The sequence below is a fragment of the Coptis chinensis genome, unplaced genomic scaffold (genome assembly GCF_015680905.1).
Source record: "Coptis chinensis isolate HL-2020 unplaced genomic scaffold, ASM1568090v1 utg3028_pilon_pilon, whole genome shotgun sequence".
In the NCBI taxonomy this organism is placed as follows: Eukaryota; Viridiplantae; Streptophyta; class Magnoliopsida; order Ranunculales; family Ranunculaceae; genus Coptis; species Coptis chinensis.
The window spans coordinates 1-69526 of NW_028238141.1; the positions used below are offsets into that span (position 1 = coordinate 1).

General features: G+C 37.9%; 3 protein-coding genes, 2 long non-coding RNA genes and 2 pseudogenes across 13 annotated transcripts; 5 read left to right on the forward strand and 2 right to left on the reverse strand.

Annotated features, from left to right (window-relative positions):
• The first annotated feature begins 14957 nt into the window (after positions 1-14957).
• LOC147473259 (uncharacterized) lies at positions 14958-21085 on the forward strand. Of its 4 annotated transcripts, XM_086587671.1 has the most exons (3): positions 14958-16666; positions 19723-19810; positions 20693-21085. In XM_086587671.1, exons 1-3 carry the CDS (start codon positions 15020-15022, stop codon positions 21070-21072), a joined length of 2115 nt encoding a protein of 704 aa, XP_086443797.1. In that variant the 5' UTR covers positions 14958-15019; the 3' UTR covers positions 21073-21085. The 4 variants fall into 4 exon arrangements, 3 of the variants coding, with proteins under 3 accessions (XP_086443797.1, XP_086443796.1, XP_086443798.1); XM_086587670.1 differs by having other exon boundaries at positions 19723-21085; XM_086587672.1 differs by lacking the exon at positions 19723-19810 and having other exon boundaries at positions 20693-20830.
• A 4352-nt stretch (positions 21086-25437) lies between these two features.
• LOC147473260 (uncharacterized) lies at positions 25438-25944 on the reverse strand. Its single transcript, XM_086587664.1, has one exon. It carries the CDS (start codon positions 25942-25944, stop codon positions 25438-25440), a length of 507 nt encoding a protein of 168 aa, XP_086443790.1.
• Positions 25945-34327: 8383 nt separating this feature from the next.
• Positions 34328-34834, reverse strand: LOC147473261 (uncharacterized). Its single transcript, XR_015210505.1, has 3 exons — positions 34774-34834; positions 34562-34696; positions 34328-34459 (listed from the first exon to the last, which is right to left on the reverse strand). It is a non-coding gene; the product is annotated as an uncharacterized LOC147473261 (long non-coding RNA).
• A 4343-nt stretch (positions 34835-39177) lies between these two features.
• Positions 39178-42397, forward strand: LOC147473262 (protoheme IX farnesyltransferase, mitochondrial-like). Of its 4 annotated transcripts, none has more exons than XM_086587668.1 (5): positions 39199-39733; positions 39806-39962; positions 40863-40927; positions 41071-41134; positions 41802-42397. In XM_086587668.1, the coding sequence occupies exons 2-5, from the start codon at positions 39946-39948 to the stop codon at positions 42223-42225; spliced, it is 570 nt and encodes a 189-aa protein (XP_086443794.1). In that variant the 5' UTR covers positions 39199-39733; positions 39806-39945; the 3' UTR covers positions 42226-42397. The 4 variants fall into 4 exon arrangements, with proteins under 4 accessions (XP_086443795.1, XP_086443794.1, XP_086443792.1 ...); XM_086587666.1 differs by having other exon boundaries at positions 39233-39733; positions 41071-41167; XM_086587669.1 differs by having other exon boundaries at positions 39178-39962.
• Positions 42398-45331: 2934 nt separating this feature from the next.
• On the forward strand, positions 45332-45852 carry LOC147473263 (uncharacterized). Its single transcript, XR_015210504.1, has 3 exons — positions 45332-45463; positions 45553-45593; positions 45693-45852. It is a non-coding gene; the product is annotated as an uncharacterized LOC147473263 (long non-coding RNA).
• Positions 45853-50294: 4442 nt separating this feature from the next.
• Positions 50295-57684, forward strand: LOC147473264 (ABC transporter B family member 2-like; annotated as a pseudogene). Its single transcript, XR_015210506.1, has 12 exons — positions 50295-50676; positions 50789-50843; positions 50945-51120; positions 52212-52412; positions 52557-52816; positions 53045-53594; positions 53717-54098; positions 54438-54853; positions 55234-55475; positions 55902-56149; positions 56333-56745; positions 56906-57684. The product of XR_015210506.1 is annotated as an ABC transporter B family member 2-like (transcript).
• A 3139-nt stretch (positions 57685-60823) lies between these two features.
• Positions 60824-67314, forward strand: LOC147473265 (ABC transporter B family member 2-like; annotated as a pseudogene). The gene is made up of 12 exons (XR_015210507.1): positions 60824-61161; positions 61274-61328; positions 61907-62082; positions 62454-62653; positions 62744-63003; positions 63118-63653; positions 63770-64149; positions 64373-64788; positions 65366-65607; positions 65681-65928; positions 66159-66571; positions 66654-67314. The product of XR_015210507.1 is annotated as an ABC transporter B family member 2-like (transcript).
• Positions 67315-69526: the final 2212 nt, after the last annotated feature.

Consider the following 69526-nt stretch of genomic DNA (forward strand, 5'->3'; position numbering starts at 1 on the left):
GCCTCACATCGGTTAAAGTCCTCACTATTAACCATCATGCATCTTGACCAGAGATAGTTCCAATCCCAACCGCCTTACAAGCAACGCGTCATTGCCCGTCAAAAGCGGAACCTCCACTCAAGTTCTCATAGGTAGCAAACCACTTCCTATTTGGACACATGTGGTAGGAACACCCGGAATCAAGAATCCACGTTATCGGTCATGTGGTCGTCTTGTGTAGACACCGAAGACTTACATCATCTCCATCGGGCGGAAGCAAGACTTGCTTCACTAACATCCTCATTCTCAAACTTACCACTCATCTTGTTACTCTTTTTCGGGCTAGAGCAATCACATAGATAATGCCCCTTTTCTTTGCAATTGTAGCACCCGTACATGTTTTAAAGGCTTCTTGAACTACCCTTCCACTTGCTTGTGGAAGTCATCTCTATCGACATCACCACCATCATCTTTTCTTTTGCTTCTTTATCAAACTTCTCTACTTTAAATCTAGCATTTGACATCTTGGGAGCCCCTTTTTCAAGTCACACACAATAACCTAAAAAATTATCTCACTCAGGAATTTTATCGAACACCTTGTCTACATAAATTTCGAGCACTATGGTTCTTTACCAAAACTCAAAATCCTAGGTCGTATACCTCGCTCTGATACCAATTGTTGTGAATAATTAACTGCGGAAACAACGTTACCCACACCAAACGGATCAATCCTACACAAAGATTGATCTTTCTCAATAGACAAGACTTCAATACCCTCCAAGTACTATCCCAACGCTTCTCATTAACAATTTAACAAGCATATAAAGTAAATATAATAATGCAAAAGAGAACCAACCACAAGACAAGGATATATCGTGGTTCGGCAATTTGCCTACATCCACACTGGCGAGATCCAAGCTTTACTAGAAGTCCAGAGTAACAGATTACAAGAGCTCTCAATTCACTCACAAAGAATGAACACTCAACTCACTAAGAATTTCTCTCTTACAATCTCTCTCTTTCTTTCTTTTTGGAAAAGTTAGGTTTTCCAAAAAACTGATTTTGTTTTTATACTAAAAACAAAAAAATCGTTATTCTTGTGGAGGCCCGCAAACAAAAAGACTGAAGGGGCCCATTTTAATTGGGTGGCGCTGGTCGCGCGTCAATTCATCGACCATGGTAGTCAGCGCTTCCTTTCTTTGCCAGCGGCCGACCGAAAAAGCAAAAACGCCTTTTTCTCTGGACTACTATTGATGGCTTCGGTAGGATACGATCCTCGACTTGCACCAAATGTTTGGAAGAAGATGGAGTGTCTCGATCGATCGATCGCTTGGTCGCCCGATAAAAATATGCCTCCACCCATCCATCGGCGCAAAAGAGCAAAATTTATTGCTCAACCTCATGTTATATATGGAAGAAACCGGACTTGTACTATAGGAATAAGACTACAAGAGAGATTGATCATTGACACTCTAGTGTTTTAGGATATCAAAGATATACACAATGGGATCTGTAATTGAGGTTATATTTCAGTTACATTTCGTTTTTGATAAACCAATATTGATATCATGTTTTTTATTTATTTTTCGATAATCATATTAATATCATGTTGCCAAAGCTAAAGTGCCAAACTGAATGGAACCACGAAACTGTTTTTGCTTAGTTCTTTTTTTTCGCTAACAAAACATAAGCGGAACCACACTACAATCCAATAAGAGTTGAAACTTACAAAAACCAAAAGACTTACTGTATGAATCTAGTATCGAAAAACAGTAATAAGAAAGGAAGTAAAACTTATCACTGAGGATTGTGCTCGGCACAATTTCCTTAAGACGAAAAACCCTCAAGCGTGACTGTGTTTTCGTCTTTTCTAAAACAGGAGAAGACCTTAGTTTTCAGTACTCGCACCCACGCGCTGAAGCCCAATCATTGGATTTGCACCCCACGGGCGGCGTGTGTGGGCACACGCGCACTAAGGTTTTCTGGAGCTCCCACCTCCCCCGAGAGCCCCCAAACCAAGGAGGCCTTGTGTGCGCGCGAGCACCTCCTTATATCTCTCTACACTATCCCTCCATAAGGACACAACCAATATAAACTTAAGAGTCTTAAGTTTAGTAACCAATGTGGGACTAAAGCCCCCCACATTAGAGTGTAGTAGATACAAAAGGTCATGGGTTCAAACCCATGAGGACACAAATTCATTCACATTTCCAACAATCCCCCACATGAATGGAATTATTAAGAAACGAAGAAAGAAAAACAAAACAAGAATGTCTGGAGTATGAAGAAGTTATGAATGGGTCAAGGTGTCATACGACTTGAACCTTCGCTTGGTTTTGTCTGTCGGGATTACTAGTTGACCCGGTGACCTTAGTCTTGAACTGTTCAACCTATATGTAAGCCAAGTCAACGGGTAATACACATAACTTCAAAAATCATCATAGAGTTCCCCGGGTTAACTCAGATAGCCATGAGCTTCCTGTGTTTCATGAGTGCTCTAGAGAACAAGCCTATAAGTTCTCATAGAAGCGGCTTTTACTTCTCACTCATATAGGTGCCTCTATCAGAGGTTAATCTTTGTATCTTTACACCCCAATGGAAAAACCAGCTATAGAAAGCATTAAGAGTATTCACTCATCCTTTAAATGATACGAAGGTACTACTACATCATAGGGATGGGTACGAGTTTTCACTCTAGGTGTAGTACCCCCACCGAAATCACCTTGATAACTTGTTTCCCATTGAACCTTGATCCCGGGATCTCCATTCCACGAAGGTTGGGTGTGTCATTATCGGTGATTTAATTAAATAGGCAATTAGTCTTTAATAGACTTTAGCCCCATCCCTCGATGTACTAAAACCGGCTCTCTAGCTAGGCCTTTTAGTTAAAGGATCAGCTAAATTTTCTTTTGACCTCACAAAGTCAATAGCTATGATCCCATCTCTTAACAACCGCCGCAGCAAGATGTTATGTCTTCAAATCGAATATGTCGAGATTTCCCATTATAGGAAGTATTTTTGGCCCTCAAGATAGCAGCTTGGCTATCATTGAAAGGAATAGAGACGAGTGGAACAGGTTTAGGCCAAAGCGGGATATCCATCAAAAATCTCGATCCACTCTGCTTCCTCACTAGCTTTGTCTAAAGCTATAAACTCAGATTCCATAGTGGAACGGGACAATGCAAGTTTGCTTAGATGATTTCCAAGACACCGCACCCCCCGCCATAGTGAACACATAACCACTAGTGGATTTAGATTCCTCGAGAATCAGCAATCCAATTGGCATCACTTTGTACCCTCAAGCCTAAATTTGGATATCTCGCCATAATGAACACCATAATTTGAAGTATATTTCAAATATCTCAATACCTCCGATAAGAGCATCCCAATGCTCATTCTTTCTTTTTATGGTGTATCTACTAAGTTTGCTTTACTTTTGTAAGCTATGTCGGGTCTAGTCGCAGTTCATAAGATACATGAGACTACCTATAACCCTAGAAAACTCTAAAGGAGATACACCTAATCCAAAGATTTTTTTGTCAAATGTATACTAGGATCATATGGTGTTCTCAGTACAGACCAAATTGATTAAATCTTTTAAGCATTTTCTCTACATAATGAGATTGAGACAAAGTAATTCCATCAGAATTATACACTATCTTAATGCCAAGAATGACATCAAATGATACCCAAATCTTTCATGTCAAAATGCTTACTCAAAAAAGATTTAGTCTTATTACGGCGGATCCTCTAAACCGGTTCCAATGATCAACATGTCATCCACATATAAACAGATAATTACACCAGATTGTTCCTCAAATTTGCAATAAATGCATTTATCTGCCTCATTAATATTAAAACCATTAGAGATTAGCACACTATCAAATTTCTCATGCCATTTGTTTAGGAGCTTGTTTGAGACCGTAAAGAGATTTCTTTAGCCTACAAACTTTTCTCTCAAGGCCTTCTAAGACAAACCATTCGGTTGATCCATATATATCTCCTCTTGTAATTCCCCATTTAGAAATGCCGTTTTTAACGTCCATTTGGTGAATTCACGAGATTACAGTAGAAGCAAAGGCTATTAACGATTCGATAGATGTAATCCTTGTCACAGAGAGTAGGTATCAAAGAAATCAAACCCTTCTCTGTTTTATAGCCTTTTGCTACTAATCTCGCTTTATATTTATCAATGGATCCATCGCGTTAGTTTCTTTCTAAATAACCATTTATTCCCAATAGTTTTACAACCAGGGGCAACTGAACCCGGCTCCCAAGTGTTATTGGTTATAATGGACTCATATTCACTTAGAATGGCCTCTCTCCAAAAATCGTCGATCAAGATGACATGGCCTCTGAATAGGTCCGAGGATCCTCCTCTACTAAGAAAGCAAGGAAAATCAGGTCCAAAAGAGGTGTTAGTCCTAGGTCTCTTGCTCCTCCCGAGTTCAATTTCATCTTCAAGTGAGAAGAATCTTCTCGAACTCTAGGAGCAAGTGTAGAAGAACTTCGGAGTCCCTCCCCGATCTCTCAATAAATGGGAATTTATCCTCAAAAAGACAAGATCCCTAGACTCAATAATGGTATTATCATCAACAAATCTATTTTTAGATTTGAAAACTAAAACCTGTAGGCACTGCTTCTTAGGTGCATACCCAATAAAGACACACCCATGAGTTTTAGGGCCAAGTTTAGTCCTCTTGGGTGTTGGTATAGATACCTTAGCCAAACACCCCCACACTTTAAAGAATCTATAAAAGTCGGTGTCCTATTTTTCCACATCTCATATGGAGTTTTATCTGTGTCTTTAAAAGGTATCTTATTCGAATATAACAGGCCGTTAGCAAAGCCTCCCCCATAGGTTCATAGAAGCCCCAGAGCTATTGATCATTGAATTGATCATATCTTTGAGAGTCCTATTTTTTCCTCTCTGCTATCCCATTGGATTAGGGGAGCATAAGGGCGATGGTCTCATGTACAATACCATTATTTTCACAAAATTTATTGAAAGGACCAGAATATTCACCTCCTCTATCGGACCTAACTATTTTTATTTTCTTGTCTAACCGGTTCTCAACTTCAGTTTTTAAGGAAATAAATTTAGCTAAGCTATCATCCTTACTCTTAAGAAGATAAATATGATGAAACGTGAAGCATCATCAATGAATGTAACAAAATATTTATTACCTCCTCTAGTCATGTAACCTTTAAGATCACATAAGTCGGTGTGAATCAATGCCAACAACTTCGGTGTTTTTTTTCTACCTTTTGAAAGGTTTCCTAGCATATTTAGATTCTACACATACTTCACATCTCTTATTTTCAGAAATAGTATTCTTGGATATGTTACCTAGATGCATCGGTTTTTAATTGAAACATTATTAACGTGTCCAAGTCTACTATGCCACGATCAAATGACTCCAACCATATAAGAGAAGTAGATGCTTTATTAAATTCAAAATCAGTTACATTGAGCTTAAACAAGCCTTCATCTAAATAACCTTTACCCACAAAGGTTCCCCTTAGTCGAACAAATTTGTCCGACTCAAAGACAAGTTTGAACCCTTCTTACTTAAAAGGGAACCGAAACCAGATTTTTCCTAATATCGAGGAACATAAAGAACATCCTTCAAATTAAGAACATTTCCGTGAACTTCAAATTAATAGTCCCTTTCCTTCAACTCTAGAAGCGGATGAGTTACCCATGAACGGACTTTCTCCTTCTCCCCAGAGGAGTGAAGGGCCTTAAATGCACTTTTAGTGCCACGGATGTGTTTAGTAGCCCGGTGTCTACCCACCGGTCAGTCATGTTACTCACCAAGTTAACCTCAGTAACCACAGCAGAAAAGTTACCATCCTGAACTACATTTGCTTGTGCCTTGTCTTTCTTCCCATCATTCGGACCTTTTTGAATTTACTGGTCCGGGGCTATATGACCTCGAGATCCGCATTACATATATGAATTTCAGGGATTGTAAGGTTTCTTTTTAAAATGAGGTTGGGGCTGTTTATTCTTGTTCGCGTATGGTTTCTTTTTGACGGGAATTTAGTTGATTTAGACTTAGAAGAACTAAGCGTTACCTTTCAACCAAAGTTAGCCTTAGCCTTCATTTCTCAAGTCTCCACATTAATTTCAGCCTTCCTGTTATCCTCCTCGATCCGAAGGTTGACGATCGGATCTTAGGGTCATCTCTTTCTTCTTATGTTTGAGACTGTTTTGTACTCCTTCCACGAGGAAGGAGTTTCTCAATGATGGAAGCAACCCGGAAGCCTTTGCAGATTTTATAACCTTCCCGCAAAAATCTCATGAATAATTATTTGCAGCTCCTCCACTGAGAAACAAATGATTTCCCATCTTCCATCTTGAATTCCGAAACTTTCCTACAAGAAACTTCTTAGAACCCTGCATCTTCAATAGCATACTTCTTATCAAGTAAACTCCACAATTCAAGATGCTTGATTCGTACCGATAAACATCATACAAATCAAGGGAAAGACAATCAAGTATATAATTTCTACATAAATAGTCTTTCTTTTCCCATCTCTCCACACCACCGTAAGCGACCCGGGTTCATCTTCATTTTCATTATAAAACGGGTTTCACAATCGAAATCCATTCAACCAATTTGAGAGTAGTTAGATAAAACCGCATTTTCATCCGCCAAAGCTTAAAATTTCGCCATCAAAAATCTCGGTTTGACGGACTTACCACTAGGTTTTTCCATCTTAGCAAGATAATAACAACAACGAGCACAATACTAGATAATAACAGATCGTTATTAGACAATCGATTTTTTTCGCCTTAAGATTGTATGAATCTAGTATCGAAAAACAAGAATAAGAAAGGAAGTAAAACTTATCATCGAGGATTGTGTTCGCACAATTTCCTTAAGACGAAAAAACGTCGGTATGGTTCTGGTTGCCGACCTCAAGCGTCTCGTCTCCCAGATACAACGCGGATGAGCGTGTCACCACCAATGACCCGGCTCTGCGGAACTCTCGGCATACTCCGGACCAGTTTTAATAAGAGGAAAAACAATGTTGTGTTTTCGTCTTTTTCTAAAACAGAGAGAGACCTTAGTTTTATAGATCTGAAAAAGCGAACTTCGGCTATTGCCTTTATTGTTTGACTCGAATCAAGGAAAGATCATTCTGATTTCAGTTTTGGAAAGAAGACCAAAAAACAAAAACAAGCCCGATTACTTTCGCACCCACGCTGGCCCCAATTGGGTGGATTTGCACCTGGCAAGGGCGTGTGTGGGCACACACGACACTAAGGTTTTCTTGAGCTCCCACCTCCCCGAGAGCCCCAAAAACCAAGGAGGTCTTGTGTGCGCCGGCGAGCACCTCCTTATATCTCTACACTATCCCTCCATAAGGACACAACCAATATAAACTTAAGAGTCTTAAGTTTAGTAACCAATGTGGGACTAAAGCCCCCCACATTAGAGTGTAGTAGATACAAAAGGTCATGGGTTCAAACCCATGAGGACACAAATTCATTCACATTTCCAACACTTACATACATCATCTACCATCAGTTTAATAGGTTCTAATTTCCAACAACATGACTCCAGAGTATTAAGTACATTCTGAATAGCCAATTTACTATCACCCTCGAACAAAAAGGAGTTATCTCCTGTACTCCTTGCTAGCTTCACTGCTATCTCTATAGCCACCATTTATGCTTCCTCTACGGAATCTTCCAGTAGCTGCCCTTTTAAGACATCCTTCATTATCCCACACAATTGCTCCAGCTGTCGCTTCTCCAGTTTCCTTGAAAAATGCAGCATCAAATCTTATTACTATCGTTCCCAATTCTATTTTAGGAAATAAGTCCTTACTAAGCCATTTATTATTTTGCATGTAATCCCTATTTTGGGACTTTTGACTCCCAATTCCCTGGTCGCCTTCAAAGGCCTTGAAGATCCTAGTCCACATTGCCAAGGTCCTCCTTATCAAACTTTCTCTCTTGATCCTGCCTTCAAACTTAACTTTATTCCTTGTCTCCCATATCTCCTACATTATGAATTTATGACCATTGCCAGTATCCCTTTATAACACCCCGTGTTTTTATTTAATATTTTTCTAGTACAATAAATAATAAAAATAATAATAAGAGATAAAATAAAATAAAAGGATAAAGATTAGAAATAGATAAGGTAAAGAGGATAAACCACATTCCCTATTTTTTTGGGGTTTTGAAAAAAAAAAGGAGTTACACAGGACTTTACACGGGGAGTTTTAACAGGGAGAGGGAGTTTTACACAGAGTGGAAAAGAGAGAAAGGAGAAGATTATTGGGATTGCTTTCTGACGATTGTTGTGTGGTGTTTTTCGTTCTCAAGTTTATATTCATTCACGTTGCTCGTAAACACAACAGAGATGAGTGGATTTTTCTTTATATTTTTCTTTGATATATATTCGCTTCAACGATATATTATTGTAATTATTAATGTCTTGTGGTTTGACAAAAGATCGGTTAGAACGGATGATGCAAGTGTTGTTTGATATGGTGTCAAGGTTAACAATTAAAATATAATGGGTAATTTCCACGTTGGTTTCCTGTTGGATAATTTCGTATGTATTAATACACTTATCTTGTGCCTGCTGGATTTCTCCTCTTAAATTTTGTTAAGGTTTGGTTACTTATATTAACTAGGAATATTTGAGAAGAAGATGAACTGAAAAAGGGCGACCTGAAAAACTACATTGCGCAGTTAGAAGTTTCTTACTAGATGGAGGTCAAATTATTTTTGGATTGACTTCATATTTATTCTGTAGTTTCATAGGACATTGTAGTCTGACATATTAAAACTTTAGATAGATCCAACGGTTGGATTTCTGTTGAGGCGTTCATAAGCGTGATAGGTCGTAGTGTTTCTACACCAAAAAAAACTATAGTGTGCAGTCTTTTGTTTATGCTTAGATGGTGACCTTTCCGTACTCGGATTTGTATGAAATTTAATCCATAGTTTTCTGACACAATGTAGTCTTCCATATTATATTTTTAGATTTATCCAACGGCTTGATATCTGTCGAGGCTTCCATTAGTGGGACTGGTCGTAGTAGAAACTACACCAGAAAAACTGATGGGCACAGTCCTTTGTTTCTGCTTAGACGGAGGTCAACCTATTATCGGATTGATCTCAAATTTAAATCTGTAGATTCTTGATATCCAATTAAATGACATATACAAATTTTAGACAGATCCAATGGTGGGTTGTCTGTCAAGGCACGGATTAACAAGGTTGTTAGAATTAGCTAAAGTTTAAAATGGATATAGTTGGGTGGTTACATGATGGCATTAGATGGTCAGTGATTATTATACTTTCAATATATTCTTACTATTGTGGAAATATTGGTGTGGAATGAAAAGATATCTATATGTTTTCTTTTATCGTGATTATTAAAATATTTGGAGAATTGGTTAAGAACTACGAAGGCTTGATTCCAATCCTGAAAGATTTGGATATGTAGGCAGCTTTGAACAAAAGTGCAGCCACTATATCTATAATATATATATTAGTTTGTGTGATAACTATGTGATTGTGTTAGAAATTGCTGTTGTTTTGAGACTGCATAAATATATATGTGTGAGATAGAAGTTGTATATGAATATAGACTTTAGTATATGTAGATCTATTTTTGGACATTAGTGTGTGTGGACTTGAATTTGGGCTAATGAACTATTTGTTTACGATATTGTGTATATGAGTGTGGTTATGTAAATTGTATTTGTTTGATTATAAGTCTGTTTACATTCAATGATCTTTAAGTGCTTGATTTGTCTTTACGCGCGAAATTGACTCTTTGCATGTGTGGTCTGTTTTGACATGAGTAATGCTAGTATAATTATAAGTGATAATAATGTTTTAATATGTCGCCCACATCTTTAGAACTCTCCACGCCTCAGGATTTGGTAATGAGATATTATGACTTGTGATGTTATGTGATAGATGAATGTGCCATGAATGACCCAATAGTTTGGACTGCCCTAGAGAGGAACTAAAGTATTCGCCTTGCAGGTTGGTCGTATTCCTTGAATGTACGGGAATGTAGGTTTGGGTATTCTTTGAATGTGGCGGGAATGACTAAGGGCATTCATTGAATGTGCCATGAATGGCCCGTTAGTATTATGATGGGTATTCCTTGAATGTGGCGGGAATGACCCAAGGTATTCATTGGATGTGCCATGAATGACCTGAGATTTTATGGCCAAAGAGGCTGTGATTATGTGTATGGAAAGCCCAGAGATGATTGTGATATAGTGATACTCGGTGGGAGAGAGGCACACGTGTATGTGTGATTTGGCAAATGTGTGGAGTGCAAATCGTGGAGTAGGAACTAAAGGTTGGGTTGAGTCCGTTTTAAAAACGAAGTTAACAAGATAATTAATAAGCAAAGTGAAATATTGATTTTACGTATGAGTGAGTTATTGCCTATGAATATTTATGTATTATGATGTATATGCTTTCTTACAAAGAAATATAGAGGTGGTTTGTGTGAGGTTATGGATGTGAAGTGTGACTGGGAATAATATTATTGAATGCTTGTGATCTTTTCTGTGATTGTGGAATGACTATAAAATGATATGTTATTATGAAAACATTAATGACTTGTAATAGTCTGAGATATATAGTTATGCACTTGGAAACTTTATGACGTAATGATGTCATGTGAATGACTATCCTTGATATAGGTGCTATGATAAGCAGTATTCTTCGAATATGCGGGACAAACTATATTGTATTAATTAGACTTCAATGTTTTAAATGAGGTTTGGTTATTAATGGAAATTTGACTGACTGAGATAAATCATTTTATTGTGATGTCTAACTCTGTTTTGTAGGAGGGTAGGATCTATTAATCTTTTCTGCAGGGACGTAAATATCCTACCCTAAGATGACATGTTGGCTTAAAGGTAAGGTACACCAAACTCATATTTAATTAGGTTATCCTATGTGCATTTAATAAATGGAATATAAGTGGTATTTATGTTGTGAGTTATTTTGGAAAAGGGGAATGATGAGTACTGTTATATGAGATTCTTGGAATTTGTATATTGGGGGTGAAATCTTACTTGGGAAGAAACTACACGCCATTTTGGAAAACGGAACTATATTGTCTTTCAAGTTGAAATGGTTGGTAATGTTATATTTATTAATTTGAAAGATTATTATATATATTTTGTTGTTAGTCTACTCATACCAACAAATTCAATTTGCTGACCCATGTTTGCTTTGTTTTGCAACGGGTGTATTCTTAGGAACATAGATGGTGGAGTCACAGTGGATAAGGACACGTGATTTGGAGTTGCTCTTGAGTCTTACGGTTTAAGATTTTCCTCAAGAAGAGTACGGTTTTGTTTTGAGATTTATGTAATAGAGTTGGTTAGTTTATTTGTAGTTTAATAATGTGATTTAAGGATTGTTCCTTTTAGTTTTCTTTTGATTTCAATTTTGTACATATCGTGTTTGATAACAGAGTTTTGGGTTTTGTTTCACCCCGGGTTTTCAGATAATTAAATATAATTGTTTTAAATATTGTCTGGATATTTGGGGTGTGACACCCTTTCTCTGCAACTCCTTCATCTTAGTCCTTGGTCCACTGCATGAACATGTCCAACCACTCCCTTATAGTATTGCCAGCCAACTCTTCTACTTTGCCCTCAAGATTAGATGCAAACCAAATCGATTTAACCCATTCACATTGAAAAAACAGGTGTACAGAATCCTCTTGTTCTGCCCCACAGAAAAGGCAAGAGAAATCTCCCTTCATCCCTCTTCTACTGAGTAAATCCCCAGTTGGAAGACTTCCCATGTATAGTTTCCACAGAAAAATTTGTATGCTGGCTGTGATTGGGAGTTTTCGGATAGCTTTAACAGACCTTATGTTAAAAGAAGAAGACTGTGCTATCTCTTGGTTTCCCAGAAGCTTATGATATTCAGACTTAACAGTAAGGGTACCATTTCTAGTTCCCATCCATCTTAGCTTATCCTTACCACCATAACTTGGTATGATAAGAACTTGCTTAATGAGATTGCTTATAGTAGATGGGAATAGGTGATCAACCCTATTTGTATCCCATCCACTACCATCCTCCAGCATAATTAATGTCCTTTACTTTAAGATCTTGTAACTCAGACCTCATAGACACCAACTCACTAATAGTGAGTGACATATGATTTATGTTCAGCCAGGGTTGATTCATCAGGGATACCTCATCCCCTTTCTCTATACTCCATACACACCCATCAATGAGATTTATAGCCACCCTATGTATCTCTTTCCAGAACCAGGAAGCAGTAGGGGGTGAGTTTTCTTTCACATCAAACTAATTTCTTCCATATACAGCCATGAAAGTTTTTGCCCATAGAGAAGTATTATCAGTGTAAGCCTTCCAAGCCACCGTGGCTATCATAACTCTATTCATATCTTGAGTTTTCCTGAATCCTAAGCCACCTTGAGTCTTAGGCTTACAAATGCTATCCCACCCCATGGTATGGATGCTTTTACTCTCCTCTGTGCCTGCCACCAAAAATTCCTACAAGCCTTATCTATCTTCTCACAAGTAGAAGTTGGAAGAAGATAAGTAGCCATTGCAAAAATAGGTGTGGCTTGTACTACAGTCTGGATGAGAGTAGTTCTTCCAGCAAGAGAAAGAACTTTAGCCTTCCATCCCTTTATTTTCCCATGTACCTTGTCAACCAAGTAATCAAAGTCCTCACTTTTCTTTCTAGAGAGTATAATAGGAACCCCTAGATACTTATTTTTTCTATAAAAAAACCTCATATTTCAAAACTTTTTCAAAATCTTTTTATGTTTATTATTTACATTTCTACTGCTATATATGCTAGACTTTTCATAATTAATCTTTTGACCAGACACCTTACAGAAATCTTCCAAAATCTTTTTCAAATACCAACTCTCTTTGAGATTAGCTTTTGTAAAAAAAATGAGGTCATCAGCATACAGTAAGTGAGTGATAGGAGGAGCTTCTTTTTTAATCTTAATACCATGCAGCGCAACTCCCCCTTGTGTTCAGCTGAAGCTATCATTCTAGACAGAGCTTCTGAGACCATGATAAACAGATAAGGGGAGAGAGGATCTCCCTATCTCAGACCTCTGCTAGGAATAACAGTCTCCAGAGGAGCCCCATTCAAAAGCACACAAACATTGGGAGATGAGGAATCTTCACCTTTCATTGAAACCCAATCTATAGAAAATCTTATCTATAAAAGACCACTCAACTCTATCATAGGCTTTAGACATATCCATTTTTAAAGCTACAAACCCATTTTTAGTTTTCATATGTCTCATATTATGGAAAATCTCACTAGCCAAACCTATATTAACTCCTATATTCCTACCTTTTATGAAAGCTCCTTGAAAAGAAGAAACTATTTTGTTTATATGTGCTTTTAATCTATTAGCCAAAAATTTAGATATGATTTTATAGCAAAAAATACATAGACTAATAGGTCTAAATTTTTAGTTTTGAATACAGAGAATGAGCAGGTGTCAACTAGTACAGTTGGTAAAACCTTTGGATGACGGTACCAGAGGTTTTGGACTCTAATCCCGCAAGCATCAAATAGTGCCATTTTGGCTGAAATGCCAAAGTTAGGATTCAAGAATGAATGAAAATCAAAGGAACTATATATGTGGTTGGTGAAAATTAAAGGAATTATAATTCAAGATCTAAATCTAGTACAACTTTTTTCCTGCCAAAGTTCGTGGGTGTGGGCAGTTACATTATGTCATTATACATCGAGAGAAGGCAAGTAGTCCGAAGTTCTGAACTGAAAGATGCTAATACTTTATACGAAAAGGTCCGTGTTTTACAACAGTAGGTTGAAATAATTAAGTTATTTAGGTTGGGAAATAGTCTCGAGATCTGTTTGATTTGTGCAAACGATGAGTATAATGTGATTGCATTCGTGAGTCTTAATGAAGGCTCCCATTCAGCCAAAGTTATCCAGCGGCAAAATGAAGAGGCAACGTGAAAAATTAGATTAGTAATAAGTACACTTAGCTCATTTGAGCTTGATCTGAACATTTAGAAGTGTCCATAAATACTGATTTCAGCCTTTTAATGGTAATGATATGGACAATCTAATGCATATTTCGTCAATATAGATAAGCCCACAAGTATCCTGGTAGAACGAGTCATTTGCAACTTTGAAGAATGAAGATCGACGTATTGGTCCAAGACATACACTGAAAACGGTAGTTTGATTAGCACATTACTTTGGTATTTATCTTATTCTGATTAGAAATTCTTCTCAAGTCTACTTTCTCCAGGCTAGCCTTTTCTCAAAGTATTTTTATTTCGGAGTGTTTGGGTATGGATGGAGAGAGACTATCGTCACTTCGGTATGGCTCAAGTGAGACTTACTTAAATTAACATCCTACACTACTACGTAATTAAGAAAAAAAAAAGCGTACTGGCTACAAAAGTATTATGATATTCTTTTGTGTATGCCATATTGCCATGTACGTGATCGATTACAGTATACGTCAAGGAATGTTTTTCAGTAATAAACAATCCAATTACATCAGAGGAATCCATTTTTGTCCACTGGCAAAGACAAGAACATAGTAGTAGTGTAGTACTATCTGAATTCTGAACACAGGCGACCTTGACAAGGTTTTTGTCCAAGGAATACAAATAGATCGAGAAATGGAGAGATCAATTTTTCCACATAATTATCAACAGCTCGTCACATGGTTGGTAAAAAATGGGTCACTTTACGTCTTTACATACATGACGATCACATATGTGTTTTGATGTTATGTTTTATAACTAGGGTATGCCTGTGCCGTACGGCACTGATAGTATGATAGAGTCGCCTGCGATGCTAACTCTGTAGAAGCAGCCTGAACTTGAACACACCCCCCTCCCCCGTTTTGATTCGATTATACTGGCTATTGTTCTATTTATGGTCAAGAATGATTATTAGGCTGTAAAAGAAATCACATTACCAATCCAGCTCTTTCTCATAAATACACCAGATAATCATTCCCTTTCCTCAACCATGGAACACATATCTCATATCCTATCCCAAGCTCATATTACTGAGTCCCAAGAAGAGAGCAAAATAATGGAAATACCAAGAGAATTACTGATCAAATCTAGAGCTCGATGGGAAGCTTCACTCATCGGAAAAATCATCTCAGACAGCGAACAACAACCAAATGAGATCATGAAGGCTATCCGTCAGAAGTGGAATCTGAGAAAGACACTAGATATTGTGGTCGTACCTGGAAACAAGTTTATCCTAAGCTTCGAGAAAGAAATCGATAAAGCTCGAATCTTGAAGGATCAGCCTTGGCAAATTTTAGGCTATCTTTTTGTTCTAAAAGCATTCTCTCCAAACCTAAACCCTCAAGATATCATCTTTACCCATCAGGAGTTCTGTATAACTTTTGAAGGACTGCTTTTAGAACATTTAATGCCTGAAGTCATAAGATACCTGGCATCAGCGGCTGGAAGTGTAACAACTGTTTACACACCTGATAACTCACCACGAGATGCTACTGGCTACAAAGCAAAAGTGAATGTGGAGCTGGATCGCCCATTCGCACAAGGAACAATGGTCAACACATTTGATGGAGGAAGAAAATGGGTCGATTTCATTTATGTGGGAATTCCCAACTACCACTGCCTCTCATGCCACTGCATAGGACATGATACCTACAACTGTCAAGGTATTCCACACCCACCACCCATCATACAACAACTGCTTCTTGAAGCACCTGCAATAAACACAATTTATGATGTGGAGAAACCAGAGAATCCTCCAGCGTCATCTGCAGAGGAAACACACCACCAAAGTATGCTTTTTGGTGGTACAGTTACACAAGAAAGCACAGGCCGGAACAGTGATATTCCACCACGAGCTGAAGCTGGACACGTGGATGGCAAAGAAAATATCCCAGAAAAAATCTCTTCATCAACTATGGGCCGGACCTCGGGACCAATAACTCCAAAGCCCAACAAGAAAAGGGCCCAAACCAAGAAAAAGGGAGAAAAGGTCGGTTCACTACCAATCTCTATTCCCCATCTGATAGCTTCTCAAATCACCATCTCCTCAACCAGCAGCCCAAATATCAATCACTCACCACCAACTTCACCAAACAAAATAATTGCCAAAAGATCTTACAAATCAAAAGGAAAGATGGTGGATTCAACAAACAAGCACCCACCAAAAAAGAGGAAAATTAACTTCTCCATTCAAAATCCACCAGCAACACCAACAACTTCCTCTGAACTCGGATACTACACACCACAACCACCGGCCACACAATCACAACTCAACAACTCACTCATCGAGTTTGTCCAAACTTCAAGGGTGCATGAAGAATCCGCAAATAACCAAGCAGGAATCACTGCAGATATGGTTTGGAACTTTGTCAACAATCCACAGGTCACTCAGCTACTGTACTCACAAGGACTAGCTGTCCGAACAGTTATGGAAGAGAACGATTGGGATTATACACAGCTGAATTCCCAAATGCATAACCCAATATCCTTCATGGAAACCAACAATCTCACACATACCCCAGGCTTTGAATATCAACAGAACTACGCATTATCTTCTGAGCAAGCATATGGGATGCAGCAAATGGAAATTGGATCGGCTTCTCTTGGTTCGGCTTCAAACCCAATCTATCCTGAACAGGTAATCCACCGATACATTTGTTCATACTTATACTCCACATCATCTAAACATTATGTGAAAATTTCCTCTGATAATCATGAGTATAAATGTCAGCTGACAATTGCTGTTGATATTATCAATTTCCGGACACCCCATCAGTTGTACATAAATCACCATTCCTATATAGCACATAAGATTCATTTATACTGGAACCAATGTTTGTTGAGATTGTTACTTACACTTTATACTGTTTATGCACTTGTAATTCCAATCTATTTTACTTCTCTGATATATCTAGAAGTCGGCTTTTCCTTTAGAAGTATGAGAACTCTGAGCTGGAATTGTCGGGGCTATTGTAACACTTATACAATCCGACACTTAAAAGACCTTATTGCAACAAACAATCCTGATATAATCTTCCTTTCTGAAACAAAATCATCTGACCCTCAGCTAAACACATCTCTTCTCAGACTGAATTATCCTAATCATCTTGTTATTCCTGCTAATAACAAGGCAGGAGGTCTATGCCTACTATGGAAAGGGGGTATATCCATTACCACCATTTCGACCACCTATAACTCCATCACTGCTCATATAAATCTTCACACAAACAATCACTGGATTGCTTGTTTCTTTTATGGAAGTCCCTATAAACCTTGTAAGGATAAAAGTTGGGAACCTATAAGAGTTCTATCATCTTTCAATCATCCTATTCTCATCATAGGAGATCTCAATATTCTGTTGGACCACTCGAGGAGAGTTCAAGTAAGCATCCATACCAGTTTATAGATGGTGAACCAGCACATTCCATCATAAACAATCTGGCTCTTATTGATATTGGTTTCAAAGGTTATCCCTTTACTTGGTCTAACAAAAGAGTGGGTCTAGAAAATGTCCAAAAAAGATTAGATAGAGTTTTAGTAAATGATGCCTGGCTCATCAAGTTCCCTGATGCTATTCTCTTTCACAAAGCAGCTATTGGTTCTGATCATTGCCCCATTCTCCTTGACTCCCATCCACAGTCTACTTCCCTTCCAAAACAATTCAAATTCCATCACATGTGGATAGATCACCCAGAATATCCTAATATCATAACAGATGCTTGGAACAGAGTCCACCTCCATCACCCAACACCCTCTCATCTGATCTTTGGGAAACACATCTCTTCCGTCAAAAAAGCCCTTAGGTGCTGGAATAAGACTTCTTTTGGCAACATTTTCCAGCAGATTTCCTTTCTTAAAAAAACTATTGCTTGCATTCAAACTAAAAGTCCAACAAAAGAGAATGTGGCTTTAGAGCATAAAGCCTTAAGGGACCTTGATAGTTTGCTTGATAGTGAGGAAAAACTGTGGAAACAAAAATCAAGAGATAAAGATGTCATAGAAGGGGACAAAACACTCATTATTTTCACATCAAAACTTTAAGACACAGGAAGTATAATAAGATTGAGTGTCTAAAAGACTCTAAAGGTACATGGTTCACTTCTCATAAAGATATTGGCAACATAGTGGTAACGCACTTCCACACACTCCTCACTGAACATAACACTGTTAATACCATGCTGATTTCTGAGCTCTTCGCCAACTCTATCTCCAATGAGGATAATATAGATATACAAAGACCTGTCACTCATGCAGAAGTTAAGGAGGTGGTTTTCAGCATTGGGGGTCTCAAAGCCCCTGGGCCTGATGGCTTCCCAGCTATTTTCTACCATAAGTCTTGGGACTTAATTGGTGGAACGGTCTTTAATTTGGTTTCTAAATTCTTCTCTGAAGGTCATTCCTTAGAAAACATCAATCAGACCAACATTTCTTTGATTCCAAAGTGCCCCAATCCTGTCTCCTGTGAGGACTACAGACCTATAAGTTTATGCAACATATCTTATAAAATCATTTCTAAACTTCTTTCCAACAGGTTGAAAGAATCTGTGGCAAAATGCATTTCTCCATTTCAAAGTGCTTTTGTGCCACAGAGACAGATAAGTGATAATGTTATCTTGGCCCATGAAATAATGCATACCTTAAAACATAAAAAGGGCAAATCTGGTCTTATGGCTATAAAGATTGACATGTCCAAAGCCTTCGACAGAGTCAGCTGGTGTACCATTATTTCCACTCTTAAGTCTCTGGGGTTTGACCCTAAGATTGTACATCTTGTTAATCAATGTATAAACTCACCTCATTTCTCTCCTGTTATTAATGGCACTCCTGGCGGCCACTTCAAATCATCTAGGGGTCTCAGACAAGGTGATCCTCTATCACCCATTCTTTTCATTTTGTGCATGGAGATTTTATCTAGAATTTTAGAAAAAAAGACCTCGGATAATAAAATACATGGGATCAAGATTTCTAGAAACAGCTCTGCTATATCACATCTTCTATTTGCAGATGATGCTTTCATCTTTTGTAGAGCTAATATGAAAGAAGCAACTGAGTTACTTCATGCTTTAGAACTATTCGGTTCTGCCACGGGACAAGAGATAAATTTTGGGAAATCTGGGGTTCACTTTAGTAAAAACTTACCCATGGACCAAGCCAATAGCATTAAGCAGTTACTGAATATGAGATCCATCCAAGTTGGGGAAAAGTATCTTGGCTCTCCCCTCTTTCTTGGGCAGCCTAAATCTGAGATCTTCAACAGTCTTATTTGTAAAGTGAATAATAGGATCTCAGGTTGGAAGAGCAAGGTGCTCTCCCAAAATAGAAACATTACTCATTAAGTCCATCTCATCAGCTATTCCTACATACCAAATGAGTACTTTTCTGCTGCCTCTAAAAGTCACAACTACTATAAATGCCCTTCAAAGGGATTTTTGGTGGGGAACTAGCACTGGTAAGAAGCACCCTCTTTATCTCAAAAATTGGAGTTTCATTTGTAAATCCAAAAGACAGGGTGGTCTGGGTATTAGAGATGCACAGTTAGATAATCTAGCTCATCTAAGTAAAATTCTTTGGTATATCATTTCTAACCCTTCATCTTTCTTAGCACAACAACTGAAAGGTAAGTATTTCAACTCATCTACTGCCTTAAACTCAACACATGTACATAATATATCTTGGTTCTGGCATGGTATGCAGAAAATTCATAATAAGATCAAAGAAAACTCTATCTGGCAAACCGGAGATGGCAATAATATCAACATGTGGACAGACTCTTGGATTCCAGGTATGCATAAAGGGAGAGTACCTAACTCTACTATACCAAACCAGTCTTACAAATGTGTGTCAGAACTCATTAATCACCACACCAGAACCTGGAACATCAACCTTCTCAATCAACTATTTGATCACCCAACCAGCCTCAACATACAACATATATACCTACCTAGATCACAACTAGAAGACAAACTTCATTGGTCTCTCACAAAGAAAGGTGCGCACTCAGTCAAGTCTATGTATCACCTATTGAGTTCTCACAATACAGAATCAATCATCCCAACAACCAATCTAGCCTTCTGGAATAACACCCACTGCCCAAGAGAATCTCTTTTTGCTTGGAAATGTTATCATGAAATTCTACCAACTAGGGAACACCTAGCTCAAATTATGCATATAAATGACAAATCTTGTTTACTATGTGGAATGCCTATAGAGTCTGTACATCATATATTGTTAGTTTGCCATTTCACTAGGAGAATATGGGCTACTATCCCCTGGAGTGTCAGATTATCTCAATTTGAGCACTTGCAGGTTAAACAGTGGATAGACTTGTGGTTTAATCCACCTTCTAAGTGGCCCATAAATAAAAAAATTTGGACAAAATTCTGTTTGTACTTGTACTGGAAAATTTGGTTGGAAAGATGCTCTGTCTTTCATGAAAAAAGAAGACCTAATTTGTTCAAAATTTCACAGCTTGTTAAATATTTCTTTGATGCTACTGAGAACCAGAACTTGCAGGAAACACAACTGAACCACAAGAAGGAAATGCACTGGAGTCCACCTGCTATTAATCATGTCAAGTTAAACGTTGACGCCTCGTACATACAAGGGAAAGACTCATGCTATGGGTTTGTTCTAAGGGACTCTAATGGATGTTTTTTGGGTGCAGGATCAGAACATGGCAGAGATAGCAATCCAGAAGAAGCAGAATGCAGAGGAGTGCTCCAAGGCATTAAATGGAGCTTAAAGTTCAAAGTGCAGAACTTGGAAGTGGAAACTGACTCCCAAAGTGTCAGCATCTTTTTGGAGAAGAAGAATGCAAATATATCATGGTCTTCTCAACTACTACTTTTTGATGCTTTAGATCTGTTAACTGCTGTAAATAGCTATTGTACAAAATGGGTAAGCAGATCTGGAAATAAGGTTGCTCACAGGCTTGCAGAGCAGGGTAGATCTCATCCTGTGTTCACAGAATGGATTCAAAACCCACCCCCTTGGTTATGTAACTACCTGAACTCTGATACATTTCATGTAAATTTTGGTCCTTAATATATATATATATATATATATATATATATATATATATATATATATATATATATATATATATATATATATATGATGATTATCAAAAAAGGCTGAGAAACTCGACATCACACTAACTTGAACCACCTGAGGGGTGATTTGGATAGAACCTCCCCATTATTTGATGACTTTCCAATGTTTTGGATCATGTTAAAAGGCTGCAAAGACAATTCTCATTCAATAAATCGGGTAGTGATTTGCACATATGTTCTAGACTCATTCATCTAAATGGACTTAAACATAGAAGAACATCAATTAAGCCAAATGAAATAAGAACAATATGAGAAACAGATACATAATCAGATTCCCACAAATGGTTTGAATGAGGACATCAAAACAGTACCAAAAAGAGCACCCACAAAAGTATGTCAAGTACAAAAAAAAGTAGCAAAAGTACAGATAACATTGTTGACAATCATAACTCTTCCAGAAACTCCAGCCTCGTTCGCCAATGTCAAGGTCATTATCATAAATCCCAAGCCCTGAGGAAACTTCATCGAAGAAGTATGTAATTATCTGTTTTAAATTCGTTAAATAGAGTGAGTAGGAAATACTATATATACTGAAGAGAAGAAGAAATTGACAATTTAGAAGTGAAACAATGAACGATTGTATTCACCTCTAGACTCTTTTCTAGTTTTGGAACAAGCAAATATGTAACGCCCCAAAACTCAAACAATTACAAACTTATGACACGTGGTTTTTATAGTAAAATTTCTATATTTTTGACATTTCATAAATATAAACCTGTCATAACCTGAAAAATCACAATCATATATTTCTCATTGGTTAATCTAGTTACTTAACCGTCTCGACAAATGCCAGAGCTGTCAAATAACTGGCTTACAAAAATGAGACCACTTCAACATTATGACTTAGTACACCAAAGTATTTGAATGTCTCGACTAATGCCAGATCATCAAAACACCTCGTACAAAGTCATTACCGAAAGCACAAGTAAAATACATACATCAGAGTCCCATAACTATCAAAAGGTCTACACCCATAACAAATGATATTTACAATGTATACATATACCATATTTCCTAAAATTTTCATTGGGGTAGTTCCATAAATGCGACTTTCTGTAACACTAATAAATCAAAGAACAAACAATAGCCACCAAAATGCTACCTACACTAAAATACCTATAAAAGTAGCAGAACCAAATCAAAGCTCAAATCAATCAAAATTAATACTTTTTGACAAACCCAAAACCAAAAAATAGAACCCTTAATAAATAAGCAAATAAATACCTATAACAACACCAGAAGAAGCTTTACATAGAAGAAAACAAATAATTCATCTCTGGCTAAATGATTTTAAAATGAACTAAATCTTTACATGGAAAATCAAAGAGATTGAGTTATAAGAGAAGAGATGTTACCTGTTTCACTTGATCTGAGAATCAGCAGAGATCACTAAGTTATAGTGATTGGCCAAGGTCCCATCGTCACGTTCATGGATGAAAAAATTAAACAACACAATAAGTAGAGAGACCAGGGAAGGAAAAATGAAAAAATGAAAAGGAACATACCTGAGAATCAGCAGAGATCACTAAGTTTGAAGATATGAGAATTGAAATTTCTTTGTTTAGCTAAATACCATATAAACAGACGTCACCATTTAGTAGGAATTGAAATAGATTTGTATAGAACTATAAATTCAGGTGTTGTAAGATCAAAAAGAAGAAATTAGGGGGGGGGGGGAAACTAACCAAGGTTCGCAAAAAGTTCTTTAACGCAATACTGACAAAATGTAATTACACACTAACTCGCAAAACCTACATAATTTGAACGAAGCAAATTAACCAAGTAAGAGCAAATACAAATGTATCAATTTGATGACTATAAATTCAGTGAGAAACTACTCAACATGTGACTATAAATGAAAAGAACTTACGGATTATAATAAGACTCCTGGGTAAACAAAGTTTGGGGTGTGACTTTCTGAATTTGGAGGGAGGAGAATACTGATTCTGTCTGAAGAAGTGCACCTTGATAGTGCGACATATAATTGACCGTGGCTGAAAACTTCAGTGTGAAGGTCAATCCCCACATACTTCACCGATTGTCCTTGTGACTTATTTATAGTCATTGCATAAGCAACACGCACAGGAAACTGTCTTCTTGTCATATGAAAAGGAAAATCAGAAGACGACGTTGACAAAGATATTCTTGGAATAAATGCATGATTACCCGCTTTTTCACCAGTCAAAATTCTTGTGAAAAGAACGTGAGGTCGACAGTGGACCACCATCAATCGGGTTCCATTGCATAATCCATCTTTGGGAGCAATATTTTGCAACAACATTATAGGACAACCGACTTTTAGGTTGAGACGAAACGGTGGTAGACCAGCTGGATCAAGTGAGTTTAGGTACTCATTTGGGTATTGATTAATATTGGCTGGATTCGTTGCATCCTCGTCTGCCATTTTGTCTGCAGCTAGAAAGAGAGTACTTTCCCCTGGGAACATATTTAAAGCTGCTGCATTAATATCATTGACATCATCATTGCGTGCAGATAGAATTGTGCGCTCAGTTAAATATTCTGGTGTAACTGTGGTAGGTTGATTTAGCTGAGGATATGTAGTAGAAATGAGATCCTGAAGATTTGCACATTGATGAATTATTGATGGTAGTTCAACTGTCTCACTTGGGTCACTTCCTATCTAATTAACCAGAAAATAGTAATGAATATTAGTACGAATAAAAATAGTACAAAGAATGATGTAAATGAATATCAATATTAAGCAAAATAGTACAAAGAAAAATACACAGTTTGGTACCTCTATTAAGAAATTTGCAAACGCAATATTTGCAGACTTTCCATTTTCCAATCGCATGTTTTGGGCAAGAGTTAGAACATGAATGTGACTCCAGAGGAAGGAAGACCGCAAGGAAGCACGCATAATCTGTTCTCGAACCCCTTTGGGTATAACTGGAAGGCATTGACGGAAGTCACCACCAAGTACAACTGTTATTCCACCAAAAGGTTTATTATTGTCGCGAGTATCCCGAAGTGTCGCGATCAATCGCCTCCACACAAAACTTATTTTGCATTGGGACTTCATCCCAAATAATAAGTTTAGCTTCCCTGAATAATTTGGCATGCATTGAATTCTTACTAAACCCACAAACAGAGGTATCAAGAATATCTAGTGGGATGCGAAAGGTCGAGTGAGTAGTACGACCACCAGCCAATAGTAATGAAGCTATTCCGGATGAAGAGACCATAATAACAATATGCCCCTCAGCATGACACGTAGCAGCGATTGTGTTGTAAACAAAAGTTTTGCCCTCGCTCCTCGCCGCTTCTATTAAAAAGAAGAGTTTTCCTAAATTTTGGGAAACGGAATCTATCACTGTTTGATATGAAAAGCGTTGCTCTGCATTTAGGAGAACCCTGTTGCCATGTGGTTTTGCATTTTGAGGATCAAACTAAAATTGTCGCTGGTCCCATATGAGTCGGTTTGCAACAACTAAGTTCCATCTTGTAGTTAACAAAGGCAGCGACATTAGAGGGAAATTAGATAGTGATTTACCTGACTCTATCAAAATCTCATTTAAGAGAAATAAACCATAATCTTGCACTTTAGCAGGGGTAGGTTCTGGAATGTTGAACATTGTGCAAAGCTTATGTGGAAGGTCATCACATATATTTTCCCAAAAATCATTCCACAATGTTTGGGGTTGCAAAGGATTACACTCTGTGAGAATAACACAAAATAGTCGGCGAAGATGATATCCAGTCTACATGACTGAAGCTTCCTGTAGACATTGCACCCATTCGCTGTCATTTTCCAGAAGTCCACGTGCAACACATGCATCTTTAAAAGTTGGAAGTGGAGGACCATTATCAATCCTTTTCAGATCATCAAATGATTGAGGTCCTTTTACAACGGTTATAAGTAAGCGCAGGTAAAATCGCTCACCGGAATTAGGACTGGCGAAATACATTCTACCAATAGCAAATTTTCCCTCTCGTATCCTTCTTGTCCAAGTCCGAGATTGTTTGTTCCGACATATAGTATTCGGGAACTCTTGATAAGTGAGGCTTCTTGCTCTTAAATCTGATGCACAACAATCAAAGAAGGCAATCAAAGTTGACTTTTTGGCGCCCGCCCTTGATAGTATATCATGTATTGGTTCATCGCCTTTATAAACTACGCTGTGCATTCTAGGGAGATGCCAAGCCTGCCAACCGTGGGAATCTCCTCATGTAGATGAAAACTTAATAATCTCCAAACTGCTCCGGTGGGCCAATGTATCTCGCATCCAAGTATTGTTGGATCTCATCCAACTCATTCAACACTATTGTTGTCATGTCATGCCCTTTTAAATATATACTTGTGAATGTATTTAACACAACGGATCCCAGCACAAACTTCGACATTAATATGGCAGTTGAACATCTTAGAAAGATAAGGATTATAAGGAACAACATCCCTGTTATCAACTGTATGCCCCCTCACAATATATGATCTACCATTGTCACGACGACGGTAGATAAGATATCCATCTTTATCCATGGTGGTAGCATCTGCAAAAGTTCGGGGACTACCATTTACCATGCACGGAGAGTTAGGATTATTTAGTCCACATGGACCATGAACCATACATGTGAGGACAGTCTGAAATAACTCAGGTTCGTTTTCTGGATCAGGAAACTCTGCACATACAATGCGATCAACTTGAGCAGGTATACGGATCTTGTCGGAATGTCGGAGATATATAAGTGCATACATATGGGGCAACCCGCGTTTCTGGAACTCAATGGTGTAAACATGTGCAACGGCAGTACCAAGCACACCTTTCTTTTTAATTTCATTCATCAAGGCCCTTCGCTTTAGTGCTGTTTGGTGCAGTTTGGTGGATTTGGTCGATGAGTTGCAGTTTGGTGCTCAGACAATGCCTCAACAACTTCGTCCTAGTGCGGATTTGCAGTCATTGTGAGAAATATATCAGGATGCTTATTGTAACGTGTGATGGCCATTGAATCCTGAAAAATTTCAAACATGTGCCTAGGGCTGCCGAGACAAGATGCTGGTAAGACCACTCGTCTTCCAATCTGGTTTGGGTCGAAAGCTTCAGCTGCAACATCAGTGATACCTTGATAAAGTTCAGCCCGAAGCTTGTCTTGCTGTAGCATATAATATCTCATTTTGTTCTGTTCAGTCACTGCCCATCCATCCACCAGAAACTCTTGAAACAGTTTGTGCCCGCCAGAAGATTGCAGAATATTCTCCGTATGCTTCAAATATCCGATAAGAGTAGAAATCCATCTGTGTCAATCGGTCATTAGTATTGGAACGCCTCATATCAGGTGACCACCCAAGCTCTCCATAAGGAAACATTAGCACATAATGCAAAGGCAAGTAAGCTGGATGACATTCACTGATCTGCATGAATTCTTGCCCTCCTTTAAGATATATCACAATATCCCTCATATTATCCCGCTCGCTGCCATCCCTAGGTAAAATGATAGCAATCTCATCTGCGGTTGGCAAGTTATAACGACGTCTGTCTCTAGTAGCACTGTAATGCAAATAAGCAGGTACATTGAAGTTCTCACCATGTTGAAGAGAGGCAGATCTAAGAACATCGTATGTGTGGCGAAAAGTAGCAGAGAAACAATTATACTGGAGCATAGTTGCATGAATTATCTTCAGAACATCTGTGTTCAAACGGGGATTACGAAGTTGACGTATATCCAATGCAGCACTGGGATCATATATGTAAAGCTGAGAGTAAGTTGGCTGCCGCCCAGTGTCAGGAATTAGAGATCCAGTTCTATGACGCAACTGACCATGTATAGTAAAAGGCCTTGGACCTCGTCTAGTAAAGACACGCTCATTTCCTCTAAGGCTCGTAAATGCGAAAGCTTGGTTGTATTGTCTCATGTACTTCCGAAATGACTTTGACTTGCGATCATTTCCATCATATAAAGCTTTAAGGGCTGGAGGTAATGGCCGTAGTGGAGGCAATTCGACTTTCCCTTGCAAACAACAAGTCCCGAATCGAGGACGTGATAATGATGAATCTTTTAGTCGTTCATCCATCCAATGGAGTGCATTACAAAATGGACACTGAACATCCATTCTCCCCAAGGAGTGTCTTCCTTGTTCAATCAGACGGTTAGAAAAATATTGTCAACTTCGGTCTTCATCATCACTTATGTCAGCATTATTAGCGAGAAATTGACGGTCAAAATCATTATGGTGAAACTCCTCACAATATTGTGCAGGATCCCCAAATGGTTGTTGTCTGCAAGATTTTTTTTTTTTTTTTTTTTTTAACTAGGGGTTAAGGATACCCCGACCTTTTATTTAATGGCAACCTCGCAAAATACGGTTTCCTTCTTATCCCCTTGATCAGTTCATCAAGTTTTTATCCATAGGAGGAATAAAGTACATAGTTTCATTTACACGTTTCTACTTACTTTTGCTAGATAGTCGGCAGCTTGATTTCCTCCCTAAATACATGCTTAAAATTTACATATACAAACTTTGAGACCACTTTTTGTAATCAAGCAAGAAAACAAGTTTCTGCAGTACCAAGGAGGCTCTTCTTTGAAGCTCAAAATCTGAATGGTTCTCATAGAATCCGATTGCACTTGTAGCCGCTGAATGTTCAATTCCGCAGTACCTTCCAACCCTTTCAGCACTCCAAGAAGCTCCTGATAGAGCACCGACTGTCTTGCCGAACTGCCACCGAAAAGCCATCAAAGACATCACCATTACGATCTCTCAAAGACGCCCCATAGCTAGCACTTCCTGCCTGTACCGAACCATCTGCATTCAGTGTTGGTAGCTCTTCCTCTGCTCTGTTCCATTTTACCCATGTCTCCTCCACTCGCGTGTAGTTTACTCCAATTCCTAACGATCTCAAAATCCTCTTTGTTGCCTCGTCTTCCTTCATTGTTTTCATCGACTTACCCAAATAGATTTTCATGTTATTCAATACCTTCAAACTCACATCATCACCGATCTAAACCTCTGTTTTTTAGTCTCCGTTCCTCTCTGTCCAGATTGCTCGAATCGCCACAAGAAATCATAGCCCGTATGATCTCATTTGCCACCGTGGAGCTACGACAAATCCGATTAAGTAGTACCATTCATTGTGAGAAGATTTTACCATTTCCGCAGCCCCATAGCTATTTTGAAGTTTCTCCATACCACCGTGAATACTTTCGCAATCAAAGAAGAGATGGCCCGAAGCTTTCCTCATGTCCGTCACAGAGACAAAGACTTTGATATTTCTATCACCTTCTTTTTCATCGGTCGATTCAGGGGTAAGGCCCCCGAAACGAAAGCCGGTAGTAAAGGAATGTTTAGGTACCGAAAACTTCCCCATACAATCTTGTACCATTTTACCTTGTTTCGACATTTTTTTAGTGCCGCATATCTTTGAAAAAATCGTGAAATGCCCCCAGACCGTTGGAGTCCATGTGATCCGGTCTTTTTCGGTGTGAGAATTTATCTCGGTTTCCATAATCCATTTCTTGACTTCACAACTGGAAGATCGCCTATAGTTCTCGCCAACCCCCATCGGTGATCGCCGCCACGACCTTTGCATCGTCGTACTACATGGCCAAGGAGGTGTCTCACTGTTCATATTTGATAAGAGGCCCCGAGCACCATGGGTCATGCCGTAGCTAGTCTCCTCTCCTTTAGCTATACAAGACCTTACAAACCTCCAAGCAACATCCCGATGCTCCATCACACCTCTCCAAACCCAAGAGCAATCTCGAGGGGTCTTCATGGTCCAAAAATTTCCTCGTTTTATATGATTATCCCATGACCATCTAACCCACAAACACTCATGTTTCTTTGCAATTTTGAAAACCAACCCACAAGAAGCGCTTTTATTCCAAATCCTTGGGTCCAATATTCCCAGTCCTCCTTGATCTTTATCAAGCCCGGATCGTCCCATGACTAGCATGATGCATCTTTCTAGCCATATTTGATCCCGCCAAATGAATGAATCTATTACATATCTTTGCTACTCTATCAAGTATCGCTTCTCGAAGGATCTAACGTTTGGGCCAATACTGACAGGAAAGATGAAAGGACGGACTTAACCAACCTGAACTCTACCCTTTCTGTTTAGATCTTTGTTCTTCCAGTTTGAAATCCGAAATGTGATCTTCTCTATGAGGGGCAAGCATTCCCGTGATACCTAATCTCGAGGCGGTAAGAGTAGCCCCAGGTAGGTAACAAAAGTGGAGTTACTAGAGAGATGTGCATGGCTGCAGCTAGCTCGAGTCCTTCTTCCACGCATATACTTCCAAAGGAGAAGTGTTGTCTTTTCATTGCTTAGATGTAATCCCATTTGCTTGAGAGAACGTGTTCGGGATATCTTTGATAGCCATGACCAGACTCCATGTTGCCTTTGCGAAAAAAGAAGGGCGTCGTCCCGCAAAAACGTAGATGGGATATGGCCAGCTTCTTGCACTTTGAGTGGGCTTTTATTCTGTTCGACTGGAGCCCTTGATTTAGAGAAGCACTTAAGACCTCCATGACAAGCACAAAGAGGTATGGCGAAATAGGGTCCCCCTGTCGCAGCCCTCTCTTACCTTCAAAATACCCTTCAGGCGACCCATTTACCATAACAGAGTACCACGGAGATGCGTAGCACATAAGCAGCCATTCAATGAACACAGGGGGGAACTGAAACTTTTGTAAAATGGCCTCAAGAGCATGCCACGACCACGTAATCATAGGCTTTCTTTATGTCCAAATTTCATAGCACACCTTTCGGCCTTGCTTTCTCGCGTAGCCCCTTAGTAGCTCATGAGCTATCGGAAGATTATCTTGGATAGTTCTTCCCGAATAAACGCTGATTGGGAGCAAGAAACCAATGAGGAGATACAAGTCTTCATTCTCATTGGTTAGCACTTTAGACACACATTTGTATATGGTATTACAAAGATGCAATGGGTCTAAAAGAGGCAACACTCGATGCATTTCTCACTTTAGGAATAAGACAAAGGAAAGTGGAGTTTATACCTCCCTCCATCCTTTTATGGAGAAAAATGTGTTTGATCGCTCTTTTGAAGTCTTCTCAACAAGAGCCCGGCTTTCCTTGAAGAAATAAGCATTAAACCCATCCGCCCCGGTGCTTTGTTATCCTCGAACCCAAACAAGGCTTCTTTGATCTCAATATCAGTAATAGGTGATGCCAAGAACTACCTCATCTCAAGAGAAACCTCCTCCATATTCAAACTATTTAGATATCCGACATCACATGAAGCCGTGGAGGTAACCCCAAGAAGCTCCGAGTAATATTCCACAAACGCCTCCGCTACCTGTTCTTTTCCTTCTCTTTTTACCCCCTGCGCATCAGTAATTTCCCAAACATGTTTTTTGGTCATCCTCTCCTTTAGAGCATTGAAGACGTATCCACTACATTTATCACCAAAGCATAACCACTCAATGTCAGTTTTGTGCAACATGTCAGCTTCCTCAAGTCTGATCAGAAAACAGAGTTTTCCTCTTATTTCATACTCTTGGGCACTCAGAGTACAATCAAGCGGATTTTTATGTAAGTTCTCTTGAACTACCTTCCTTCAGTTTCTTTCTTGTCTCTTCCACCAACATGGGATGTCAACTGCAAGATTTCTTCGCCCCCTTTCGTGAATCGCCTTCAAGCTCTTGAGCTTTTGTTAACATGTAATCGGGGTTTCCATGATCTTCTATTTCCCAAAGACACTTTTAGCTTAACTCTCAAAGTCTTGATGGAGCATCCGTGGTTGCGTAATCTAAAAGGTGGGTGGCTTCTGATAGAGTTGTGGAAAGATATCACCATAGGACAGTGATCGGATAGTCCTTGAAGTGAGCATTCCACCTTTGTAGCCAATCTTAACGAGGACCAAGCTGCATTGACAAGACACCTGTCGATTTTTGACCATTTCCTCATGTGGTCGCCTCCGCTGTTCCAAGTATAAAAGCATCCCATTGCTGCATGATCAAAAAGTCCAGCTACATTCAGGCATGTTGCAAAGGGCTGCGTTTCTCTCGGATGAACAGCTCTGTCTCCTATTCTCTCATGCGCAAACAAAACGTTATTGAAGTCCCCCATTACACACCATGGGCCATGAATTCCTATGCTGATTGCCTTTAACTCCTCCCACAAAATTAGTCTATCCTGACTATTATTACTTCCATAAACCATAGTTAAGCAAAAGGAAAGTCCATATTGCAGTAACGTAACTTTACAGTGAATAAATTGGGAGCCTTCCACTTCCTTTTGGACAGCTACAAAGCTACTATCCCACGTAAGCCAAATTCTACCTCGTTCATCACTCGAGTAGTTGTGGACGACCTCCCAATTTGGGCAGGCTATATCAACAATTTTCAAGTACTTGTCCATCTTCACTTTAGTTTCCAAAAACCCCATACACCTAATCTCGTTATCCAAAATAAACTGGCACATCTGTTTGGCTTTTAACCCATCATTCATACCCCTTACATTCCAGCTGCAAATTTTCATCATTAGCGAGTCAGATTACCGGTTATTCCGCTTACCACTCCCTTTTTGTCGACCCTTTCCTCTCTTCCCATTATTTACTTGCTGCTCTATAGTTTTCTTCCTCTGGGCTCTAGTTTGAACAAATTGTTCCCTCTCAGAATCACTTGTAAGTTCCTCGAGAAACGCTTTGAATCTCCAAAAGTTAAGTTCTCGCATCCGACAAATCATCATCTTCAAGACACGCAAGCTCTTCAAAAATATTCCTTCAAAGACAAAAACCGGTCGCTTGAGAATTCGTGTCTACTCGTTGGGTAGGGGTTTGGACCACTACCACCGCCTTTCGTCCTCATTGTTTATTTCAAAGTCTGCATTCCACCCTTCCCCGGTGCGATCAAGTTTATGTTTCTTTGTGCCGCCCTTCACTAGTGATTGCTTGGGCTTGCCGCCATACCACTAGCTGCATACTAGACCCACTTCGCCATCTGTTTCCTCATTTTCTGTTGCTCCCACTACCCCGAAGTTCCAATGGTCGCTCTGCGATTGTTGTTGTTGCTGTTTCAAGATTTTCTGCACCAACCGCCGCCTCGAGGATTCCCGGTTCAAATTCTCTCACTGTTTCTATACCTTCATTTGTTTCTCTCGATAATTCTGCCCTTCTGCCTTGCACTGGACGCCTTTGCACCCAAACTCTAGTGGTTCTACCAGCACACTTTCCAGCTTCATGCCCAAATTTATTACAAGTAGTACATGACAGCGGCTTCCATGGATATTCTAGTGGGATAGTAACCTCACGATTTCCTACTTTCACATTTATGACTTCCTTGTATTCATAGTTGTCTGCAAGATAAATAATTGTATATATTTAGACAAAGGTGCTATTTTTTTGGTATTCCAATTTCAATAAGTGTGAAGAAGTATACCGCAAATTTCGGTTAGTTGATGATGATGTAGAAGCTGCATTTGTCGAATGTGATGTTGGATGGACAAAGGATGAGGTAGAAGACCTACAGATTCTGCGCGATCTTGAAGAAACTTGTGATGTTAGGGTCGGATCTTATGGTTTTCTTTGAAACTATAAACCAAACCACAAAGAACCAAGAGAAAGATGTAATAAACCAATGACTAACCTTGCATTTTGGTGAGATGGTGTTGGTACAAAGTTCTCATTGGTTGAATGTGGAATTGCATGAGGTAAGGATACGGAAGCGTAAGAGATACATGTACTACAATGAAACTTGCACAGTGTGAGTTATATATAGATTTTGATTAAGGAAAATCGCTAAGTGAAGTACTCACGTGTTGTTTTGATCCGATGAATCAGCATGGGCACTTGATGTGACACGTTCTTCAGGGAGCATAAATAGCCTTACAGGATTAAGGAATGATAGAGATTTCCGAAAAGACTCTGAAGAAGAAAGACGTCGGTATGGTGTTACATGAGGTGTAACTGGACTATTATGTGTTTGATGCTTATCAGCTTGAAGTGGAGTTTGTGGAAGTGAATAAGAGCCATTCAATGTTGAACTCATCAGTTGGTGGTCAATGACATGACGTGTGACTACTTGTGCACCTTGGATGGTGAAGTTTGTGCTACCAATTAGGTTAGTGCTCCTTTCTCTTTCCCTTCGAGCACGTTGTCCTAGTATTCTATTTGTTATCTGCACCTAATTATAAGTATAATCAATCGAATAGATTGGGAGAAAGAGGAATGCATGGATGATAGCAAAGATGGTAGTTAGTATTAAAATTAGAAAACGTGAAATGTAAAGATGGATGACCACATGCAACACAGTTGGTGGGTAAATATTATACATATAAGTAGGCATTAAATGGAAGTTATTAAATGGCGATGAATTTACTACAATTATAGTGTACAAAAACACCTTTTTGACAATGCATGAGCAATGCATTTTAATTAAAGCTTTTCTTACATGAGAACCGGATGGCGGGAGAAGTGCTTGATGCTAGTCAGCTTGAAGTGGAGTTTGTGGAAGTGAAGGAGAGCCATTCAATGTTGAAGCCATCAGTTGGTGGTCAATGACATGACAGTTGCCAATTAGTTTAGTGCTCCTTTCTCTTTCCCTTCGAGCACGCTGTCCTAGCATTCTATTTGTTATCTGCACCTAATTATAAGTACAACCGAATAGTAAAAATATGAATGCATGGATAATAGCAAATATGGCAGTTAGTATTAAAATTAGAAAACGTGGAATGTAAAGATATGAATAAAGTAGTCAAGGATAATAAGTGATCGAAGACCCAAAAATAAAAGCAAATTGTAAATGAATAGATGGATGACCACATGCAACACGCTTAGTGGGTAAATATTATACATTTATACATATAAGCTAGCATTAAATGGCAGTGAATTTACTACGATTATAGTGTACAAAAACACCTTTTGGATAATGCATGAGCAATTATAGTATTACATTTTAATTAAAACTCATCTTACATGAGAACCGGATGGCGGAGATGAGATAGAGGAACACTATCCGATGGGCTGCATTTATAAAGCAAAAGAAGAAATAAGACAATGCAATATACATAAGCAACAAAAGTAGAAAAATAATTCGCAAGTAAGGAAATGAGATTCATAAAGTCGGTATATTAAATGGCGAAGGAAAACACCTTATGGACACGATACATCAGCCATTACATTTTTTTTAACCGGATGGCGGAGATTAGATAGAGGACATTTATAAAACAAAAGAATAAATAAAAGGCAATGCAAGCGAAATACACGGAAGCCAAGAGGCGGTTGAAGATTGAGCCTATCTTGGGGGGCAACAAAGACATGTTTGTTTTGGTTTGAAGGTTCCTTAAAAAGGAGTCCATAGGGCGTTTTCCTTTGTCAAGAATTGGTCGCGTAGGAAGCTATAAATATTTGAAAGAGAGTTCAAAAATGTGATGTGAAACCAATAAGAGTGTTAGGACAATTTGGGTAACTCAAAGTATGTTAATCGAAGTTATCAATACCTGGGGGCGAGCAGGTCGTTGAGGAGTAGGTGGCTGAAGGTAGAGTCCATCTTGAACTGGAACATAAATATTGTTTTTCTTGTTCGAAGGATCCTTATAAGGGTCCATTGGACGTTTGCCCTTATCTATGGGATCCTGTAGAAACAAATAGAAATAGATACTCAATAAAACCTACAGAAACAAACATAAAAAGATAGGTGGGGATAACATACCATTGAAAGTCGAATCTGCAATGAAAAAGGGTTCCTAAAAAAAAGACAAAGCAGTAGTGATTATTTTGCATGTAAAGGTAGTAGTACTTCGGTGTAAACACAGATAAAAATTAGGTGGCAATAAATAAAACAAAGGGGATTTAAAAAAGTAGAGGGTAGCTGACGGTAGTAAACCACGAGCAGTGATTATTTCGCATGTAAAGGCAGTAGTAGGGTTTCGCATGTAAACACAGATAAAAATTAGGTGGCAGTAAATAAACAAAAGGGATTAAAAAAAATTAGACGGTAGTAAACCACGCCGAAATTTTAAAAAAAAACAAAAACAAATGAGAAATAAAAATCAGACGATAGCAAGCGGAAGTAAATTAGACCACATATATAAAAGTACCACATATATGTTAATGCCAACCATTGGCTCAATAACCTCCCACTAACTTCCATGAACAAACTTTTAGCTTATTCACACTCCTAAAGCCCAAAGATGGGCACTGCTAAAATTTTGAAGAGGCTTTTACATAAACTTGCGACTTACAACCCCTCTGAGCAGACACTTAAATGCATTCAAAACATGATTCTAAACTGGAAGAAGTAGTCTATTCAATGCTTCTAAAAAAAACTTCAGATTTGAATTTACAAGAATGAATAAAGATAATAACACTGTATGATTAATCTATTGCTAATAAACTTTTTAATATCAATAAAATAGATGTGTCCATTGTACTTGGAAATTTGGAATGTGGAGATATGATCGTACAGATTAGATGGCATCAGCTTAATCAAGACCTAAAGGCAACTTAAAAACACACTAAATCAGTAAATTGATTAGCGAAAGATGCCAGAATAGATGCCTACATCTCACTAAGGATTGCAAAGGATAATGACCACACAGAGCCTAAAAGCGGAAAGGACCACATATATAAAAGTAGTGGGGTAGTGGAGGGTGGAGCACATATATAAAAGTAAAAGAAAGGAAAAAAAAAACATTTTATTTTTTTGGAGTTTGGTAGACATTGACTTCGAATACCAACGAAAAAACATTGATAAAGTCTGGAAGTTTGGTTCCTGTTGTATATATTAAAGGTATTCTTTGCTTATAGGTGTCCCTTCGTTCTACACCTTGAGTTCCAACGGCCATATAAGAAGACCCCTGTTCCCAAATGAAGACTTTAAAACAAAAGTAATTAAGGAGAAGGAACTTCACCTTCTGAAAGGAACTGGTATGGCAACGAAGCCTTGATGGCAAATGTCAGTTGTAAATTATATATGGTTTTGCCCGAGTAAAACGATTGTTTTCAGTTAAGGTCACCACAGTTTTGTAAGTTGTAAATTACATGGTGATGTTCTCTGGTAACAACCTTTTTCGGTTAGGGTCCGTTATGTTTGATACGGTTTACAAAAGAGAGCACAAAGGACCAAGAAGCCATAACTGAGAATAGTTTCCTCAACATTATAAAGTGGATGTGCCTGTGAATATACTACTCAAACAGAGTGTAATATGTACGTCCAAAAGCAACATAAGCTATATCTAATGTCTGAACAGATAACAGAAGCATCATAATGTCTGAACATTATGATGTGGTATCTGAAATATCTAATAAAAAGCAAATATCTATCTAATGGCTTCAACACACTTCAACATTGCTTTTGAACTAATGTGTCTGAACATTGTTTTATCAAGTCCCTTCCAAAAACAGTTTGAACGTATAGTTTGAACTAATGTGTCTGAACATTGTTTTATCAAGTCCCTTCCAAATATCTATCTAATGGCTTTAACACACTTCAACACACTGCTCTCGAGTCTCAAACTGTCAGGGCCTTTTTATCCTTCTTTCTACTGTCTCTCGAGTCTCAAACTGTCCTTCTGGGTTGGAGTGAGAGTCGCAACTTTGGATTGATCGGCCAGCTTAACATCCCTAAATTATGATCTAAATCTGCTCCACTCAACAATCTCAGTTAGCGTCTGTGTGCCGAACGATCGTTGATCTAAATCTTTTCCACTCAACAATCTCGGACAGCTGCTGGGTGCCAAACGACTCATTTATACCATTGATCCACATATTTTCCACTAAACCTTGGATATCGAGGTTAAATTAACCATTCATCCTTGTAACCCGCTTACAATAAATCTAAGTGGACTACTTAGAACAACAAGATATAGGATATGAAACTGAATTTTAATATTCAGAAAGATCCAAACCAGAAAAATCAAATTGCAGAGTAAAATTCAGGAAGATAAAGACTTTTATTGAACAATTGCTGTTATATATACCGTCAAAATACTACACCTATTAGTGTTCTAGAAAACGGCCTATTAGTGTTATTATTAAAACGGCCTATTAATGTGTCTGAACATTCTTGGATTAAGTTTTTTAATTACATTCTTGGATTGCTGTTATAAATACCGCCAAAATACTACACCTATCTTCCTGAATATTAATGTGTCTTATTATTAATGTGTCTGAACATTAAAACATTGTTTTATCAATGTCTGAACGTTGATATCTAATGTGTCTGAACATTGCTTTTGAACTTCAACACACTTGATAACAAAAGCAACAGATGACCACCACTTAAGCAACAGAAATTTCAACCGTTTGGTTCCAAGAAGGCCACTTACAGCTTTTTAAATCACCTTCAACAAGAACCAACCAACTTGAACAATTCATAATACAACCAAACTCCTATCTTTTCCGGAAACACTTACCAAAACTTCAAAAATCATTGAATGGGTATGAATATGACAAACCTTTAGATTCGCTTAAACAGGTAGTGTCAGTACTCCAAGGCCACTTACTCTCGACTCTTGCTGGACACGTAGACCGCAAAGACGCAGACTCTCCCTTCTCGTAAAAATTTTGTTGAAGCAGAGAGAAGAGTGAAAGTGTTGAACAGTGGCTAGCTCGGGAAACCTGGTGCTTTGAAATGCTATTGGTGGTTGGTGCTCCTGACCGCAGTTGGCGCATCAATAAATCTAACCGGAAAATAACTTATAAACAACAACTATTGACGGCGGCAGGAAGAATAGGGTATCGATGTTTTGTTTGAAGATGAGAAAATAAGATCTAGTAGATCCGAGTGTTAGGGCGTAAGGAAGCATACTCTTTGGGATTGGCTTATTTTGTCATGTCACAACTTAGAAAAGACAATGGTAACCACTGGATGGAGGCCCTGCGGGCCCCACACCATTGTGTTTTATTAGATAGATGTGTGCAATATAAGGATTACCCAGGAAGTCTACTACTCCCCAAACACGCTTAACCCAAGAGTGTCATAATAGTCAGCACATTATTCAAATGTTTTAGGTGGATTTAATTTCTCTCTGCAAATGTGTTAACTAGGGGCAGATGCAGGATTCAACAATAGGAGGGGTACTAACACTCATTTTCACTGCTATTTTTTTTTTGGGTAAATTTTTGATTCAGCCATGATAATGTCATTTTGTTCTTAATCCGGCCATTGTCAGCAACTCCAAAAAGTTGCTGACATTATTCCACTAGTTGCTAACAAAATGCGCTGAGTTGCATTTTGTGGCCGAATTGGAAACACATTGACATTATCATCATAGATTCGCCCTTGGTGTGAACGAGGCGCACCAATAATTTCTTTTAAGATCAAGGTCTATCGAATAATTATCAAGGTAATGTACATTGTAACATTGATTGGTTATTTGATTATGGAGATACAGCCCGGCTCTTAAACGGACGTCCGTTTACGGATATGTTATATAGTGTCTTGCGAAACTTATATAATGTCTTGTACAGTTTATATCATATATAAACATAAATTAAAAAGTTAATAAGCGTAAATTAAAAAAGTTGTTCAAGACACTATATAAGCTGTTCACGACACTATATAAGTTGTTCAAAACACATGTCCTTTAAAAGCCGGATTGTATGGATATAAACACAAGACCTGATTTTATTTTATTTTTTGGGTCAAAAAAGTTTTTTTTAGTAATAACGAAGGTAACAAACCTAAGGTCATACGTGAAAAAAATAAGACATTCTAAGTTGGAAGCCACCAATTATATGCTAGCTGATTAGCAGAGAAGAGCAGCAGTCCTCTTTTTTTCAATATGTTCTTATTCATTTCGTAACATCTTAATGACAATATAAAGGGGTAAATTGTAGTGCAACCAGAATACAAATTATTATACTTGGTTTTATTCACTAGCTGAGCAGCAGGCGCCATTTCAAGTAACTGTTAGTCTGTTGCTCACTACCAGAGTAGCAGATGCCATCAAAGACCATTAATACTGAGTAATGCTCCCGGTGACCCACGTTAGTCCCTCTTTTTTTTCTAAGACTGACACATCAGATTTTTCTTAAAAAAAGTAAATCTACGTTGTTGTTTTTTTAAGATTTCAATTGTTCGTAACCCAAACAAAAATAATAAAAAAAAAAACTCCACCAGACAGAAAAACAAAACAAAACAAAACAAAACCTACCACTTCTTATTCACCGCCATTACCACCACACTTTGCCACCAGTACAGCGGCTACAACTCGTTTTTTTTTTGTCACAATACTAAATACCCTTCTCTTACTCTTCCAAAATTCAACAAATCAAAACACCCCTATCTGTGATCGATAGAGAATTTGCAAATGAGGAGATTTGCTGGTTTTTGGATTAGTAGAACTATTGGGTTAAGATGAATGCTCTACTATTTTTTCCTCATCCCTGTTACCATGTATTTTTTTAAATGTGGTTGCTTTCCATATTTCCTATACGTTCTGCCCTAGATAGAACCTCTCCACGAGAAAATGTTGTGCATCCGTCTTGATATTAATCCCACGATGGTTTTGTGTAACAAATTACTCGGTCTAGATTTGACTTAATAGTTAGATAGTTGCCGTCTCAACTTCAATAAACTCCAGCTTCAGCACCCTTTTCCAATTATGATCCTCAACAGCAAACTTTTGATTTCACCGTTTAGTATATGTGGTTTGGGACTTCTCAAGGTGAATATATATATAAAGAAGTCAGGGGTATGATGGAAATTGAGTAATATTATTTTTTTGCTCTCATTTTAGGGGTTCAGCTCTGTCAGCACTGAAGGGGGAAAATGATGAAATTGGTAAACAGGCTATATCAAAATTGATGGATGCTATTGACTCATACATACCTGATCCTGTACGTCAGCTTGACAAGCCTTTCTTGATGCCAATTGAAGATGTTTTTTCAATTCAGGTGAGTTTTTCAATAAATCCACGAATAAAGAAAATAATTAGTGGTTTCGATGTATTTGCTTCCATTCCAATTATTGAAAAGTCTGATGGTTATGAAACAATTATGAATATATACAACTCATGTTTTGTGCATGCAGGGTGAGTATTGATGTTAAGATCAACTACTAAAAAGCAATAGGTGATTGAGAGTGTGGTTAGAAAGCAAACATTAATGTATATATTGTTTTGGTTTTTCAATGATTTGTAAATATTTGTCATTTATGTCTTACTTCAGTCCCTTTACTAAAAATAAACGACTAGAGTATATTTACGCAAGTACATAGACAAGAGGATTAGTTCATGTGCAGCTGTTGTAGTATGTGAAAACAATGTCATGTTTTGGAAATATGAAATATCGGTATTGGGCTACCAGAGCTCGGCGATGTCGCCTATATTTAGGATATTTTCCACCTGCCTGATATCTGAAATCCCACTGGGATTTGCTATGATTGTCTTGTGGTTATAATTATTTCTTTTTCAACCTTTTTTTGTTTTATATATATCGTGTAGTTCCTTTTAGTGGTAAAACATGCATTTCTTTACTTCATAAAAGATGTAATTCTCAGTGAGCAAGTTGCTTAGTTCCGAGGTTACAACCTTCCCACTAACAAAAGAATTTAGACTTTGGATTACACGACAAGGCTATCCCAAATACAGTTTTGAGACCTTAACCTTAGGTTCATCAAAGCTGCTGCTCCCTTAGAGAGGGTGTTTTACAAGATTTTGTGTTGCACTCTAACAAGAAAATTATCTGTAAAAGAAAATTGAAAGTAAGGATGGTATATGTCACAGATTGCTCTAAGGCATTTGTTATCTCGTTTCATATTACGTGTAAGACATCATTTTTTGCTTTTGATTTTAGGTGGGTTGCTGCTTTGTATTTTTGGTCCTCGCATACTTATGTCGCAGTGACTACGCTGTTGGAGGGTATGGATTCTTTTCAAATTAAACTAACTGCATGCAGTAGACAGATTTGGGATTTGATTCTTTTTTTAGTTAGGAAATGTTGGCGGGTTATCATGTACTGGTATTTATAATGTTATTCAGGTTTAGAATGTTCTCTCTTACAGATGCTTCTGGTCGGAGAACTGCTTTTGTGGCTTTGAGGAACTCCCTATATCTGCTCCCATTGGGGTACGTGGCCTATGACTCTGAGTTCTCATCCCAGTATAAACTCTTGACCATCTAAAAAGCCTCTTTACTTTTTACATTCAAGTACTGCATGAAGGCAACTGCAAAAGCCATTTTAATAGCACGAATTCAGATAGTTTGCCCCTTTTCTCTGTTTCTTTTTGGATGTATATATGTCCTCTGGATGTTTTACAATCATGCTATAGTAAACTGAAATACACTTGGTATAAAACAACTAATGGAGAACAGAAAAAGTTAGTAGGGGTCATAATTTGAATCCCGAGCCTTTTAGATGTCTTTAATGATTGAAGATGGAGTCCCCACTCCTCAATCATGGCACTTCTCTAATTGTTAAATGTGAAATAATTGTTATAATTGTTTACTTTGTCAAATGTGAATAAGTTGTAGATACCTCGGCTACTTTCTTTAGCTCCCTCCCTTTATAATACATTATTAGCATGAAGTTATAGATATCATATGCCTAAAAATAATTACTAGATAGATTAATCGTCTGCTACTGATAAGTTAGTCGAATAAGGATATCATTTAAGTAAAGCACTTACTAGATAGATTAATTTAATAGTTCGTCTTCTGATCGGTAAGTTAGTCGAATAAGTTTTTTGCCATTGATAAGTCATTTTGGTTAATTACATGATTAAATTTTCTCCAGGGGCGTCACCTCCGGATGGTTTTTTCTCGAGTCAGGATTCCTTGCTCTTTCTATGACTGCTATGGCATTCTCATTTTATCGAGATCGCACAGCAAAAGGTGCCAGGAGAATGTTCCATGTTCCATGGAAGCCTTTTGTATCTTCCTGTATTTATGTCTGGGCTATTGGTACTGACAGTGAGCAAGCCCAGACCGTGACTAACCTGAATAGACTTCTGTCCTCAAAAACTATAAGGCAGGAGACTGAGCACAACAAAGATGATAAGCAAAGGAAGGAGTCTTCAGTATTCATCCATGCACGTCCGCCAGTTGCGTACGCATCCGTCGCTCCATTTCCTTTCTTGCCGGCTCCTGTGTATGCTGATTCTAACATGCAAATATATGATATTGTGGACCCTGCATTTTCCAAAGCCCAAACTGAATAAAAGCAGAACCTGTCCTCTGTCTCAAGGTGTTGGTGCCTTCAAGGGTTTTTTATTTTAACTTCGTTTATTTTGTTTTATGAGAATCAATCAGGATTTAGTTGTATCATCAGTTGATGTATATACACATTGTATAACCCTTTGAATAAAAATAAAAATAAACCCATTTCAGTTATTTCGTCATTTCTGGATCCCTTTGTTCCCGATTGTTTTGTGACAATTATTAACTTTTATGTGGACACAAAGTCTATGTCACCGGATAGCTTCATTCGTTAGGGCATCATCCTGATTGGATGTGACATGTGAGGAACCATTTTTTTGCAATTTGAGGGTTTTAGGCCAGTGGTGTTAGAGGCGGTACCTGATTGTGAAGCGGAGTGCTCAACATGGTTTCAAGATAGGTTTATAATGACTGATGTCCTTATCAGATTGACTTTTGATTGTCACTTGATTAACTGAGAATGAAATTGATCATTCTAGCCAGCTAGATTTTGAGGCTGATATGAACTTAACGTACCAGATTTTTTGTAAGAAAAAATACATTACAGAAATACACTTTAAGTAAAATCAGGTTGATTAGGTTGATTTTTGTGATGTATTTACATACGAAAGGACTACTTCTACCCTTTAATGGGGCTCTATCCTGTCGCCAGGATTTCATAATGAAATGGACACCATGGATGATCTCAGGCAATACCAACTTAGTGTGAACTGTTTTCCTTGATCAAATATTCAAATTTATTAAGTACTACACCCTATACAGTAACTCTTTCCAAGATAGATAGGTGGGGGGCAATAGCAACATGTAACAAACACGGAGCCACAAGCCATGCAGTTGCGTTTACAAACAAACAAACAAGTAGGCAGTATATATGATATCTGAGAGCAGTATTTTTAGTTTTGTCCAAGATGGCCATGGCCCACAGCAGCATTAGAGACAGCCTGAATTGCAGAGTTCTTGCTATTAAGCAGCCCACGACGAAAGGTCGAGACAGTTTTCCCACTTTGGAATTTTCACTGATCGAGATAGCTAGATTAAGGTATGGTTACGTTTCAATTTCAAATACCTATGATGGCTGTCAATGACGAGTCCGATTTTCCTGTCACAATTTTTGGTCTCCCAGCTATCCATCCAATAGAAGAAGAGCAATTATTGACTCAAGAAAATTAAATTTTCTTAATAATTCCTTAAAATAACGAATAACTTAGCATTAGCATATAGGAAAGTAAAAAAAGTAACATCACAAAACTCCTTATGGTTTCGCCCTGGTTAAACAAATAGCTTCTTCAAATCAAATTCTTAAGCAATATGAATATGCATCGACCAAGGGTCAATAGTTTTTCTTTTGAGTAGTTGGTGAATTTCGAGCGACACCATGCACAGTTTTATTTTTTTAGAATATATCCCTTAAATTTGCCAACACTATTCCTATAGGGTTTGTTTTATGAAGTAGTTATAATGTGGGGATAATGATGTGATTTCTGGCTATAGTCTAACACACATTCTATCTTATCGATTATTTTAGAATTGACTTTGTATATTGATTAATGTTATATATAGGGTAATGTTGTCTTACGTGATTATATGTTTTCGAGATCCATAAAATTATGAGAAAACAATTACACCCCAATCAAAATTATGATTCGTGATATACCTACAGAACATTAAAACACAAAAAATGATTAAAAAAAAAAACCCATCGCCTCAAATTACGAATCCTCAAAAACCGAAAAACCTTCAGCTGAAAATAAGTTTGGATGGGTACTCAAGCGAACGAGGCATTTCCTGAAACATGACATTCTGATGCTGCAGCCGTTAGTAGTGATGGTGTGTCGAATATCAGATCGAAGATTTATCTGTCCCCTAAACTCTGGTATGTTCGGGCTAATGTGATTGAAGCTCGTGGATTTGGTACCCACTGATAAGGGAAGGTATCTAGAAGTTTATGTTAAAGCTATATTTGGAAATCAGGCATTGAGAACGAGAATTTCTCAGAGCAGGACCATAAATTCCATGTGGAGATGACCTGAGAAGAAGTAGTGCATGCTTTTTTCCATTATGGACATCTTCAATAAATAATAAATTCTATCTCCAGTTTAAGAAAATGGGGTTTTTAGTCCTAGGAGGAAAATTGGCAGTACAAACACAAATTTGATTCTTCAAAAAAAAAACCCCGACTTCAACTAGGAAGATATACCTACGGAACATTAAAACACAAAAAATGATTAAAAAAAAAACCCCCCATCGTCTCAAACTACGAATCCTCAAAAAACGAAAAACCTTCAGCTGAAAATAAGTTTGGATGGGTACTCAAGCGAACAAGGCATTTCTTGAAACATGGCATTCTGATGCTGCGGCTATTAGTAGTGATGGTGTGTCGAATATCAGATCGAAGGTTTATCTGTCCCCTAAACTCTGGTATGTTCGGGCTAATGTGATTGAAGCTCAGGATTTGGTACCCACTGATAAGGGAAGGTATCTAGAAGTTTATGTTAAAGTTATACTTGGAAATCAAGCATTGAGAACGAGAATTTCTCAGAGCAGGACCATAAATTCCATGTGGAGATGACCTGAGAAGAAGTAGTGCATGCTTTTTTCCATTCTGGACATCTTCAATAAATAATAGATTCTATATCCAGTTTAAGAAAATGGGTTTTTTAGTCCTAGGAGGAAAATTGGCAGTACAAACACAAAATTTGATTCTTAAAAAAAAACCCCGACTTCAACTAGGAATACTACAAACCCAAAAAAACTTCCACTACTATTAACCAAAAAAATAAAACACCCAAAGTTCTCATTGACACGAAGAAGGAAGCAATCTCATCAACGAACTATATTTACACATTTTGCAATCCATTGATTCATAAGTTTCTTTTAGTATTTTTGTTTTAGCACCTATTTTAATTTTAGTGTATTTTATTGATTTTTTTATTTTTGTGGGGTTTTGAAATCTATTCAAATCAAAACTATAAAGAATGCAACTTTTCTTCTTCTTCTGAACAGAAAAAGGAAACCCACTGTCCATTTTAAATGTCTATACATCTTTGTCAATAGTTTTATTGTTATCCCTTTCTAAGTTTGTTATAATAAACATGTTTTTTCAATATTAAATAAACAATCCCCACCATGGGCTATCTAAACTCAACACGGAATCCAACAAAGTACATTTCAATGAAGACCAGCCATTTCTATTACTGAAAATGGAGCAAATTATGTTAATTAGCTCTACAACTGAAACAGGTTTAATACTCAGCTAAGTAACAACTTATTCTACGATTGTTATAAATATTAACGTGTTTAACATTGGACTTGGTGTGTTGTTAACTTAGGGAATGTTGTCGTCTTGATACTTTTCCAGATTAGTCGGCAGGTATTGTCATCTTGACATTGTTAGCTTTCTCAATGTTCTACTGCTAATTGTGAGCTATATATTAAACTTATATCTGGCTTTGTGTTATTCTTTCCACAGCCATGGAAACTGAAGAGACCATCCCAAAAGAGACAATGGTAGAGAAAGCAGATGAAGACAAAGAATTTGTAGCTGGGACCCAGAAGGAGAATAGGAGATAAGAAACCTGCTACAACTGCTAAAATAGCTAAGCCTGCAGCAACTATAAGGAATATAGGTCAAACCCATAGCTAGTAAATTCGTGGACGGCAAAAGTTCGATACGTCAATTATTCGCCTAAGATTCGAAATTTTCAACAATAATACTTTTAAATATTCGGTCCAATAAAACGCTAACGGTAAAAATACGATATATATGTGTTTTAAACGGGTATAATACTGAATATATTTCTTTAAAATTCGCTATATATTTTACATTTAAAATTTTGATATATAAGTATATAACGCTTTTTATTTTTATTTTTACAATTTTATTCATGAAAAAATAATACAAATGTCATTTTATTAAGCAAACCTTATAATTCGTGAATAATTCGCGAATAATTCGCAATTATAATCCCGACCCAACCAATTCGCGAATTAAACCGTATCATTCAAAAATTCGCCGAATTATTCGTTTTATTCGCCAAACCTTATAATTCGCGAATAATTCGTGAATAATTCGGCGAATTACTAGCTATGGTCAAACCCGTTTAAAGCCAAAACTAATAACGGCCAACTGTCGAGCGGGAAATTATGTATTGAGTGAAAGTGAATCTGAGGACACTATGGATGATTCTTACTATGATATCATAGAGGTAGATGCTAAGGAAGATTAAAGATGACACATTTTATTGTCACAGTATGGAAAGGGTTGTTTCCTTCTGATTGTTAGATGGGTTTGTTCTCATTAGTGTCGTTGTACATATACATATATTATTTATTCAAGTGGACTTTAGGCTTTTGAGTCATTAGCTATTTATGTAGCAAGTCCGGCTATAGACAGGGCCAAATGGCTAGTTCAATTAAAGATTCCGTAGAAACAAGCGACAGGAAGAGACCCAAACGGGATATGTTCTAGCATGTGGCCCAACGGCACTAAATGACCCGATCAGTTTTTGGACCCACATAGCCATCATCTAACATTCCAAGTTTCTAACCACATGCTTGAACACAAACTAACACTCTCATCTGCATCAAGAATCTATCATTTAATTCTCTTAGTCTTAGAGTCTTAGTACAATTACAATAGGCCCATACTCAAGCATGGGACTTGATGTGATGGACATTTAAGCCGTTCAAACTGGGACATAACGGTTTTTACATAGTTGAGGTAAACACGGAGTGAACTTTTTTTTTTCTACATATCAAACATGGATTGATCAAATAACTTAAGTTCCAGCAAGGCAGCAACACAGTCTTTCTTCTTTCGATAATCCTAGTTCATACACACACAGAGAGTCAGAGACAGAGTAATGTAGTAAACATGAAACGGTCAGATGAGATGAATTCTGTGCAATTTGTGTATAGATCAGATGGTTGAAAGCAAAAGAAGTAAAGAGACTTGCAACTTTCGGTTTCAAACAAATCCTTAATCAAGTTCATTGGTAAACCCTCATCTATATACTGTATGTCTGTATGGATCAATGTCCTCGTCACAACTCTTGATTAGTATAGCAAAACCGGCCAGTAAACCACAAGATTTTTGGGACCATGTAATATGCACATATTTGCAACTAAATTTATTTACTATCATATCGCAAGATTCACAAATGCTAGCCGATCGATTTTGTATTAGAATACAAATCTATGTAATTTTTTGTTTTACAAAAGCAAAGGTCCATTGATATATGTCCACCTTGACGGCTTAATCCTTCCCTCCGCAGCCTTCCATTCCGAGTTTGATATATATATGCCATGATTTATGTTTTTGTACCATATATATTTTTTAGTTTCACTTTTTTCTTTTCGATCCTTGAGAATAACAATATAAAAAAAAAAAAAAAAAAGTAATTTTGACTTAACCCCCCACAGATGGGTAGCGGTTTGACTAAACCCCCTATTTTTAAAATCATTTGAGTTTGCCCCCCACTCTGTTAATTTTGTGTGTAACAGACGTTAGTATTTTAGCTATTGACCATTTTACCCTTATGAAATAGATGTTGCATTGCCCCCACATTAACACGTTAAACCTAGCTTTTCGCGAAAAACCCCAAACGTTGCCATTATTTAATTCTTGCACTCTCTCAGTATTTTACCTATTGACCATTTTGCCCTTTCTGACAAATTAAGTTTTTTTTTTTTTTCCTTCCTTTAGTTAAAACAAATTAAGAGGTTTACTATTAGTTAGTGTAAACCCCCCAAACGTCAATATGATATTTGCATAAACCCCCCAATTTTTTAGTTAACAGTAAACAAGAAGAAGAAATCTCACAATAGTTTGATTACAGTGGGATGGTTGCACGAGTATGATTTATCAATAGTTTTGCATTCTTTGGACATCTGTGATAGCCATTAGTATGAGTCTGATGACATTGGAAGAAGTTGGCACTGACTGATGATTTCCTACGTAATTCTAACCAATAATAAGTCTCGTACATTTGAGACCACAAATATGTAGCAGTTGATATGAAGTACGAGTTTAATCAATTTTAACTTGAGAAGATAGAAGAGGAGTGCTTGTGGGAGTATGATATATCAGCAGTTATGCACCTTTCAACAGTTATGCAATAGCCATAGCCCATAGGTCTTTATCAGCTTAAGTCTGATGATATTGAAATCAAGTTTTCCTGTACTGTCGATCTCTTAAGTAATTCTAAGTGCCTACTCGTCCTAATGTTTGAAGGCCACAATAAATAGGGGTTTAACAGTTAAGTACTACTGGTATTTGTTTGACCTTTAAACTCTTAAAGAAAAAAACTTAAGAAGTAGTGTTCTCCTTACTTTTTTGGTATTTAATTTTTAGAAAATTGTTGATCTTAATATGCATTTTCGACGACACTGTTTGAGAAACCTTCCATTGCGTGGCAGGTGAAAAAAATACAGCAAGAGAAGAAGGTAGAGGTGTTGGTGGACAAGGACCTTGGGACCAATTATGACCGGATAGAGGTCGCAGAGATTGTTCAAGTTGCCCCTTCGCACTCAAGACCTCCCCTCCACAGCCAAAGATGTCTAAAGTGGTTCAATGCTTGAAGGAGATGGCCTTGTTGACAAGTGGGAGGCCTCTCAACAAAGGCCAACGTAAAACCTCTCGATATCAAGAACTGCAGCCTCACCGCGAAAGTGCTACTACAACGAAAAGTCACGACTAATCCCACTAAACATGATGATTGTGATGATACCAACATGTTTGTCATGATGATGGATGATGATGATGACCATTCATTGGATGTTCATGCAATGGAACTCTCTGGTCCAAGATGATCATACCATTATGTCCTTTTTATATTTCAAAGCATTCAAATATAAAAAGGAAAGTAAAGAGTCGGTTAGCACAAGAAAACCGGAAAAAAGAGTAAAGAGCAATTTTTAAGTGGATAGAATGTAAAGAGTCTAAATACCGGTGACCGCCTTTATGTTCGTGAAATGGAGCTTGGAGACAGAGCATCGAAACTAACAGGTTTAAACAAAAATCTCAAAGAAATGTTTTATGGTTGCAAAGAATCGATCTCACACTTCATCACAAGATTCTGATACATATTCCCTAGTTTGTACATAACTAGTATTTCATTTCTCATTTTATTTGTTTATTTTGTTCAACAGGGGTGCATACTAGAAGCTGAATTGTGTGTCCGCAAAAGAGACTGTTTCGGTGTGTCTTAAATTTATTTATCACTTGATGTCGGTTGTGGATTCTTACATCCGCCATTTTTTTCTAGGAATCCGCCATGTTTGATGGTGGAGAAGACTTCTTCTTTACATTATTCTTCGTCGTTTACGGTTAACTAAAAAATTGGGGGTTTTATGCAAATAGCATATTGACGTTTGGGGGGTTTACACTAACTAATAGTAAACCTCTTAATTTGTTTTAACGAAAAAAAAAAAACCCCTTAATTTGTCAGAAAGGGCAAAATGGTCAATAGGTAAAATACGAGAGAGAGAGAGAGAGAGAGTGCAAGAATTAAATAATGGCAACGTTTGGGGGGTTTTCGCAAAGCTAGGTTTAACGTGTTAATGTGGGGGGCAATGCAACATCTATTTCATAAGGGTAAAATGGTCAATAAATAAAAATACCAACGTCTGTTACACACAAAATTGACGGAGTGGGGGGCAAACTCAAATGATTTTAAAAATGGGGGGTTTAGTCAAACCGCTACCCATCTGTGGGGGGTTAAGTCAAAATTACCCAAAAAAAAAAAGGTGTTCTAATAATCACACGTTATCGAACGTCGAAAGAGAATGAATTGGCCATTGGCCATACATGACAAAGCTATCAAAATCTCATACATCCTTATTGAATTCTCCATGCATGCATGCTTATTGAATGTGACCATCATACTTATCACTTTATCAGCCATTAATGCAACTACCCGTATTCTCCTAATCTCCTATCATGCATGTTCACTTGTTCAGTTTTATACAAGTTCTCAACTAAATAAATTTCGTGATTTGTGAATTGAAGAAGACCTAACATAAAATCAGTACAAGGAGTCCAAAATGTAGTTAAGCTGTATTAATGACTTATCTATCTATCCAACTCATAAAACTTCAATTCTCCCATACTTTCAATTTCCACTCTTATATGTATAGCGTTCTCTTCTCCATATCCCTCTTATCTTTTTTCAACTACTGTACTGTCTCCTCTAGAAATGAGCTCTAATGGAGCTTTTCCCAGCAAACAAAATGACAAGGAAAAAGAAATGCAGAAGAAAAGCCAAAGCGTGCCTTTTCTAAAGCTTTTCAGCTTTGCAGACTCGTTGGATTGCATACTAATGGCTATAGGATCAATTGGTGCATGCATTCATGGTGCTTCAGTGCCAATATTCTTTATTTTCTTTGGAAAACTAATAAATGTCATTGGTGTTGCTTATCTTTTCCCTGCATCAGTTTCCCATCAGGTGGCCAAGGTATCATCATTAATTAGCACTTAGTGTTATGAGATACAGTTAATTTTCCGTGCGAATACTGTTTGTTCATCGTATATATTGTTTTTTTTCCTCTGAGTTTTTCTTTTTGCAGTATTCCTTGGATTTTGTTTACCTGAGTGTTGCCATACTATTTTCGTCGTGGACTGGTAAACATATTGACACTTTATCTTCTATGTGAAAACAAATTACGTTATGCTCTTGACGCTAAATAGTGTACGACGTGTTGAATTAATGTGGATGCATACAGAGGTGGCTTGTTGGATGTACACCGGAGAACGTCAAGCAGGCAAAATGAGGTTGGCATACTTGAGATCAATGTTGAACCAAGATATAAGTCTCTTCGATACTGAATCCTCCACAGGAGATGTCATTGCTGCAATTACTAGTGATATTATTGTTGTCCAAGATGCCATTTCAGAAAAGGTATGGGATATATTCTGCCACCCTTTATAATAAATTCAACAACTGACTGCAAATGCATAAACCAATATTCACCATAAAACGTTTTAGTGAAAATAATTAAAATCGATTGCAATAAAACTTTTTTGGCGACCTAGTTGTAAATTTGGTCCTCGACGGCTGAACCAGGTGCAAAACGTGTAATATCGGCCAGCTTGCCTTCGGCCCTTGTGGGTTTGTTCGGTGAAAATCTGTGCATGTCAATTACCTCTATTGGAAAAGCAAGCATGGTTCCACATCTACCATTCCATCTGTTTTTCTATCCAATTCTTTTTCAATGTAAGGTCAGTGTACTACTGTAGTCCATGCCCAATTAAGTTTAGAAGAATGATCTAAATTCCCTAGGTAGTTTGCAACTTTGCATACATATATATAATCTAAAGACAAACAATCGTGCAAAAATTACATGCGTCAGACAGACGTCTCTACTGGAAATAACAATCCAATACCAGATGTTTGGTGAAACTTGAAAGCTGAAATAAAGCACAATTCAATGGCAAAACTAATCAATCACGACTCATATTCTGCATACGGAATCATTGTTGTTTAAAATTCCGAAATTTCGATAATATCAGAAATCCAGCATGGTATCTTTTATTCCGACACATGCATACCTGATACCATTCCAAAATGTTGAGAAATACTAAAATTCAGGTTTTCACTTGCGAAATGTCGGAAATATTTTGGCTTATCAAAATATCGGAAAATGACCATGACACCACATCTACCTACTCCTCTCCACGTTATTTTGGGAAGCGTGACAGCAAACTTTTTAGCATTTCTATTGAGTTCGTCTACCCAAGGATATCCTCATAGGGACGAGATCTGCGACTGTTGGATCAGTTTAGAAATACAAAATCATCTCATTTTCTCTCTCATTCTTTTTGCTTTTAATTTTCATACCCTTAGATCACACATCCAACGGTCTGCGGACCCTCATCCCTATGAGGATATCCACGGAATAGCCCAGGCCAAATCTATTTAGGTGCACTGATAATAATAAATGAGTACCTCCAAGTTGGTTCCATTATAGTAATTTTTCTGTGGAATTGCAGGTTGGGAATTTTGTGCACTATCTAAGCCGATTCATTGCAGGCTTTGCAATTGGATTTTTCCAAGTATGGCAAATCAGTCTAGTGACATTATCTATAGTACCCTTGATTGCTATAGCAGGTGGTATGTATGCATACATAGCTACTGGTCTTATTGCACGAGTCCGTAAATCTTATGTTAAAGCTGGTGAAATTGCAGAGGAGGTAACTTTTTATTGCTTTTACTTTCTCTTAAGAATAGTAATTTACTTTTGAAATTACTTTTTGCTCTTCGGTAAATAAAAAAAAGTAAACACTTTAATTAATTTGGTTAGTGACTGTTACGTCATTTGCCTATCATTTTTTCAGGTGATTGGTAATGTGAGAACAGTCCAGGCATTTGCGGGTGAAGAAAAAGCTGTAGAATCATACAAGACTGCACTAATGAAGACATACAAGTATGGGAAGAAAGGAGGATTAGCAAAGGGTCTAGGACTTGGTTCCATGCATTTTGTGTTGTTCTGTTCATGGGCGTTACTCATATGGTTTACTAGCATTGTTGTCCACAAACGTATAGCCAATGGTGGAGAGTCATTCACTACCATGCTTAATGTTGTTATATCTGGCCTGTAAGTCTTACCCCTATCACTAAGCACAACTACATGTACTATAAAATTATGTTTAAAGTAGTTACAAAATTTACATCTGATAATCAATAATTTACCCTTGGACAAAATGTAGTGCCATAGCTGACTACTTCTACTGGTAGATAGAAGTCATAGAACCTAATACTGGTTCCTGACATTCCTATAGATTGATCAGCTCCATAATTAGACATACAATGATTTTGTTATCAGGTCACTTGGGTTAGGAGCGCCAAACATTTCAACATTCATCAGAGCTAAAGCAGCAGCATATCCAATATTCAGCATGATAGAAAGGAACACAATTAGCAAATCCAGTACCAAAACTGGGCGAACCTTAGCGAATGTAGAAGGGCACATAGAATTCAAGAATATACGTTTCAGCTATCCATCTCGCTCTGATGTAATGATATTTGACAATCTTTGTCTCAACATACCTTCTGGAAAAATTGTTGCCTTAGTAGGAGGAAGTGGGTCAGGCAAGAGCACGGTCATATCGCTAATGGAACGTTTTTACGAGCCTTTATCTGGAAGTATATTACTAGATGGGAACGAGATTAGTGAGCTTGACTTAAAGTGGCTTAGAGGACAAATTGGTTTGGTTAATCAAGAACCTGCACTTTTTGCTACAAGTATACGTGAGAACATTCTCTATGGTAAGGATGATGCCACTGTTGAAGAGCTTACTCGTGCAGCGAAGTTATCAGAGGCGATTTCTTTTATCAGTAATCTTCCGGACAGATTCAAACTCAGGTAATGGTTTGTGCTTTCGCTGTACTCTTTCCACTATGTATTTCGTGCTATACTAATGCGGTTATTTTATTTTCACCAAAATAAAGTAGCTCATTCAATCTATTGATGTATGTGTTTATATGTGTTTTGAAGGTGGGTGAGAGAGGGATACAATTATCAGGTGGACAAAAGCAACGGATAGCCATATCGAGAGCAATACTTAAGAACCCTTCCATCTTACTATTAGATGAAGCAACAAGTGCACTTGATGCTGAGTCTGAGAAAAAGTGTGCAACAAGCACTTGATCGCGTGATGGTAGGAAGGACCACAGTTGTGGTGGCCCATCGCTTATCAACCGTACGAAAATGCTGACATGATTGCAGTGGTTCAAGGTGGAAAAGTTGTTGAGACTGGGAACCATGATGAACTTATGGCAAATCCCAATGGTTTTATGCATCTCTAGTTCAGGTCCAGGCAGAGGATCCTTCTGACTCTCACTCCATCATTACCTTCCAACATTGGAAGGCCATCGAGGTAAAGACATTAGCATTGTTGTCTCTGCAAGTGAGTCATTGGTTGATCATGGATCATATAGTTCATACAAAATTTTGAACTATTCAAACTGGTGGAAATCAATAAACACTTTTATTTTGAACTATTCCAAGCTCACTGGTAGATAAAATCAATAAAAACATTTCTGTAAGCTCTGGTCAGATTTTTAGCCTTACCAGAACTCGGCTTGGAATTTGTATGGGCATTGACAAAACCTGAACTCAATTAGTATGACAAAGAAATCTCTAGTTCCTCTATTCATTAAACCGCTTGCACACTGAAAAGCTGTCAAACTGTTAACTTAACCAATTATTTTTGCAGTCTAAAATATTCAAGGGAACTGTCCTCCACAACCACTAGCTTTGGCCAAAGTTTTCGCACAGATAAGGATTCTGTCAGTCCATATAACATCGACGAAACTAATAAAGGGAAGCCAAAGCGCATATCAATGAGAAGATTGTATGCAATGGCATCTCCTGATTGGTTATATGGACTTTTTGGTACTATTGGAGCCATTGTATTTGGTGCTCAAATGCCACTATTTTCACTTGGAGTTTCAGAAGCGCTAGTTTCCTACTACATGGATTGGGAAACAACAGAGAGAGAAATTAAAAAGATAGCTCTACTCTTCTGTGGGGGTGCTATCCTTACAATCATATTTCATACCATAGAGCACTTTAGCTTTGGGATTATGGGAGAAAGACTCACTCTTCGGACTCGCGAGATGATGTTTGCAGGTAAAACATGATATTCATGAGACAAATGCATGTACATCATTCACATATGGCCGCCCGGATTTGATGTTTATAATCTTTTGATTGATAGGAAAGTAACACTTAAAAACCTCTGAAAATTCATCTTTCAAGCAGTCACTGTTCACCATGTTTTGATTTTTAGTTTTCCCCCCTTTATTGTGTAAAATAGACGTTGTGACATACACAGATGTTTCTATTTAAGTTTCTCATATTACAAAGTTCCTTATGTCTTTTTTTGGTTGAATATTTAAGCAGGTTGATAGAGCTTCTAATTATCCTTACTGCGAACTTATATACATTGCGAAGAACTTTTCTTTCGCTTTCTTGATATGAATATGCATGTGCCTCTTTATTCTTTGCAGCTATCTTGAGGAATGAAATTGGATGGTTTGATGACACAAATAACAGCAGCTCTATACTGTCGTCGCGGTTAGAAGCTGATGCAACTCTGCTAAGAACTGTAGTTGTTGATCGTTCTACAATACTATTGCAAAATATCTCTCTCACTATAATCTCATTCGTTATCGGTTTCATTTTGAACTGGAGAATTACACTTGTAATTTTAGCCATTTATCCTTTGATCATCTGTGGACACATTAGTGAGGTAATTTTCTCCGGTTGAAGTCCACTTTTTCATCATTATTTGTTACCTATTTACCTTTTTATGAGTTATCACCAAACCAAAGTTGGATTGGCGAACTCATAATCTGATGAAGATCACAATGTACATTAGTACATACATCTTTATTTTCCCGTGTGACCTTAAAAAGCCGGTCCAGGACTTATTAAACTGCCTGGGAGATGATTAAACAGGATAGTCTAAGTCGAGTAGTGACTATCCCTTTGTAGATGGACCATATGCATATAAATTATTACCTTCAATTCAACTAAAAACTGAGGGTTCTTCCATCTGACCATCCTCTTGTTCGGTTTTGGCGCGGAGTAGACATAAACCTATATCAATTCCAATTTTCCAAAGACAAAGGCTGAATAAACTTATAGTTTTCTCCTCTTATACATGTTGTGACAGAAACTTTTTATGAAAGGCTATGGAGGAAACTTGAGCAAGACCTATCTGAAAGCTAACATGCTTGCTGGTGAGGCTGTAAGTAACATCCGCACTGTTGCTGCATTTTGCTCTGAAGACAAGGTGATTGATTTGTATGCCCGGGAGCTAGCTGAGCCTTCAAAGCGCTCCTTCAGCCGTGGTCAGATTGCTGGCATCTTCTACGGTGTTTCCCAGTTTTTCATCTTCTCATCCTATGGTCTTGCTTTATGGTATGTATTATCATACCAGAGATTCAATTCTTCTTTAAGATATGACTCAAAATTTGGCACTCTGGACTAAAACAAAATACATATTGCATGAAAAAAGAATTTGGTATGCAGTTCCAATCTAAGATCTATTTAGTGGAGCATATTCCGGCCAAAAATGTAATTATAGCATATGTTTGTAAACAGGTATGGATCTGTATTAATGGGAAGGGAGCAAGCCAGCTTTAGATCAATCATGAAATCCTTCATGGTGCTGATAGTAACTGCATTATCAATGGGAGAAACATTGGCACTGGCTCCGGATCTCATCAAAGGACACCAAATGGCTGCTTCAGTGTTCGAATTGTTGGACAGAAAAACGGAGGTGGCTGGGGAGGTAGGAGAGGAATTGACTAAAGTAGATGGCACTGTGGAGATGAAAAAAGTTCATTTCAGCTACCCTTCTAGGCCTGATGTTGTTATCTTCAACGATTTTAATCTTTACATATCAGCTGGAAAGAGCATGGCATTGGTTGGGTCAAGCGGATCGGGTAAAAGCTCGGTGATTTCACTCGTACTACGGTTTTATGATCCAAATGCTGGAAGGGTGATGATTGATGGTAAGTACTGAGTTCTACCTTCTTATTTGATTATGATGATTGTTTGTAGTACTTTTTTCTATACTATACCTATTGCCCTAATGGGTTAATGGTATCTGTTGGTATCTGATAGATTGGTTAGTCACTTTAAATACTTGCCAAAATATCTTATCTTTCACAGGAAAGGATATCAAGAAACTCAAGTTGAAGTCACTCAGAAAGTACATTGGCCTTGTACAACAAGAACCAGCACTATTTGCTACCTCAATCTATGAGAACATCGTGTATGGTAAAGATAATGCATCTGAATCAGAAGTGATTGAGGCTGCTAAAGTCGCTAATGCGCACATCTTCATTAGTAGCCTTCCTGAAGGTTACTCAACAAAAGTTGGTGAGAGAGGGGTACAATTGTCCGGTGGACAGAAGCAAAGGGTTGCTATTGCTAGAGCTGTACTCAAGAACCCAAAAATCTTGTTATTAGATGAGGCCACTAGTGCACTTGATGTGGAATCCGAGCGCATTGTCCAACAAGCTCTTGATAGGATAATGAAGGATAGAACTACAGTCATGGTGGCACATAGATTGTCTACTATACAAAACGCAGATCGAATATCAGTCTTACAAGATGGGAACATCGTTGAACAAGGAAGCCATGCTAATCTCTTAAGCAAAAAGGGTGCTTACTATAGTTTGGTTAACATACAGCAACAGCATTAAGTCTGATGATAAATATTATTGGAAAAGAAAGGTAGTCTTTACCAAGGAAAAAACGGAAGGTAGAAATGACATTATTTGTATGTTTTTGTTTTGAGAATTAAGTCATAGGTATACATAGCTATTCCCATCCTTCTGTATCCTTTGTTGGAGAGCAAGGCGAAGATTGAAACGTAGAAGGAAGAGAAATATCCATAGAGTTGTATACTATACTATAGAGTAAAAATACAGTTTGATTTTCACTAAGCCCACACATATTTTATTTGGTGTTGATGATGGCAGTAAGCCAGTAACAAGTTGTGGTTTGGTCGTGGTGGCGCTAGTTGTCAAGGATCGTGTTATCTTAATGGAATCTGAAGACTGCTGCTTAACCAAATAAAATAATCGTTCACCCCTATGCTAGGAAATCGTTGGCACCTATGGATTCTAGACTCCAACATTGATTAGCTTGATTACAAGGAATTTTCTTTGCTAATGTGGAATCAAACTGAAATAGAAAAAGCAAATATAAATGACAAATTTATCGATACAATAAAGTACAAGTGTCATTCGCAGACCACTAAATACAATAAATTTATCTGGCATCAATGAAAAGACCAGACATTCTCTTTTATGCATATTCTAAACAATATATCAACTCAATAATCTTGACAGTTACGAACGACAGATAGCATATAAGAAAAACTTTTGTAAGTCCAAATTCAGTAATTCAGTAGAAGGCCCAAAGGGTACTAAGGAGGATCAAACAAAACCCAAAATTTTAAAAGTGATATTTGATTGTAATTAACTCCCATGGGGACCTTAAGTGAGAGAAAAGGGGTTACTTAAGTTTAAACTAACCCTGCGATCTGGTGCGCCTATATTCCTAAAATATAACTTTTTAGTTAGGTTTCGCGATCCTATCTTCTTTTCATAAAGTTTATTTCCTTTTTTGGGCAGTTTCAGACCAACTGAGAAGAGGGTTTTTGATCGCTTTCTGTCAACTTTTTCGATATGGCTTCATTTTCCGCTTCCCACCCCTCTCTCTCCCCTCCTCCACCATTCCTTTGGAGTTCGCTGTTCCAGAACTTGAACTCAGCTGCTACAGCAACCACGAATTTAAATAGCTATTCGCCCATCATAGAGGATGGGGCTGCAGTTGTCCCACAATAACTTATTGATGAAGGTATTGATGAATGGAAAGATACATTGGTAGGGTATTTCTTAGATAAGAGAATGGGATTCCCTTTTGTAAAGAATACTCTTGAAAGGACCTGGAAAATCAAAGGATCTATGGAGATAACAACGGACAGAGACTTGTTTTTCATTAGGTTTTCTATGATTGAAGACAAACAGATGGTGTTGGAAGGTGGTCCTATCTTCATTGCAGGGAAGATATTTGTAGTTAGGTCTTGGTCACCAGAGATTGAAGGGCAAAGGAACAATACTAACACCGTACCAATATGGGCAAAAATCTTCAAAGTCCCAAAAGAACTCTGGACTAAGAATGGGCTCTCATATTTGGCCAGCTTGATTGGTGAGCCACTCTGTATGGATCGGCAACACCGAGAAAAAAAGACTACGACTTTGCTAAGGTCTCGGGTAACCATTCCCCGCCTTTTGATTTTCCCAAATCGGTAAAACTCAAACTCGGGGGTAAATATGTGTACCTGGATGTGGAGTACCCTTGGAAGCCACCCTCTTGCACCATTTGTTGTCGGGTTGGGCATACAACAACCAAATGCTCTGCTTCCCCACCTCAGGTCTGGGTCCCTAGGCCAAGAAATGTAAGAGTTCAAGAAAGGACAGCACCAGCTATAGTTAGGAACGCTGACAACACTCCCGCCTCCCCTTTCATGACTCTCCATTCAAATATCTCCCCGAGGTTGCTTCCGCTACGCTTCTGCAGAATTCTCTTGGTGCACCGTTCCGCTATGGTTCAAGGACACCGACATGTCTCCCCGATGTTGTTCCAAGCTCAGCTTCTGACAATATTGCAGCTACAAGACCTAGCCCCTCTTTACAAGTGGTATCCTCTGAGTTCACTACGGAACTATATGGAGTCACAACTGGTCGAGCGTAGTCACCAAAGAGGGAGCCTTTTTAGCCAATCCGACACTCCTTGTTAGGAGCTCAGGAGACTTGGTAGCGAGAGAGCATAGTATACCTACTGTATTGGACCTACCAATACAAAGGCACCAGCAAAGAGTTATTCCTCTTAACCAACTCCCAAATAGTAGAGAAATAAACATGTATGAAGGGTTAATTGTTGGAAATGAGGATGTAGAAGACGATCTCTTAGAGAGTGAATCTGAAGTTGTTTGGGGATACGATATAAGGGCTCCAACGCTTATATTGCCTAAGAGCACATCAAAGTATGCAAATACTTCGAGAATCAATGGACTACCGTGGAAGCCAAAAAGAAACAAAAAAGAATCCAAGAGCGCTCTTCTTCGTGAGAAATAGAGCCTACACTTGCAATGATGAAGAAGCTAGGTTAAGTCGATTAACCAAAACAAAAAGATGAGACATCTTGAGGACTACACAAAAGAGTTTTGGGATGACACTTCGGGACTTACTTATGTGTGTTGTGCTTGCGAATGTTTTTTTTGTAACTATGAGAAAGCGCAGACTCATCTTAGGAAAGATCATCCTAAGATTGTAAAGGAAATTATGACTAGGAAGTAGGATTCCTAGCTCTACTTTCTTAGGGTTCGATTGTAGCATGTCTAGTGATCTCAGGTATGTTAGGCTTATAGTATGTCGATTTGCGTCTTTGTGTGCCTCCTTTTAATGATCTAACTCTTAGGGAGGCTTGTAAGGTTTACCCTTTTGCAATATAAACTGGTGGGGGTCTGCCTTAACCCCATAACTTTTTCAAAAAAAAAAAAAAAGTAATTCAGTAGAAGTCCAAAATGTTTTTTGTTATTATGTGGGTGGCGTGTGCAAGGCGTTGGTTCACATTGTTTCTTTGTGGAAATTTTACACATTGACAGAATTGTGGAAGATAATCATTGGCCAAGACTTTTAGTAGCAACTGAGGACCTCGACTTCCTTTGAGACTGCCAAAAATTCTCCTATACCATTTAAATTCCACAGGAATGATATCGACACTCGCGAGTAGATATCGACTTTTAGGAGCAACTGGAGAACCAATGAGTTTTACACTTGTACGAAAATAGGCCACTAGAACTTGAGCAATTGACTAGACAATTAAGTCTTCGTCTTCGGCCCCTACTCTGGCCATAGTATGTTGTTATGTGGAAGTTGGAACACTTGTTCAGTGGAGTTGCACCAAAAGTCTAGTCCAAGTCCATGTCCTCGTATATCTGATTTTTAAGTCAGTCTTCTTGTGTACTGGTCCAACAATTGGTCCACACTCAAACTTTAAAACAACCAAGAGTTCATAATTTCATATGAGGAGAGGAATACTACCTACGATTCTCTATCTTGTCTTGTTTTTCTACAATCTCATCGTTCAGAATGAGCTCCAATGGAGTGGTTCCCATAAAACACAAGGACAAAGAAAAAGAAGAAGAACAGAAGAAGAGCCAAAAAGTGCCATTTCTTAAGCTTTTCAGCTTTGCAGACTCGTTGGATTGCATATTAATGGCTGCAGGATCAGTTGGTGCATGTGCCCATGGTGTTTCAGTGCCCGTATTCTTTATTTTCTTTGGAAAATTGATAAATGTCATTGGTATTGCTTATCTCGATCCCTCATCAGCTTCCCATAAAGTGTCCAAGGTATCATCATCAATTTCCTCCAAAAAATGAGTCTCGCAATAATCAAAAATCGTATATCCAAAATGAGTCTCATAACTTGGTTATTCTTTATTTTTTCTGTTGTTTTTTGCAGTATGCTTTGGATTTTGTTTACTTGAGTATAGCCATGCTATTTTCATCATGGACCGGTATGACTGTTCATCATATTTTTCCAAGCGAGTTAGAGCATTCCTAATGCAAGTTATTATGGTGGGTTTGTGACTTTACTCACTTCCAAATGGTTCAAAACCTTTGTCCAATGTAAAAGTGAATACTAAGGTGACTATTTTTCCAAGTCAAAACGAAGGTAAAACTTTCAACCGAGATAGTGGTAGAGTTGTAAATTTTGGGACCGGATGTTGGATTTCGCCTCGTGTGTTTTTAAAAAAAAATTGGGGTTTTTTTTTCGAATGTGTGCATATCGCATAATTTTTCGACTTTTTTGGTTTTTTTTATTTCAGACGGGATGTTTCATTCCGGTCCGAGGGTGTTTACGCCCAAACAGATCTAACATTCTCGTCCGAGATTAATATTCACTTTTACATTGAACAAATTCACCTTTGTTTTTCACCATTCATCTTGCTTTTCACCAAAACGGTGGAAAAAGGTGAAATACTGCCTACGTGGAGGTGAAAAAAGAAGGGGAAAAATAATAACTTGCACTGGGAATGCTCTTATGACTAATGTTAAAGCTAAAGCGTGTTTATATGGATGCGTATGCATATAGAGGTGGCTTGTTGGATGTATACCGGAGAACGTCAAGCAAGCAAGATGAGGATGGCGTACTTGAGATCAATGTTGAACCAAGATATTAGTCTCTTTGACACTGAATCCTCCAAAGGAGAAGTAACTGCTGCAATTACAAGTGATATTATTGTTATCCAAGATGCCATTTCAGAAAAGGTATTGCATTCTGCGCTTTGCATCTCTTTCCCTGCTGTTCGAAGTTAGCCCAAATAAACTTGACAGGACTAAGGCCCCACATGCACTACCAAGCCCAGCAATGGTTGATTGGTTGGCCCCAATCCCGAGTCATATATGGGCCGGGCCTTTTTATAGGTGTTAGTTAGTTTTATTACTGGCTTATTATGGTTTACATTTGGGCTTTTGGCTTTGGGCTGGGCTAAAGTGCTATTTTCTATTTTCGGGCTTATACTCACCACATAAAGTTCAATCATAACTCATGTAGTCACGTCTCAGGTGTAAGATAAGAATTTTAATTTTAAAACGTACTGATTGTGATTCTGATGTAACCAAAATGGAATTGCATGTAGGCTGGGAATTTCTTGCACTATATGAGCCGCTTTGTTGCAGGCTTTGCAATTGATTCGCCCAGGTGTGGCAGATCAGTCTAGTAACACTATCTATAGTACCTTTTATTGCATTAGCTGGTGGTGTCTATGCATATATAGGAACTCGCCTTGTTGAAAGAGTCAGGAAGTCCTATGTTAAAGCTGGTGAAATTGCAGAGGAGGTATACCTACTACACTTGGAATGTGATTAAACCATATTGGAGTTCAAAAGATCACTGTCATACCCTTAATGTTTGACTGAACATTCTCAGGTGTTTGGGAATGTGAGAACAGTCCAAGCATTTGTAGGTGAAGAAAAAGCTGTAGAATCCTATAAGACCGCACTTATGAAGGCTTACAAGTATGGGAAGATGGGAGGATTAGCAAAAGGTCTAGGACTTGGATCCATGCATTTTGTGCTATTCTGTTCGTGGGCATTACTCGTATGGTTTAATAGTATTGTTGTACACAAAGGTATAGCCAGTGGTGGAGAAGCCTTCACTACCATGATTAATGTTCTGATATCCGGCCTGTAAGTCTCGCTTCCATCACCATATATAACTTAAGTGTCCTATATAGATTGGTCTTTTTTGTCCATTTTGTAAGGCAATGATAATCATTTTGCTTTTATTATGAATATTATCAGGTCACTTGGTTTAGGAGCGCCAAACCTCTCCACATTCCTAAGAGCTAGAGCAGCAGCATATCCACTATTCAAAATGATAGAAAGGAACAAAACTAGCCAAACCAGCACTAAAACAGGGCGAACCTTAGACAAAGTAAAAGGTCACATACAATTCAAGGATATTTGTTTCAGCTATCCATCTCGCCCCGATGTAGTGATATTTGATAAGCTTTGTCTTAGCATACCTTCTGGGAAAGTTGTTGCCTTAGTTGGAGGAAGTGGATCAGGCAAGAGCACAGTAATATCGCTTGAACGCTTTTATGAGCCTTTATCTGGAAGTATATTATTAGATGGTAATGTGATTAGTGAGCTTGACTTAAAGTGGCTTAGGAAACAAATTGGATTGGTTAATCAAGAACCTGCTCTTTTGCTACAAGTATTCGTGAGAATATACTTTATGGGAAAGATGATGCTACTATTGAAGAACTTACAAGTGCTGCAGAGTTATCTCTAGCTTTTCTTTCATCAAGGACCTTCCTGATGGATTCGATACTCAGGTAACTGTTTTACACTTTATACCTACTAGATTTCTAGCCTATGATACTACGATTTGAAATATGAAAATTGAAATATCAACATAACTAACTCTACCAAAGTCCTCACTGATAAACAGGTTGGTGAGAGGGGAGTACAATTATCTGGTGGACAGAAGCAAAGACTAGCGATATCAAGAGCAATACTTAAGAACCCTTCGATCTTATTGCTAGATGAAGCAACAAGTGCACTTGATGCTGAATCTGAGAAAAGTGTACAACAAGCCCTTGATCGTGTGATGGTAGGACGGACCACAGTTGTGGTGGCCCATCGTTTATCAACTGTACGTAATGTAGACATGATTGCAGTGGTCCAAGGTGGGAAAATTGTTGAGACTGGTAATCACGATGAACTCATGTCGGATCCAAGTAGTGTTTATGCATCTCTCGGTCAGGTTCAAGAAGAAAATCCTTCCGATTCTAGTCCTTCATTGGCTTCCAACATTGGAAGTTCACAAAGGTAACCTTGTAGATACTTGGACTGGACTGGTTTTAGACACTGACAGACTAAAGGGACTAGCGGCACAACTTGTAGTGCGCTTTTTCCTCCACCAAAATGATTTATTTATATATCAATGTTTTTAATTATTTTACTAGAAATGATGTCTAAAATAAATTTTCCACTCTACTTGCATAACAAAATAATGTCTACAATCCAAACCTACTATGAATACCTTTTGCAGACGAAGATATTCAGGAGAAGTGTCCAACAAAACCACCGGCATTGACCCAAGTCTCTGCTCACATAAATATTCTGCTAGTCAATCTGATGACGAGGGGTCTAAAAGGATAAATCCTAAAAGAAAAATGATAACAAGATTGTATGGAATGGCTGCTCCTGATTGGATATATGGACTTCTTGGCACATTTGGAGCAATTGTAATTGGTGCTGAAATGCCACTATTTTCCTTAGGTATTTCAGAAGCTTTAGTGTCCTACTACAGTCCATGGGAGTCCACCCAAAGGGATGTTAGAAAGATTGCTCTACTCTTCTGTGGGGGTGCCGTCCTTGCATTTATATTTCAAACTATAGAGCACTTCAACTTTGGAATTGTGGGAGAAAGACTAACTCTTCGAACTCGCGAAATGATTTTTGCAGGTAAAACATGAAAGTCATGAGATATGTAGGCACAAACATTCATATATATATATATATATATATATATATATATATACAGTCACACGTATTCTATTATTTTCTTAATCATATAGGCTTGTTTATTTTCTGTTTGATTAACAGGAAATAGTACTAGAAGGAAAAATAGCAATTCGTGGCACCGTCTCCTTTGTGGATTTTTTTTCCTGAAAAATAAATTTCCCAGTAATAGATCACAGCCTCATTTCAAAGTCAAAATATATTTCTCAGTCTTCCAATTTTCAATACAACATTTCATCTGAGATAATAATTTTGCTTTTAAATATCTTAGATTTCCCAATGTAGTATTATAACTGGTAGAGGTTATGATGTAATGATTAACAGAAAGGTGATGAAGTCCATATGATATATATATTTAACGAAACACAAGTTTTTTAAATAATAGTGAATTGTCTATCACATTAGGTTACATCAATAAAACTTGATATATCATAAAACTTAGTTTCGAGTTATTTATACAGTTGACAGGACTGTTTTATATGCATGCGATTTTTAATCAAATGTTGGTTAATCTTTACAGCTACCTTGAAGAACGAAATTGGATGGTTTGACGACACAAATAACAGCAGCTCGATATTGTCATCACGGTTAGAAGCTGATTCAGCTCTGCTAAGAACTATAGTTGTTGATCGTTCTACAGTCCTCATAGAGAGTGTCTCCCTCACTATCATTTCATTCGCCATTGGTTTCATATTGAACTGGAGAATCACACTTGTGCTTTTAGCAATTTATCCTTTGATCCTATGCGGACAAGTTAGTGAGGTAATTTTCTTTATTTTATCTTGTGTCTCCAATCACAAAAACTGAAAAAGTCATGCCCTTCTTTTTAAAGCAGAGTCTTTTTATGCAAGGATATGGAGGAAACTTGAGCAAGACCTATCTAAAAGCTAACATGCTTGCTGGTGAGGCTGTGAGTAACATCCGCACTGTTGCTGCATTTTGCTCGGAAGACAAGGTCCTTGACTTGTATTCCCGCGAGCTGGCTGAGCCTTCCAGGCGCTCCTTTAGCCGTGGACAGATTGCTGGCATCTTCTATGGTGTTTCCCAGTTCTTCATCTTCTCATCTTATGGCCTTGCTTTGTGGTATGCATTTTCATCATTTATGATTTTGATTTAATAGATCAAGTGTGGACATGAAAACCAACCTTCCTTACTGTTTTAAAATTGTTTAAAAATAGATCTATATTTTTTGGACACTGGAGTTCCACGAAAAGCATCTATCACGAAGAAATCATGATAACTTAGACAAATATCACAATTTCGTCATGGATATTCAAGTCCAATATATGATTGTTTAAGATGTATATAAACAGGTATGGATCTGTTTTGTTGGGAAGGGAACAAGCGAGCTTTAAATCAATCATGAAATCCTTCATGGTGTTAATAGTAACTGCAGTATCAATGGGTGAGACACTGGCATTGGCTCCAGATCTCATCAAGGGGCACCAAATGGCTGCTTCAGTGTTTGAATTGTTAGATAGAAAAACAGCAGTGGCAGGGGACGTAGGAGATGAGTTGACTAAGGTAGATGGCACCATTGAGATGAGGAGCGTTCATTTCAGTTACCCTTCACGGCCTGGCGTTCTTATCTTCAAGGATTTTGATCTTGAAGTATCAGCTGGTAAGAGCATGGCATTGGTTGGTTCAAGTGGGTCGGGTAAAAGCTCGGTGATTTCTCTTATATTAAGGTTCTATGATCCGACCTCTGGAAGGGTGATGATTGACGGTAAGTATCAGTTCATACTAAGTTCAGTGTTCGAAAGAGTTCCACCTTATTTATGCTATACCTTATTTCTGATTTCTTACAGGGCTGGATATCAAGAAACTGAATCTGAAGTCCCTTAGAAAGTTCATTGGCCTTGTACAACAAGAACCATCACTATTTGCTACATCAATCTATGAAAACATAGTTTATGGTAAAGACAATGCATCTGAATCCGAAGTAATTGAAGCTGCTAAGGTCGCCAATGCACACAGCTTCATTAGTAGCCTCCCTGAAGGTTACTCAACAAAGGTTGGTGACAGAGGGGTCCAATTGTCTGGTGGACAGAAGCAAAGGGTTGCGATTGCTAGAGCTGTGCTAAAGAATCCAAAATCTTGTTATTAGATGAAGCCACTAGTGCACTTGATGTTGAATCCGGAGCGTGTCGTCCAACTAGCTCTTGATAGGATAATGAAGAATAGAACTACAGTCATGGTGGCACATAGGTTGTCTACTGTACAAAATGCTGATCAAATATCAGTCTTGCAAGACGGAAGGATCGTAGAACAAAGGAAGCCATGCTGATCTTATAGGCAAAAATGGTGCTTATTGGGTTTAGTTAGGCTTACAACAACATTATTAACGTTAATGATATCAGCATATATAATTAAAACATACCATAGCAATGATAATTTTTGTTACAGTAATTAAACTCGGTTCTTATATTTGTTTTTGAAATAAAAGCACAATATAGATCACAGTACAAATGTCCTGCAAGGTTGGGTTTTGTTGTGCTTCTCATCACTTTCATATCCCTCACATAAAGGGGTGAAAACTCTGTAAAATGAAGACCAGTGATCATATCGTTTAAAAATTCATTTTTAAACGAAAAAAGACCAGTGATCATCTATAATTGTCGTGGCGTCATAATGGCAGCATATAAGTATCATAGTGCGAAGTTGGAGTTACAGCCTGGTCAGGCAAATCTGCAGGTGCGAATCAAAACCGATTTTTGTGCTTAACATTACGTCATTGCCCAGTTATACTATTGGCCCCTTCTCGCTGTCTTCAAATGATCGCTAGAAATGCTTTCAAAAGCTTGTCTCGTCTATTGAGGCATTCACATACGGTTTTGTTGGAACTCATTTTACCTCAAGTATGCAAGATTGTATAATCATATGGGTTCCATTTCACTATTTTCTATATGTTTGAATTGATTTTTCCTAGTGTGTCTGCCAAAGTTTGTTTACAAAAATCTAACACATTAACAACACTAGCCAATTGTCGGCCAATGGCGGACTTTATACATAGATAGCTAAAGACCGGGCCAAACTTCTCTCAGTGCTCAGGACAAATTACCACAATAGAATAGCATCAACAGAGGAAAATAAAATCCAAACACACCGGCTTCAATCCAGATTGTGAAGAACTAATTCTATTTAGTGTTACACAATCATCCAATCATAATTAATCTAACTTAATTAATCTAAACCCATTTTAAAATGCTCATTAAATTTGCTAATCAATGCACTTTCTCAATATTGAGATCCAAATATAATCGATTCATTACCACAAAACATATACTCCAATTATCCAATATACCCAATTTAAATAAAAACAACACCCAAAATGCATTACAACAAAACTTCAATACCCAATAAATAAAAATAATATGAATCTAATAATTAAAGGGTGTACTTGGTTAATGACCACCATGTTCTAGCTTGGGCATGTGTTGGATGGCGATGGCGACATTCTTTAGGAAGAGCAACCAAAGAAAATTATCCCACCCGAAACAAACCGCATAAAATAGACTCCTAAAAAATGTTTCATTGGTTTCTTCACCACACCTTTGATAATAGCTTAAAACAACGAGACTTGCCTCGACCTTCAATCTAGTTGACAATCAATTCCCACGCGGAGAATGTACACTTAAAATCTGCTTAATAGTGGCATGAGTTTGATTATCACGAAGACTTAGGCCTTGTTGTTACATCAATTGGTGGCGATACCCAAGTATCAAGGATAATTTAAACTCTTGGTACTTTTAGAGTTGCTTCTTTAAGATGGAGGGCTTTGAGATGTTCGATGGTACATTTATGGTGTCGCTTGACTCCATCTGTTTTATTCTACAACATCGGTGATTGATGGTAGCGAGTATAAAGTTCTTCATGTATTTCCTAAGTTCGCGTTTTAATTTCTTGGACGCTTTCAACTCTTGAGATATATATAATAGTATAATACGTCTGGTTATGGTTTTCAGGCTCCATCGTTTATTGTGTAGATGAAAGTGTCTCATGACAATTGGAGCAATGCAAAGTTACCACCGTAAAGAAAAAATAGTTCAAGTTGAACTTACCAACATTTATCTTGGCTCGACTTATTCAATTCTTGGCACAAAAGTTAGATGTGAGGTACTGAGGTTTAAGATGTCACAGAGCACATAACAATCTTAACATAATCACTTTCGGACAAAGCGGGAAAAACAACAACAAACTTTTCGAAAAGAACATATGACAATATTATATCCACAACAGATATACCATCAAAGCGATTCGACTATGTCAATTAAGAACTAAAAGTAATGGCCAAATATCGTCAAATATCCACATCTTTTACTAACAACTTAAACGCGACCATAATACTAACCAACTCAAAATAGTACTTCCTTGCAAATAGCCAAACAATAGATTCAATTCTTGAGCCAAGAACCACAAGATTAGGCATTTCAAGTGCCTCCGGTATCAACTTTGTCGATCCGCAGAACTTGAGAGTCGAAACTAGCGTATGTATGCCTTAGTCTCGGCAATCATAGCGTGTACCATCTACGATCCAACTCCTTTGCATTTTGCATTCCCAACCAAATCCATCATTCTTCAAGAAAACCTCTCGACTCTTTTGTGGCGGCAATCAAATGACCTGCGGTGTTGGTATTTCAATCTGGTACCGGATCCGTTCCGTTATCTTCCTTCGCTTCCA

Bases quoted from the DNA above. Each gene is read 5' to 3' on its own strand.
- LOC147473259 (XM_086587670.1), top strand. From the start codon at position 15,020: ATGGAACACATATCTCATATCCTATCCCAAGCTCATATTACTGAGTCC. The intron at 16,667-19,722 runs GTAATCCACCGA...CATGGTATGCAG, and splicing joins ACCCAATCTATCCTGAACAG to AAAATTCATAATAAGATCAA.
- LOC147473260 (XM_086587664.1), bottom strand. From the start codon at position 25,944: ATGAATGAAATTAAAAAGAAAGGTGTGCTTGGTACTGCCGTTGCACAT.
- LOC147473262 (XM_086587666.1), top strand. The intron at 40,928-41,070 runs GTATGGATTCTT...TCTCTCTTACAG, and splicing joins AGTGACTACGCTGTTGGAGG to ATGCTTCTGGTCGGAGAACT. The intron at 41,168-41,801 runs GTATAAACTCTT...AATTTTCTCCAG, and splicing joins GACTCTGAGTTCTCATCCCA to GGGCGTCACCTCCGGATGGT.